Source organism: Anabrus simplex, chromosome 3 (assembly GCF_040414725.1).
Source record: "Anabrus simplex isolate iqAnaSimp1 chromosome 3, ASM4041472v1, whole genome shotgun sequence".
NCBI classification, from domain to species: Eukaryota; Metazoa; Arthropoda; class Insecta; order Orthoptera; family Tettigoniidae; genus Anabrus; species Anabrus simplex.
In genome coordinates, this window is record NC_090267.1 from 204,606,744 (window position 1) to 204,668,971 (window position 62,228).

At 41.2% G+C, this 62,228-nt stretch overlaps 1 protein-coding gene across 1 annotated transcript; it reads left to right on the forward strand.

The window, feature by feature from the left end:
• The first annotated feature begins 36,678 nt into the window (after positions 1-36,678).
• Positions 36,679-49,796, forward strand: LOC136866150 (hexamerin). The gene is made up of 11 exons (XM_067142858.2): positions 36,679-36,787; positions 41,414-41,547; positions 42,996-43,151; positions 43,240-43,417; positions 43,769-44,079; positions 44,338-44,496; positions 44,574-44,738; positions 44,845-44,973; positions 46,466-46,781; positions 46,884-47,017; positions 49,435-49,796. The coding sequence occupies exons 1-11, from the start codon at positions 36,712-36,714 to the stop codon at positions 49,726-49,728; spliced, it is 2,052 nt and encodes a 683-aa protein (XP_066998959.2). The 5' UTR covers positions 36,679-36,711; the 3' UTR covers positions 49,729-49,796.
• The last annotated feature ends 12,432 nt before the right edge of the window (positions 49,797-62,228 follow it).

Sequence of the window (62,228 nt, forward strand, 5' to 3'; positions counted from 1 at the left end):
CCATATTTTAAAATTATTCTTCCTTTTCTCTTGATCAGGCCTTCAATAATGGACCAAAACGGTTAAGAATTTAATCGAATAGATATGTGAGGTAAATGTATTATGAATTTCCATATAAGAGAATAACGCTTCCAGAAGAATAGTCCACACTTTTATACAACTTCAGACAAAAATCACCCACTTAAGACGTATAACGGAAATATTTACTTTCCTAACTTATAACTGATGAAAATTTGACATCAGCACAATAATTTTAAGTGGCAATTGTTTTATGTATCTATGTGTATCACAAACATGTAGCAAACAACAGCTTATAATGTTCCTCTTCAAAGTTTATTTTCATAACTGAAGACAATTATATCAATTCAATCGTTAATGAACGAAAGATACCACTAATTGCACCTGTAACTCTATTTGGCCTGAGGTTGTAAACGATATGTAAGATTTCCAAAAGCCTAAAAGTAAAGAGCAGACATGGTAGTGAGGTTTTTAAAAACGAAATTCACAAAACTCTTCAAAGATCTTCCGAAATCAACATTGAATACGTTCAAGCGCATATTTATGTAATTAAATTTCAAAAAACTAGGGCTACTGCGTGTTCATATGTTAATTACATTGTATTTTGATACAAAAATCCCAAGACATACATGTAAGTGTCGAAATAACCTATTTAACAACGATAAAACTTAAGACCTTTTAGAGGTCGCAACAACTCCCGTCGTATTAATTAATCAGAAGTCATCTTTCACTAAGAAGTGTGTGTCTTGTAAAGCTACCTACAGGAGTTCACAGAAATAACCTAGTAAAACGTTAATATATATCCAAGCGAGCATCTTCGTGAGAGCCTGGGGTGGAGATATGATATGATACGAGGTGAGACACGGTGATCATCTTCGTGAGAGATTGGACAGGATATATGCTATGATATAAGGTGAGACACGGTGATCATCTTCGTGAGAGCCTGGGGTGGAGATATGATATGATATGATACGAGGTGAGACACGGTGAACATCTTCGTGAGAGATTGGACAGGATATATGCTATGATATAAGGTGAGACACGGTGATCATCTTCGTGAGAGCCTGGGGTGGATATATAACATGATGCAAGTGAAACAGTGTGATCATCTTCATGAGAGCCTGGGGTATGATACGATACAAGATGAAAGACTGCGATCATCTTTGTAACAGCCTGGAGTGGAGATATGATATGATAAAAGGTGAGGCACAGTGATCATCATCGTGAGAGCCTGGGGTGGAAATATGAAATGATACAAGGTGAGACACGGTAATCATCATAGCAAACGAATAATGTCATTACAGGAAAAAGGGAATTCTTGAGTCAGTATATAACTTAGCGATAATTTATTATACCTTAGGCAATTTACCGCATGTGCTTCTTTACATTTTTTGAAGAAATATGCTTCTTTTAGTACCTGGCTAGAATTACCAATGAATAGCTACCTGGTGGCCATGTTCGTTAATGTGTCAAGTCTACATGGTCTGACACCGTGGTGAGCCGGTCCGAGTTCCATTGGTGGTAAAGAATTTCACCGCCAGAATATTGGCCAGAAGGGCAGAAGGTGTGGTGGAAAATAATTTTTAATCACTAGATTGCATGGAAAAAGTCTGGATTCATTTTCAGACCTCTTCGCAGTGTTCATCACATGGAGCGAGGGCGTATGACGCCGCTGATGTCGATTCGTCCGTCGGATGGGGAAGTATATCCTTGAGCAGACCCCCACAATGGTGTTAATAAACAAGAGTAGGCTATGTGCCTACACTGAGTTTCACACTTTCTGTAAGTCATTATTGTCATCATCCTACACCCAAACACATAGGTAACTCTAAAGTTCCAAATATAAAGCCCTGCCCCAAGGGAGCCGGACAATGTCCTAAAAGACTCTCCGCACTAAAAGGCGCACGTTAAATAAATACATAAATAAAAGTACAAAAAGGGAAAAGAAAATCGCGCATTTCATTATTAACTATTAATGTGTAATATATTGAGTATTGGGAGCCTCCGTGGTTCAGACGGCAGCGCGTCGGCCTCTCACCACTGGATACCGTGGTTCAAATCCCGGTCACTCCATGAGAGATTTGTGCTGGACAAAGCGGAGGCGGGACGGGTTTTTCTCCGGGTACTCCGGTTTTCCCTGTCATCTTTCATTCCAGCAACACTCTCCGTTCTCATTTCATAGCAACTATCAGTTATTAATAAATCACTTTGGGAGTGGCGACCCCATCGTACTAATAGCCTATATCTGCTTCATTCATTCCATCCCTGACCAGGTCAATGACTGGAAAACAGGTTGTAGATTTTCATTTTCATATTGAGTATAGATAGGTTTCTTTCATTTGTCTCTCAGATTATGCCTGGTTAATGTTTCCCTGAATTGAGTGCCGGAGAATATTCACAGGAGAAGCAGTGGTGGCAGTACCATGATTCGAAATTGTAATCTTTGTACGATTGAACTTTTCAATCCTGTCGTGAAGGCGGAGTTTACTAGTGTATTTACCAACAACTGTGCTGGACATCAACTAAGCCAGTTACAATCTAATATGGAGTTTGTACCTTGTTACTTGTTTAACGTCGCACTAACACATCGAAGGTTATGGCAATGGAAGGATGGGAAAGGGGTTATTTGGGAAAGTAGCGGACGTGGCCTTAATGAAGGCACAGGCTCAGCATTTGCCTGGAATGAAAATACGAAACCACGGAAGAGCATTTTCTTGGCTGCCGTCGATGGGATTTGAACCCACTATCTCCAAAATTCAAGCTCACAGCTATGCTACCCTAACCGCACGGCCAATACGCTCCGTGCAGTTATTACCCTATAGTATAAAAAGAGCAATTGGTATACGAATGCCATCCAGCAAATGTTAACACTAAAATCGCTGTCGCATGATTGTTCTACAGACTGTCACCGTTAAACGTAGATCGACGTTTGATATTGTTAAAACATGCTTCCAAATATAGATGTTCTGACTTCACAAATTAAATTAACAAACCATCCCAATGACTCAAAGTTCATTTAATATAGTTAGCCTTACGTCATCCTCACACGTAAATGGAAACATTTCCTCAACTATATAAATATGAATGCAATAATTAAGAACGTTTCTCTATCACTTTTATAATTACATACGTAACAACGTAAACAAAATTATTTTAAAATTTTAAAAGTCTGTATACAATTAGCCAACGGCCGTATCCGTGTTGAAACACCGGATCCCGTGAGATCTCCGAAGTTAAGCAACATTGGGCGTGGTCAGGAGTTGGATGGGTTGCCACGCGCTGTTGGTGGGGGTTAAGGGAATGGAGGAGCGGAAAGGAACTGGCTACCCTACCGCACGTAAACTCCGGCTCATGAACACCTCTCCGGAGGTTCGGACCTGCCTGCGGGCAGAATAACCCTTACCTTACCAGTATAAAATTGATGTTGTAGATACTCTCTCACAGGATGAATGTGGAAGGTGATAACATACAGATCCAACAAGTGCTTGGCTGATTGTCTGCTTGTCATACTTTCTGTATTTCACGACCTAGTTGTCTTGGCGATAATGGATAATATATGATAATACGCATAATTACACAATCCACACAACTCTGAGATAGACGAAATTGATCCATTGAGGAGCAGCACGCGAGAGAAGCCTCAATACATATTGTTACCGTATTTTTGTGGTAGGTAGAGGTGAAAGAAGGTGCGGGGGTGAACGGGTCTCAAACTACGAAATTAAAGTTAATGTAAAATTTAACAAGGTTATATTCTCTTTTCAAAATCAAGAAATAACAAGCATGGAAGGTACAGAGTAGCAAGGCAACAAAAGAGCAACAACAGTATTTACAGGCTTTGGGCTTCGAGCCCCGAACTCACAATTCTTGAGCAGTTAGCCCAAGCTTACATGTACATAAGGTTAAACAAAGGGGCAGAAAACCCCAATCACGCCCAGGAGCACTTGCTCCAAATTACACAGTAAGAGCTCCTAGAGGCACGCAGAAACAAATTTCAAAAGAGCGATCCGCTCTCAAAATTTTAAGCCTATCAAAAGGCCACACCTAACTCGACCTTCAAGCTGTCCTCTAAGGACGTAAACACAGGGGTAAAATACCCAACCTACTGAGGCCTATTAAGCGAGAAAAGGATAATTACATGGCCTCTAAAATACCAATGAGAGAGGAGGCGAACTGCACTCCTAATACATTTTGTTTTAAAACCTAATCTGGCTCTAGGCCACAAATGCAAGGGCTAATCCCATACTAAAGAGGTGACTTTAGAAAAAAAACAATTTACATTACGTTAAAGAAGAATAGGTTGTGAAAAGGTAAGTTCACCTCAAAACAATATGAGTGGGAGCTCGAGAGGGTTAAGCACTCTCTATCCCAATATGTAGCTTAAAAGAGAATAGATACTAAGAGTCTTTACATTTTAGGGAAAAGTTACATGGTGGAAAAGCTTCGGACCCGCCCCGAGAGTTAAACTGCTGAGCTAGCAAGAAAATAAGTTATTAAACGGCCATTACCTGGTTGTTGAACTGCTGTCCGAAGAAAGAGGCGCTTCCCGCCCCCTGCTATATACTTTACACACTGAAAGATGGTAGAGAAGTGGCGCAGAGACCCTAAAATCAGCAGTTTATATACTCTCGCGGAAAGTTCGAGGCGTTTCAGGAAAGAAAACACCCGCCCACAATCATTTATTGGTTAGGGTTAAGCAGCATATCCAATTTGAAGAAGAAACACCTTATTGGTCGTAAATTAATTAAAGAAATTCGGGATTGGCTAAATTCAAAACAAGGGGAAAGAAAGGGGAATACAGCCAACTTAAACAATACCAGAAAGAAATTTAACAAGAAACAAACTTTTGAAATAAAAATTTCTCCAAAAAACAGTTCTTTCACCTTGCACTAGGGTGCACTATTGTAGTTCTTCAGTAGTGTCCTCTAGAAGAGAAAGTTCACACTTCTTACTACAAGCAAAACAAAAATACGTCGAAAACGACCCAGTTCAGAAACTTCAAAATTTCCAAGTAGTGACATCTTCTGGGTAACTTGAAAATTAATACATTAGATAAAGTTCGGACTTCCTCCAGCAGAGGATTTCCAACTGGCGCAAAGTTTGAATTAGTGGCGTGGCGGTGTACCGCCCGGTACACATATAATCCCGGCTCAAGATACTTCGTTGTGCATATTAAAATAATAATAATAATGGCGTATGACCTCCGGAGAGACCTGGTGCTGGTCGTTCGATTTCACGCCAATACGCGACCTGTGCTTCTGTGGGGATGGGGAACTACCAGGATGAATTCCAATCCCGAATACGGCACACCCAGTCCCCAAGCCATTGGAATTAACCAATGAAGGTAAAATCCTCGACCCGACCGGGAATCGAACCCGCGACCCCATGAACCAAAATGATAATCATTTAGTCATGTAACCGAATGTACCCATAGTGGTCACTAAACATGGCGTCGCTCTCTCTCTCCCTCTCTCTCCAGTCGTTAAGTGATGATGACCGGGCGAGTTGGCCGTGCGGTTAGGGGCGCGCAGCTTTGAGGTTGCATCCGGAGATAGTGAGTTCGAACCACACTGTCGGCAGTGCTTAAGATGGTTTTACGTGTTTTCCCATTTTCTCACCGGACAAATGCTGGGTATGTTTCTTAATTAATGCCACGGCCGTTTCCTTCCCACTCCTAACCCTTTCCTATCCATGTCGGTGCGACGTACAGTAAAGTCAATTGTAAAAGAAAATAAAAATAACTGCTGACGTAGGTTCTATAAATGTAAAAGGAACTTACAAACAAAATAACAATGACGAAGAAATATTTCAATTTTCGTATCATGGTGTGGTTCGAGGCGTGAGTTACTGTAGTCCCGTCTTAATTCGTTAACCTTGAGCAACGGCTTAGTGGCCGAGTAAGTGGTCCTTAAGTCGGGATACCAGTCGCTATAGAATGGGAGCGGGCATCTCGGACATATTCTGCGTCTGCCCTTCATTGTGCTCAGGTGGCCTGTGCTATGCAATCCACTGGTGGTCCCTAACCCGTTAGTGGAGAGATTCTCACTGGGACTATGTGTCAGTAGGGTAGCATCGTTCTTCGCAGATTTCACCGAGCACGCTCAGAACATTAAGCAAGCCTCGGACCTATGGAAGTAACGGTCTCCAACTTCAATTTGGCAGTCAAAGGACTCCTCGGTAACAACTTGGCTAACGAAATGGAATTCGATGGAGAGATATCAATGTCAATGACCCTTATGGAGGAAAGGTCGTAGAACTGGCTGTGTCAGCAAAAGGGATGCGTCTGGATATGTCAAGAATTAATGATATTCGGGTAAGGGAGAGATAACAAGAAGAGAGGAGTATACTTAACAGGCGATAAAAATGGAAAAGAAAAAGTGTGAGGTGGAACTGTTCATCAGGAATACCATTGCACAAAACGTAGTTATTGTTAGGTACGTAAATGAGCGAACGCATGGGTAGATTTAGCTCTTGTTGGAATTAGGACCAGAATTGTCTCAGTGAATTTGCCGCGTGAGGGTGCAGATAACGATGAAGTTGAAATATTTTACGAAGCACTAAGGGACATCATACTGAACATAGAAACAGACCAAAACAAATAATAGTTGAATCCAAGAAGAAGTCGTGGGAAGTTCTTGGTAATAACCTGGGAGTACTAAAGAATCTTAAAAAGGGTCAAAAGGAAGGATAGGATAGTGTGGGCGATTTCGATAGAAGAGTTGGATAAACAGCTGAAGGATACGAAAAGGTGATGGTTAAATGTGGGGATGATATAGAAGCTAATAGAAATGGGAAGCGTTTACTGTACTTTTGTGCTAGCATAGGATTAGCAGCTCTGAATACATTCCTCAAAGTACGGCTATTCACTGCTACACATGGGAGGGTACGGGCACCAGATCCATAATAGACAATATCATAACGGACTTTTAATTCAGGAAGTCTCTTAGGAATGTGCGGATATTCTGGGGATATTTTTGATGACACAGACCACTATTTGATCTGTAGTGAACTCGCTATCTCTAGGCCTAGGATAGAGAAAGTGAAATCCTTCCGCAGACGAATAAGGGCAGAATGAGGAAATCACACAGAAGTGCATGGATATGATTAGGAAAAGTTCCAAACAGTATACTGTAAACAGGTTCAGGATATAGAAAGAGAATGGGCGGCATCTGCCATGTGTAGGTAACTGCGTTGTTATTGTGGTGGAGGATAGTGTTGTGTGTGGTGTGTGAGGGGCTGTCAAATTTATATTTAAGTATTGTTGTAGAAACAGCAACTGAGTGTCTGGGAACAACTGTGTGTAAAGTTGGGTGAAAGGAATGATGAAGTGAGGGCAGCTTGTTAACGTAAAAGGAAGGTGTATCAGAAATGGCTTCAAACAGGAACTGATGCAGGCAGGTAAATGTAAGTAAATGAAAGAAACAGAACGGAACGGAACAAATGATAGTTGGATCCAAGAAGAGGTCGTGGGAGAATCTTTTCATTTTTGTTACAAGTTGGTTTACGTCGCACCGAGACAAATAGGTCTTATAGCTACGATGGGTAGGATTGGGAAGGAAGCGGCCGTGGTCTTAATTAAGGTACAGCCCCAGCATTTGCCTGGTGTGAAAATGGGAAACCACAGAAAACCATCTTCAGTGCTGCCGACAGTGGGGTTCGAACCACTATCTCCCGATTACTGGATACTGGCCGCACTGAAGCGACTGCAACTATCGAGATCGGTGGGAAAACCTTTGTAAAAACCTAGAAGTAATAAAGAATATTATAAAGGGACCGAAAAAGGAAATGCACAGTGTTTTGGGTAAATCAGGTGAACTCATAATCACGGAAGTACTGGGCAGGTGGAAGGAATATTTTTAAAAGCTTCTCAACGTAAAAGGAAATCTTTCTGGTGACGTCATGAACAACCGAGCTCATTGTGGAGAAGCACAGTGGTATTGGTAAAATTTACGCTTGAGGAAGTGGAAAGGATTGTAAATAAACAAAGCAGCAGGAATTGTTGAAAAATTAGACTTGAAATGGAGAATTATTGTGGGAAGGCAGGGATAAAATGGCTTTATGGAGTAATTAATACGATTAACATTGAGTGATAGTTGTACCCTCTGATTGGACGAAAGCAGTAATTGCACTTATTTATAAGCAAGGGGACAGGAAGGATTGCAGCAACTATCGAGGTGTCACATTAATCAGTATACCAGGCAAGGTCTTCATTGGCATTTTGAGAGGGAGGGTCCGGTTAGTGGTTGAGAGTAAGTTGGATGAAAACCAGTGTGGTATCAGAACACATAGGGGCTGTCAAATTTATATTTAAGTATGCGCCACTTACTTGGAAATGCTAAGAGAGGAATAGAAAGTTGTGTTTAAGTTTCGTCGAATTAAAGAAGTCATATGGCAGAGTACCGATGAAAAATATGTTAACCGTACTAGGGGATTACTGAATTAAGGCTAGATTATTAATAGCAATCAAGGGCATTTATGTTGACAATTGGGTTGCACTGAGAAGTGGTGGCAGAATGATTTCTCTGTTCAAGGTACTTACAGGGATAATAATAATGATTTCGTGTGGCTGTTTCTAGCCGAGTGCAGCCCTTGCAAGGCAGACTCTCCGATGAGGGTGGGCGGCATCTGCCGTGTGTAGGTAACTGCGTGTTATTGAGGTGGAGGATAGTGTTGTGTGTGGTGTGTGAGTTGCAGGGATATTAGGGACAGCACAAACACCCAGCCCCCGAGCCATTGGAATTAACCAATGAAGGTTAAAATCCCCGACCTGGACGGGAATCGAACCCGGTACCCTCTGAACCGAAGGCCAGTACTCTGACCATTCAGCCAACAAGTGGGACCTTACAGGGATAGACAAAGCTATAATATTTCACCTTCGTTGTTCATAGTTTACGTGATCATCTACTGAAAGGTGTAAAATGGCAGGGAGGGATTCAGTTAAGTAGAAATATAGTAAGCAGTTTGACCTATGCCGATGACTTGATCTTAATGGCAGATTGTGCTGGTCTAATATCTTGGAACATGAAAATAGATTCAAAGGGTATGGTACGAAAATTAGCCTTTTCCAGATAAAGTGATGTCAGTAGGTAGGGAATATAAGAGAACTGAATATCAGGTACGAAATACAAAACTGGATCAGGTAGATCATTTCGCTTATTTTGGATGTGTATCCTCCTAGGATGATAGTGTATTACGTAGAATTGAGTCAAGGTGCCTCAAAGCTAACGCGGTGAGCTCTCAGTTGCGATCACTTATGAGGGTTAGTGTAAGATACCATAATATTTGCCCTACAAAACCCAGGGACAAAGTTATGTGTGGTCCGAAAATGTGAAAAATTCTTAATGTGATTCATGTCGACTTATGAATTTGAATTCCACTCCATGATATGTTTATCAATAGGCCATCTTATGCATGACATAACGGTACTAGAACAATAGATTTAGGTCAATTATGACAGAAGTTACATGGTTTCTTAAATTTTGAAAATTACCAAGTTTCGAAACTTTTTTTTTGATAAAATCATACTTAACTGGCTACCTAACGAGTCTGGCATTTCAACTAATGTCGAACTTGCGTAGCGCGAAGTTATCATGCAAATCCAGACTGGCAGACCCTCCCTCACCTCAGCCCTCCAATACTTTTTACTGACAGTTTTCCATTTTCTCTCTCAGTGAAATATATTTTTCACTTTCGTACCATGTGAGTAAATTTATTCACGTAGAACTATGAACACGAACTGGCAAAGTGGAAAAAGAAAGCAACGTTCATGGCACAAAACTCTCCGAAGTTTGTTTCCCTGGAGTAATGCCAAGAACCAATGTAACTTGCGGAAAAGGCACTGAATAAATAAAGATGCAAGAATGAGGAAGGAGGATCTTCATGACTAAAGGATTATTTGATTAGTGGCAAATGCGTAAGACGGGCATTTTAACCCTCAACTGGTATCATCTATATTTGTGACGTAACTGGTATCATACGTCTGTCAGATTCCAGATATTTACTTTTATATTAAAAAATTTGTTCTTAATTTTTTGTTATTTATTCAACTTAATTCCTTTAAATATATGTTTTAAAACTTGTCAGTGCAAAAGGTAGAAGAAAAAAATTACAAATCCAGAAAAAATACTTTTGAAAAATTAGACTGATGCTCCAAAAATGTAGGCGCTTATGTTTTTCTTAAAACTCTAGACAATATGATTATTACGATCATTTCGCTGATATGTCAGTGTTATACAAATACCATACAAACAAATACAACATAAAATTATTGGAAAACTCAAAATACAAATTTCAATTTTCAGGTTCACTGTTTGTTAGAAAGCACAATTTTCCTTATCAGAGGATATGTTACCATATTTTTACATGTATATAACTACAACGTAAAACATTTTGTGTCCAGATATAGCTATGATTTTCAAAATATATAGAAATGTTTCACACACACATACGTTCGTTCATTTATCCGCAAAGCACTCTCGGCAGATTTTTTTGCGCACTCCAAGCAGATCGGTTTTACTCATTTCTGACACGGCTACGTCGTTCTTCTTTTCAATTTAGGATCGCAAAAGTAGCACGTTTTAAGAACCTCGAAGAATTCAGGCAGTTCATGCAGAATGTCAGTTTAAAGTTTGTTTCATTAGGTCGTAAAACTCGCCGATATGGTCCTGATTGTGGCTCCATTATTATTTATAGGAATTAAATGCACTGTAAGTAACAACAGTGTTATACTAACTCACAATAATCACAATAAACACTCAATACTGAATAACGTCATTCGCGAACAATTGTCACGGAACTGGTATCATACGTGTGTCAGACGCCGCGGTAAGTTTACTACGCACTTACTCAAGGGCAAGCAAAGCAAGTGGTACATCACCTTCCCTTCAGGGAAACAACATTACAACTGAGAAGTACACAAGGGAAGATATCAGTAGGCTGAGGAAAGGAGAGGAGATGGCCTTGGAAAATATTTCAGCCGTGTCACAGACGTATAATACCAGTTGAGGGTTAAATGTATTATATAGAGAGAATCTGCTCGACAGCATGTAATCCATGGAGGGTGAAGCCTAGCCTTCCTGCTATGGGGAATATTGGATTCAGAATAATGCTAACTACAGTAAATACTATTTTAAGGGACCAACGCCATTAAATGAAATGAAATTCATAAACTCCATAATCGAGATATTTAGCTCTAGAATCAAGAAAAGTCACCCATTTGCAATATTAGTCTTTACTCTTGAACTTCTTGAGTGGTGCCTTCTTAATTTTCTTCCTGGCTATTTCTGTGATCTAGGCAAACAGCACTCGGGAGAAGTTCAGGTATGTTTTGCTCTTAAACTATATTCTCGTTGCCCTAAACATTGCATATCACTATTGCGCCTAGAAAAATCCCCATGTGATAATATTTCATCTTAGAACTCTAGCCAGATTGTTTCTATCACCTAAGGTTCAGTACTGCATGAACTATATCAACGAATTTTCTTTCTAAGTGATATATGTGGTGCGGGTCAGTATTTCTTCCCTAAACATTGTCACAGCCATATTTCGAGGCGCAAGGGCGATGTGGTCCTTCTGTACTTTCCTAACATCCTTTTCAAGTTGGACATTTCAAATTTTTCACCCCGACAAAAGTAACTAGTAATCAAGAAAGTCACTAGTAGTCATGAAAGCCACAAATTTCGATTTTCAATTTCAGTGAATAATACGCATCATAATAATCATCACCATCATCATAATTCACACGTTCACTCACTCTTCTGCTGAGGCTCGTTTCATCTTCATTTTACTCATATTCTATTTTGCTCTTGATGTCCTCTAGGTACCTCTTCCCAGATCGAGCTTTCACTTCCCTCCCTAACACTTTGCCTTCGGAAATGTAGGTGATGAATATGCTGTGTCCAAGAAATGTTTGTCTTTCTCTTTTCCATTTATTTAAATAGCCGTATGTTCTCCTTTACTTTTCATAATAGACCTTAAGATGGATTATCTCCTGTTTTTACAATGCCCAGCTTTCACTTCCACAAATCAGTGTATTCGTACAAATTAATTTTCCAAAACTTTTTCCTAATAATATATACGTTCATGTGCACACTGGTCAGTAAATTTTACTTTGCCATAAATACGCGCTTTGCCTGAGCTATTCATTCCTCCACTTCCCTCATATGCCTGTTGTCTTCTGTAACCATGCTTCATTAAGTGATCAATTATTTGTGTGTCTTTAATCTGTAAATTGTTTTTATTTCTTTAATGTTCTGCCTGGCAACGATTAAAACAACAACAACAGCAATACTACTACTACTACTACTACTACTACTACTACTACTACTACTACTACTACTACTACTACTAATAATAATAATAATAATAATAATAATAATAATAATAATAATAATAATAATAATCCACCAAACTGGGCCCAATGTTTGGGAAGCCAGGCATTGCCTGTCAAAAATCAGGACAAAGGGTGAGTGAAAGAGGGGTAACACCTATTTAAAAAACCTTGGTCCAGCTGACCCGTCTGGTAGTCCCATGTAAGGGTACCTTGTCGGTGTTACGGTGAAGACCTCCACGCTAGTGAAAGCGGAATAAGTAGGTCTCGGCACGGCGGAACTGGCGGAAGAGGCATACCACCCTGTAAAATCGACATTGGTTCTGACTTGTAACAAGCGGCAACGTGGTCAGCGTCTGATTCTACAGTTGAGGCGGCTACACCAGCATCTCCTCGAACTCAAAAATCGAATCGTACACCGACGGTCTCAATTGAGATCACCCCCAAAACCAAACCTCAACTTGAGCGCACGATGGAAGAGACGATCTTTGATTCACTATCCCAGGCACCAGTCGACAGACTGGCCTTACCTGATTATCGGATTCTGGGGGACAGGGACACAATACGGAGAAGAATCGGAGCTTCTCAAGAAATTATCATACTCTCAAAATTAGACGTAAAATCTTTATTGGCACAATGAATGTGAACACCCTCACTAAAACAGGCAAATTAAAACAACTCACCAACGTCCTGGAAACATTTGACTTAAAAATCACCGCACTCCAAGAGACACGATTTACGGATGAAGGGCACTTTGATGCAGAAAACTTCAGAATCTACAACTGCAAACCTGTCATAAAAGTTAGAGACAAACTACCTCAACTTGGAACCGGATTTGCCATACACAATTCCGTATTCGACTCAGTCATTGACTTTAATTCTCCCAACGAAAGAGACTCTCTCTCCTTTCCTTTAAAAAAACTAATAAAGCATACACACTGATCAACGCGCACGTCCCTGCAAATCAACGCAACAAGACTAACCCTGATACTGTGAAAAATATCTGGGAAACTCTAGAAGAAACAATAAACAAAATACCAAAGCATCATGTGAAAATCTTATTAGGCAATTTTGACACACACATAGGTAAAGAAAGAAAATTCAGAGATACCACAGACTGGTGAAAAATTTATTGACTTTTGCAGAAACTTCGAACTGAAAATCATGAGTACCCAATTTCAGAAACCTTCACAAAATTTAGCAACATGAGATCACCCAGTCTTCAACAGGGCGAATACCAAATTGACCATGTTGCTATCTGAAAGAGAAAACTGAAGAAATTCATAATGTTAGAGTTCGCAAAGGAACGTTTGAATCGGAGCATTATCTTCTCCAAATATATAGATGAAATTCCAACCCATTAGAAGACAAAAATGTCCACCTAAAATTATTAAACCAGACCCGGAGTACCTGAAACTCAACAAAGAAGAAATCTTCATGCAAATTAATCAGGAAAAATCAACATACCAGCAGAAAATAACAGAGAAAATTCAGGAAGTCATGAAAATAGGACAACCCCTCGCACCAGGAAACATCGCTGGTGGAACGCAATTTTCGATCGGGCAATTTGACAACCGCATAACAGCGTGGAAGGAGTTTAGCAGTCACAATACCGAGGAAAGCTGGGAGAACATTTTTCAAATTGAAAAACATGCCTCAAAAATAATTCTGAAAATAAAACAAGGACAGGATTACAACAGACTCCTCGATATTCAGCAGGATTTCACCAAAAATAATACAATACGTTTAGAGAGAATCTACAGTGATATCATGTGCCCAGCCTGTGCTTCAGAAAACCCGACGGATCATTGGAAACCAACACAAAAACTGCAAAATGTTAGCCCAATACTTCAACACACTTCTTATCTGCGAACCACCCCAAGAAAACCACCTTTTCACCCCTCCGGCGTTCAAACACCCGGACTCACAAGCCCCGACCTCGAAGAAATTGAAGATATCATTAAGCAACTTAAAAACAACAAAGCACCAGGAGAATATGGAATCATTGATGAACATCGGAAACTAAACGATGCTACACTAACATAGAAACTTCATAACATAATTTTGGACATATCGACGACAGAGCGTACACCAGAAGACGGGAAATGTTCTTTAATTCACCTCTTACATAAAATGGGTGATAAGACGGATATAAAAAATTACAGAGGAATCTCCTTACTCCTGGTTACTTACAAGATCCTCTCCAAAGAATTTTTAAACAGGATAGAACCACAAGCTAATCCACTAATTGGTGACTACCCAGCCGGATTCAGAAAAAAGCATTCATTTGCGGGACAAGATCTGGAGCTTGAAGACGACATTGCAAATGAAGAAATGCAGAAATACACTAATTACATTTATCGACTTCAGAAAGGCATATGACTCAGTAGACCGTGAAACTCTCTTCAAAATAATGGAAGTATTTGGGATAGTCAGAAAAACTCGAACAGTGTCCAAAGTGAAATTCAAGGGCGAAGTATCGGAGCCCTTTGAAATAAAATCTGCAGTCTGACAGGAGGACGGACTATCCAATATCCTTTTCAATATTGTCGTAGAAAATGGGAACCTCGTGTAAAGGGCATCCAACTGGGTATCCAAAAAGAGAACCGAATTATGGTCAAGGCATTCCCATTATTACAGACAACAGAACTGAAGCGATGCACCCAATGGAAAAACTACTATCAGCGAAACTTTTAGTATTTATTCGGCTCCCTGGTGATGAATCGGTAAACCTCGGTTACCTTCGAGATTCGTATTGGCAACCTCTGACACAAAAAATATGAATCGATTATGCATCGCCATTAGACAGCTGGCGGTATAATTGCAACGTTTTAAATACTGTTGTTATTTACACAGCAAAGTCAAAATATAAGTTAATCTTGAATATGAGTGAGGAAAATCAATGTATATTACAGAGACAATCTAGAACTCCTACACGATCATACTATCAATTCAGTACAGATTTCATTTCCATTCAGTTGGCAGTATTACCGGAACCGTTGTAGCTCCTTCCTTACTCCTCAACCCGGTGAAACGAAGTGTCACTAAGAGTTTCGCGGATAATACATGAAATTGCGCGTAAATCCGGACTACATATCTTATGAGAATATCCAGCATTTGGAATGACGGCCAGAAAATAAATCCCCTTTAATCACACAATACGGTAAAATCACACAAATAAGTCATTTTAAATACCTTGGTTAAACTATACAGTCCTCGGGACTAAACCGGATCGCCAATGAACAAAGAATCATCAAACTACAGAAGGCCTACAAGCTAACGTGCGCTCGCTACAACAAGGAAAGCATTTCGATAGATGCAAAATGATGGCACTATAAAACAGTAACTCAGTAATTCAGTATGCAGTCGAAACAATGGTGATCGACGGTAATTATAAAATTAAAGACATAGAAAAATAGGAATGAAAAATTCTTCGGAAGATTCATGGGGCAGCCAATAGGCTACAAAACACATCTGAATGAAGAGACTGCAGAACGACCACTATGAAAAGATAAACACCATTACGGATGACATCAGTAAACGCCGAGCAAAGTTTTACACACACACAGACAATTCCAGAACGGCAGTATCCATAACGGATAGACCAAGGTGCCAGCCAATCAATGTCCAATAATTATTTCGTTATTCCCCAGTCGCATTGTGCTGATCAGTATCAACATGCATTACGAAGATACGGAGAAAAAATCAAGTTTCCACAGTGATCAAGATGTACCTAAACGTGTTAAGTCTTCCTAAGCATAGAGTTACAATGCCGTTCATCACTTTAAGTTAGTTTTAGCCATGTTAGAGGAAGTTAGTTATCTTCCTGCGCTTTTTAAGACTCCTAAATGTATTAGTATTTTATTCCGCTCTTTTCTCTACTTCATAGCCGATTACCCAGTCGCTATCGTAAACAAACCATTTTTTTCTGCTGTAGTCAATAATCTCTGCTGTGATAACAGCAAACGTTGACAGAAAAAATTACAAATACGTCAAACTAAACATCCATGTAATCACATGAATAAACAAGTAGACGGTTCACATATAGGTTCCATAATTAATTATCTATAAAATTGAAATACGTGAAACAGTACAGGAATAAAACTATCGGTATTAATTGATGTAAATATGTGCATGTTTCTTACGCGATTAACAATACCTATCATTGGAATATAACAAGCAAAATAGGAAAGGTGAAAACCTGCGTAATACAATATTTTTAAATCGTAAAATTTAACCCTCCGCTGGTCGTGCCTCATTTCTTAACGCCGCTGGTCGCGGGTGAGCGGAGCGCTCACCAGTAATGTAATATGATTTTTGAGGCCTCTATTGTTATTATTTTTGGTGTTATTGTTTTACAAAAAATCGCCCCTCTAATATTGTTAGCATACATTATTGAAATAAACATTTTCTTGTTTATTCTTTAATTATTTTTTGTTGAAAGGTTAATTTAAGTACAAAGTTCATTGAAACAGAATACACATAATTATTGCAAACACCATGGTAAAGTACTTAATGCTATATATGCCATTTTAAACACATTTTTATTACTATTCTACATGTGAAATATATGTTTACATATTTTACAGGAAATGAATAGGAATCTAACACTGCACAATGAATAACTACAAATTACAATAAAATTTTTTGTTGTGAAATGCATAATTAACTTTCCAATCATTATCAAGTTAACATTATTATATCACTGAAAAATGCTTTTTTTCGACCATGCATGCTGTGTTGTGGACTACCATACCTACCTCAACATTCCCGGGGCACCTCTGACAAATACTGACAGTGTGTTAATCACGTATTGGCAGCTGACATTTACTGCATCTTGTCATTGTTTTTCGATTATTCTTCTTCGGGCAGTAGGCACATTTCGCCCTAGCTTGATCTAGTTGTGGTAGAGATGTCAGCTCTTCTTGTGGTAGCCCAAGGTTTTGTTGCGTTATCATTCGAAGATCTGAATGAATGCCACTAGTAGAAGCTCACCTAGCCGCGTGGTTCTTGGTCAGATATAAAGCCAATGTTTTCAAGAACTTTCTTCGCGTCATCTCTTCATTCGTGTTGCTTCGGAAAATGATCTGCGCGTTGATTCCTCATACATCCAGTAATGTGAAAAATATACGAAGAGGCCTTCGATAGCACACCCTTGCTACGGTGTACATAGTTTTCAGCTTGTTTACTACGTCCACCCCTCCCTTGGTAAGGTTGTAAAACGTAATGACTGTGGGCTTCCTCAAGTCTCCAGAAGATTCATCGATCTCGTCAGAATCGTGCATACTTGATATTACTATCACGTTCCTGTATTTTCGTGGCACGTAGAATACTAACAAAGCATCCTCACCGAATGCGACCAGACTAGAGTTCACTCCCCTTTGCCTAGTGCTCACAATTAATGGTGGGATAGCAGTCTTGTTCTTTCTGATGGTAGCGACAACAGTAAGATTGTCATTTTTCACCAGTTCATTCACTAGCTCCACTGAAGAGAACCAGTTGTCCATCGTTATATTACGCCCAGTGTTTTTTATTGGTTCTGTCAATCTTTTCACAATGGCACTTGGTCTGTTATCGGTAACAAACGGCCCATCCGATTGAACTCCAGGGTAGATCTCCATATTTGAGGTGTAAAACATCCGTGAATCTACAATGGCGAAAATCTTTAGACTATACTTTGCTGGCTTCTTTGCCATATACTGCCTGAAACTGCACCGCCCACGAAAAGACTCAAGCATCTCGTCAATTGTGACCTACTCTCCTACGGAACAGCAAACTTTACAGTGCTGTAAAAAGCCCTCAAATATTTCTCGTATCGCTGCCAATTTATGGACGGATTTCCATTCACTTCTCGTCTGTGCATCGTGAAATTGGAGACATCTCAAAAGTAAGTAAAATCTCCGGTATGACATCACTAGACAAATATTTCTGGAGCTGTCGCATCCGTCGCCCACAAATCTTCAACATTTTGATGAGAGGGCTTCATCACACCAGATAAGTAAACTAATCCTATAAGAGTCCTGATTTCATCAATGTTGATATCCACAGCATCCCTCTCCCGATAATAATTAGCTGTCGTAATGCGTAAGCGAACATTCGTATGAAACACAATTTCTCCAACACAGTGTCTGGGAAGTAGAGAGCCCACGATTCACGTATTTTCTTAGCATTCTGTGCAACACGTCTGACACCTGTGAATGAATCAAGATGGTTTTTTCCCTGCGTTTGTTGTGGCGAGTGGGATGAATATTCCAAAGAGTAATGTTGTCACGACCAACATATTGAGGAGCAGGCTCGACTGGCTGACGAGGAGCGGCTTCGTCCCCAGAAACATCAGATGCGCTGTCGTGATCGCTGTTGGCGGGTTGCTCTGTATTCTGAGTACTCAGAATCTTTATTATTGCCTTCAGCTAAGAGAACTGCTTCATGATCCGACTCCTCTATTAACCAATCATGGAATCATGGAATCATGGAATCTTGATTCATGACTTGTTGGCTAATATGATAAGAATAATGTGGAAGTTGGAAAAAATGTAAAGCCAATGGTCGCGGAAGAGCGACTCGCTCACTTATAATGCACTGTGGTCATTAACAATGCCTGGCCGCTAATGAAAGTCGCGCCGCACCCTGAAACATTGTTGGACTTGCTCAGAACATTCCAAAAGTGATTAAGTATAGTACTACTTAGCCTCGCACGGCACATCTTTAAAAAGAAAAGTGAGCGCCGCGTTCACCCCGCGACCAACGGAGGGTTAAATTCGGTCCGCCTCTGTGGTGTAGTGTTTAGTGTGATTAGCTGCCACCCCCGGAGGCCCGGGTTCGATTCCCGCTTCTGTCACGAAATTTGAAAAGTGCTGCGAGGCCTAGAACAGGTCCACTCACCCTCGGCAGGTCAACGGAGTAGAGATGGGTTCGATTCCCATCTTAGCCATCCTGGAAGTGGTTTTCCGTAGTTTCCCACTTCTCCTACAGGCAAATGCCAGGATGGTACCTAACTTGAGGCCACGGCCGCATCCTTCCGTCTTCCTTATCTATGCCTTTCTATCTTCTCATCCCCCCGCAAGGCCCCTTTTCAGCTCGGGGGTGAGGCCACCTGGGCGAGACACTGGTCATCCTCCCGAGTTGTATCCCCCAATCCAGAGCCTGAAGCTCCAGGACACTGCCCATGTGGCAGTAGAAGTGTGATCCCTCACTGAGTCCGAGGGGTAAACCGACCCTGGAGGGTAAACAGATAAAGAAGAAGAAGAGTTAAATTCACTCGAAATGAACCGGAATATCTACGATGCTGTTTGTAAAACTTGCCAAAGTTTAATCACACCAATCAGACTAAACTCTCACAATGCAATAGATTACTTTACGTCCCTGTGGTAATTGAATATCATTTGCCAAGACTATTATTTTATTTTCATAAATTTCGTAAACATCATATACAGGGTGTTAGGTGTATACGTGCAGATATTTATTGTAGCAATAGAGAACGATGTGACGAACCACTATATATCAAACTTTTAGTAATCCTCGGAAGTTATTTTCGAGAGCAAAGGGGTACGATGTTTTTAGAATAGGTAGTATGCCTTGTTCTTGTGAATGAATAGCTTTCCTTTGATAACAGGCAAGTCACGCGCCATCCCTGCCAAACTGGTTTCTGTTCTGTTTATATTAAGAGCAGCTACTGTGACAGCTGAGCGCTCCCTATTCAATGCCACGAGATGTTACGTAATATACTTGCCAAACTGGTTTTATGTTTACGAGCAACTGACTTACGGTAACAGCTGAAGGCTACCAGTCTACAACATGTTACGTTACATTATCGCCAGACTGGCTTGTTGTTGTTAGTATTTAGTTTCCGTCTTAGGGGTTTCAGACAACACTAGTTATCGGTTTCGGACCCTGGAGATGGATTGAATTCTCAGCGTTAATACTGGTTCATTTGCTGTTACGTCCTTTAGGGGATAGGGATATCTGTGGTCGTCAGCCCTGTGGTCTAGTGAGTATGGAAATGACCTGAAAACCTGTGTCGGTGCGCGACCTGTACGAGCGTGTGATATAATTATTGGTTGGGATACGCACGCCGGGACGTGAAATGCGGTACGATCCCCGTTGTGCATTGCGTAAAGGTAGAAGAAGGAAGACAGTTCCTTGCGCCAACGAACAAATGCATGGCATAGGATATCCATATGAGTAGAATCAGAATTGAATTATCGAAGCACATCGAACGTTTTGTTTCAAACGAAAAATGGACATATTATACAACTAAGTAAATTAAACGTACCTACATTTCGTGCTTCTTGCCTGGTTGAGTGGCTAAAGCGGTTGAGGTGCCAGCCTTTTGACTCCAACTTCGCATGTTCGAACCTGGCCCCGTGCAGTGGTATTTGAAGGTGCTCAAATACGTCAGCCTCGTGTCGGTATATTTACTGGTACACCGAGCTCGATAGCTGCAGTCGCTTAAGTGCTACCAGTATCCAGTATTCGGGAGATAGTGGGTTCGTACCCCACTGTCGGTAGCCCTGAAGATGGTTTTCCGTGGTTTCCCATTTTCACACGAGGCAAATGCTGGGGCTGTACCTTAATTAAGGCCATGGTTGCTTCCTTCCCACTCCTAACCCTTACCTGGCCCGTCATCGCTATAATACCTATCTGTGTCGGTGCGACGTAAAGCAACTTGTCATTCGAGCCAAGACACCACTGTGGTTCAGAATATCCTCTGGTGCTTAAACATACGTTCACGGAGGTCATCCGAAGTGGTTACCTCAGTTCGGTATACTTTGTTTCTCATGTCCCCCCAGGCATAACAATCCACTGGAATGAGGGCTGGCCAATTGATAGTTCCACATCGTCCTGTCTACCGTTGAGGAAATGTCTGCAACATCGTGTAAAATCCACGTGGTTCGGCGTAGTCGAAGCGACACGTCCTCTGAAAGCTCCAGTAACGTACTGTATCTACTGTACAGGAGCAAGATAACATTAATAAAAAGATGTAACCGACCTCCAACTACACCCATCCTGATATTAATTAGAACCGGTGCTGGAAACTGCCTTGTCCTATTGAATGGGGATATTTCACAGCTCATGAGTAGGATATAGTGGGTTCCAACCCCTCTGTCGGCAGCCCTAAAGGTGGTTTACCGTGGTTTTCCATGTTCACACCAGGCAAATGCTGGGGCTGTAACGTCATGAATGCCACGATCACTTCCTTTCCGATACTAGCCCTTTCCCGTCCCATCGTCACCATAAGGAAAGCTACACCGATCAAATTTATGCAAGTAAGGTGATTGGTACCGGTCTGAGTGTCTGAGACCGTTGAGGTCCTTACCTTCCGACCTCCAACTTGGCAGGTTCAATCTTGGCTCAGTCTGATGATATTTGATGGGGCACACATACGTCAGTCTCGTGTCGTAGAAATACTGGCACGTAAATGAACTCCTGCGATATGAAATTTCGTCACCTCAGCGTCTCAGAAAACGGTATAAATAGTATGTGGGACGTAAAGCAAAATAACGCTAATAAAAAGACGATTGGTCAAAGAGACAGACTTCCCACTGCATCCATCCAGATATTAATTGAGAGCCGGTGCTAGAGGTTGCCTTGGTATACTAAATATTAAACACTCCTTCTATAAAAATTGCCTCATGTGTCACTAATACACTTGACAGAAATTCTGGATTGAGTGCTTGATCAATTAACCAGCGGCAGAAATCCACTCTTAAATCATCACCGAGCTTGATAGTAGCAGTCGCTAAAGTTCGAACAGTATCCAATATTCGGGATGTACTGGCTTCGAATCCCTCTGTCGGCAGCTTTAAAGATGATTTTCCGTGGTTTTTCATGTTCACACCAGGCAAATGCTAGGGCTGTACCTTAATTAAGACCACGGTTGCTTCCTTCCCTATCCTAGTCCTAGTCGCACCGACACAGATAGGTCTTATAGGACGATGGGATAGCAAAGGCCTAGGAGTTGGAAGGAGGCGGCCGTGGCCTTAATTAAGGTACAGCCCTAGCATTTGCCTGGTGTGAAAATGGGAAACCACGGAAAACCATCTTCTGGGCTGCCGACAGTGGGATTCGAACCCATTATCTCCGGGATGCAAGCCCTCGGCCATGCGTCTCTAACCACATGCCAACTCGCCCGGTAATAATAATAATAATAATAATAATATTTTTGCTGTCCGACTCGTTGGCTGAATGGTCAGCGTACTGGCCTTCGGTTCAGAGGGTCCCGGGTTCGATTCCCGGCCGGGTCGGGGATTTTAATCGCTTCTGATTAATTCTTCTGGCTCGGGGACTGGGTGTATATGTCCGTCCCAACACTCTCCTCATCATATTCAGACAACACACTACACTACCAACCACCACAGAAACACGCAATAGTGCTTACATCCCTACATAGAGGGTTGGCGTCAGGAAGGGCATCCGGCCGTAAAAACAGGGCCAAATCCACATGTGCGACACAGTTCGCACCCGCGACCCCACAGGTGTGGGAAAAGCGGCAGGAAAAGAAGAAGAAGAAGAATATTTTTGCTGCCGGGCAGAGTGGCTCAGACGGTTGAGGCGCTGGCCTTCTGACCCCAACTTGGCAGGCTCGATCTTGGCTCAGTCCGATGGTATTCGAAGATGCTCAAATAAGTCAGCCTCGTGTCGGTAGATTTACTGGCGCGTAAAAAGAACTCCTGCGGGACTAAATTACAGCACCTCAGCGCCTCCAGAAACAGTAAGAGTAGTTAGTGGGACGTAAAGCAAATAACATTACCGGTATTATTATTAACAAGTCATTAGGAGCTGAAAGGCAGGGAAACCGTGAAAATTAGTTAGTGGAACGTAAAGATATTATTATTATTATTATTATTATTATTATTATTATTATTATTATTATTATTAGTAGTAGTAGTAGTAGTAGTAGTAGTAGTAGTAGTAATATTATTTTTACGGAAGTTCTAATTAAACGGGTCCATTACAGTCATCATTTTACCTATCGGTACTTACTGTTCAGTAATAAGCCTTCCGTCCGCCTCTGTGGTGCAGTGGTTAGTGTGATTAGCTGCCACCCCCGAAGCTCGGGTTCGATTTCCAGCTCTGACAAGAAATTTGAAAAGTGGTACGAGGGCTGGAACGAGGTCCACTTAGCCTCGGGAGGTCAAATGAGTAGAGGTGGTCCGATTCCCACCTCAGCCATCCTGAAAGTTGTTTCCCGTAGTTCCCCCCTTCTCCAGGCAAATGCCGGGATGGTACCTAACTTAAGGCCACGGCCGCTTCCTTCCCTCTTCCTTGTCTATCCTTTCCAATCTTCCCATACCCCCGCAAGGCCCCTGTTCAGCATAGCAGGTGAGGCCGCCTGGGTGAGGTACTGGTCATTCTCCCCAGTTGTATCCCCGATCCAATGTCTCCGCTCCAGGACACTACCCTTGAGGCGGTAGAGGTGGGATCCCTTGCTGAGTCCCATGAAAAACCAACCCTGTAGGGTAAACAGATTAGGAAAAAGAAGAATAAGCCTTCTATTAGAAATGCCCGGCGGCAATTCCACAGTAGGTCTTTTTCCTTCGAGCAATGTTCACGATGAATGCAAGTACGGTTTTTGAAATTTGTCTCATTAATAACAATTTCACTGAATACTTATAGCCTTTTCTTTCAGTGTCCACCGTCCTTTCAATGACCTAAAAAGTTTATGAATAAGCATAGACAACCCGCATTGTCTATTGTCAGAAATTCATCGTAGACTGTCGCAATAACAGCACAGAAATGTTGCGCCCATATTTCATTTACTTATTAACCATTTCCTTTCATTTTGTCAGCTTGGATCACTGAGTAATGCCATTGACGTCTTAAAAATCGCACACAAATACACAACACTTGATTCGCACGTATGTGCTTGTACGGATCTTCGACGTCACTGTAAGGATTCTGTGTACTTTTCACACAGAGTACCCTACACCGGTTTTCGAGTACAGCAAGTGACCTGGTACGTGAGTCATCCTCTTCTACTTGCCAAGCCTTTAGGGGAAGTGCACAACAACATGTGTTGGCCTGCGATAAGAAACAGGTTCAACAAGCCCTATACTCGGCTACTGTACTTCCGCTACGCGTGGACAGAATGACATCACCGGCGTATCCTGCTACGGCCGTTCAAAATACATTAGGTCCTGGAATATTTGGCTCAGTTATGGGCAAACTAATAGGACAAGGTAAAAAGTACATAGCATATATTATGAGATGTATTTTTCTTAGCCGACCAGCTTAATATCTGCACGTATACACCTAACAGCCTGTATATAGTATGAATAAGTACAATCTAACGCTAACTGATTGGGAACCTTTCGAATTCTGACAATCGGCTGTGATGAATAAGGAGTTAATCGTAGTTGACCAGCCTCCCATGCGTTCTGGCTCGTTAAACCTTCGGTGACACGGAAAGAACGCAGTGATGTCAAATAGTCATCCAGTCAAATTTTTAAGTACTCGGAGTTATCGATTCTCCCTGTCCCTATCTGGTAAAATTGACATAACAAAGGACGTATTCAATAGCGATCTAATTTCAAGCCTTTCATTTTGTCCTATAATTCCATTCAAGGCTATTCCACATCATTTATAAACTGGAAAATATTGTTTTGTGGTGACTATATTTGGTTTGATGATGATGATGATGATGCTTGTTGTTTTAAGGGGCCTAACATCGAAGGTCATCGGCCCCTATATTTGGTTTAGGAAACTATTTGATCATACATAGTAACTGCACTATTATTCCTGGCCTTTTCCTGAATTCCTTGAGCTTGGAGTGGTGTGTGGAAATGGCACAGTTTTACGACCGTATGTCGTTCCTAGCGCCAACCTCATGCGGAGGGACTTATTCACTATATTTTTATGTGTGAATGAAGGTCTGTTCTCCGACGAACACAAACACTCAGACCCTAAGGTAAAGGAATTAGCCCATACCCAGTTAAGTTCCCCAACCATCCAGAAATAAAACCCAGAGAAGTCTAAACCGAAGGCCACTACGCTGACGCTACCTGAAGAGCCGGGATTTATAATAAGCTATATAGTAAACAAGACAAGTAAACTGGACTATTGCATGGTTACACTGCAGCAGCTCAAATGTGAAGTTCTCATTTGTGTATATAGTCTTAATATTTCCTATCTTGTAATGTATATTCAGCCACCATGTGATAAATTTGTGAACTATTTATCAATGAGTTCCAATATTTTGTTTTAAATTGTCTCAATCATCAAGATGTCACTACCACATTCATGATTTCCTTTTCTTACTTTCATTCTTTCTTTAATTTGTTTACCCTCCAGGGTTAGATTTTCCTTCGGACTCAGTGAGGGATCCCACCTCTACCGCCTCAAGGGCAGTTCCTGGAGCGCGAGACATTGGGTCGGGGTATACAACTGGGGAGAATGATCAGTACCTCACCCAGGCGGCCTCACCTGCTATGCTGAACAGGGGCCTTGTGGGAGGATGGGAAGATTGGAAGGGATAGACAAGGAAAAGGGAAGGAAGCGGCCGTGGCCTTGTGTTAGGTACCATCCCGGCATTTGTCTGGAGGAGAAGTGGGAAACCACGGAAAACCACTTCCAGGATGGCTGAGGTGGGAATCGAACCCAGCTCTACTCCGCTGACCTCCCGAGGCTGAGTGGACCCCGTTCCAGCCCTCGTACCACTTTTCAATTGTCGTGGCAGAGCCGGGAAACGAATGCGGGCTTCCGGGGGTAGCAGCTAATCACACTAACCACTACACCATAGAGGCGGACCATGATTTAATTCCAAACGTTTTTGTGTGCTGATGATGGCTCCAAGAGCCGAAACATGTCCACATTTGTTAGATAAATAACCTTTCTAGATCATATTGTATGTAAATAAACAGAAACTTGGTACTATACAGGGTGTTAGGTGTATACGTGCAGATATTTATTGTAGCAATAGAGAACGATGTGACGAACCACTGTATATCAAACTTTTAGTAATCCTCGGATGTTATTTTCGAGAGCAAAGGGGTACGATGTTTTTAGAATAGGTAGTATGCCTTGCTCTTGTGAATGAATAGCTTTCCTTTGATAACAGGCAAGTCACGCGCCATCCCTGCCAAACTGGTTTCTGTTCTGTTTATATTAAGAGCAGCTACTGTGACAGCTGAGCGCTCCCTAATCAATGCCACGAGATGTTACGTAATATACTTGCCAAACTGGTTTTATGTTTACGAGCAACTGACCTACGGTAACAGCTGAAGACTACCAGTCTACAACATGTTACGTTACATTATCGCCAGACTGGTTTGTTGTTAGTATTTAGTTTCCGTCTTAGGGGTTTCAGACAACACTAGTTATCGGTTTCGGACCCTGGAGATGGATTGAATTCTCAGCGTTAATACTGGTTCATTTGCTGTTACGTCCTTTAGGGGATAGGGATATCTGTGGTCGTCAGCCCTGTGGTCTAGTGAGTATGGAAATGACCTGAAAACCTGTGTCGGTGCGCGACCTGTACGAGCGTGTGATATAATTATTGGTTGGGATACGCACGCCGGGACGTGAAATGCGGTACGATCCCCGTTGTGCATTGCGTAAAGGTAGAAGAAGGAAGACAGTTCCTTGCGCCAACGAACAAATGCATGGCATAGGATATCCATATGAGTAGAATCAGAATTGAATTATCGAAGCACATCGAACGTTTTGTTTCAAACGAAAAATGGACATATTATACAACTAAGTAAATTAAACGTACCTACATTTCGTGCTTCCTGCCTGGTTGAGTGGCTAAAACGGTTGAGGTGCCAGCCTTTTGACTCCAACTTCGCATGTTCGAACCTGGCCCCGTGCAGTGGTATTTGAAGGTGCTCAAATACGCCAGCCTCGTGTCGGTATATTTACTGGTACACCGAGCTCGATAGCTGCAGTCGCTTAAGTGCTACCAGTATCCAGTATTCGGGAGATAGTGGGTTCGTACCCCACTGTCGGTAGCCCTGAAGATGGTTTTCCGTGGTTTCCCATTTTCACACGAGGCAAATGCTGGGGCTGTACCTTAATTAAGGTCATGGTTGCTTCCTTCCCACTCCTAACCCTTACCTGCCCCGTCATCGCTATAATACCTATCTGTGTCGGTGTGACGTAAAGCAACTTGTCATTCGAGCCAAGACACCACTGTGGTTCAGAATATCCTCTGGTGCTTAAACATACGTTCACGGAGGTCATCCGAAGTGGTTACCTCAGTTCGGTATACTTTGTTTCTCATGTCCCCCTAGGCATAACAATCCACTGGAATAAGGTCTGGCCAATTGATAGTTCCACATCGTCCTGTCTACCGTTGAGGAAATGTCTGCACCATCGTGTAAAATCCACGTGGTTCGGCGTAGTCGAAGCGACACATCCTCTGAAAGCTCCAGTAACGTACTGTATCTACTGTACAGGAGCAAGATAACATTACTAAAAAGATGTAACCGACCTCCAACTACACCCATCCTGATATTAATTAGAACCGGTGCTGGAAACTATTGAATGGGGATATTCCACAGCTCATGAGTGGGATATAGTGGGTTCCAACCCCTCTGTCAGCAGCCCTAAAGGTGGTTTACCGTGGTTTTCCATGTTCACACCAGGCAAATGCTGGGGCTGTAACGTCATGAATGCCACGATCGCTTCCTTTCCGATACTAGCCCTTTCCCGTCCCATCGTCACCATAAGGAAAGCTACACCGATCAAATTTATGCAAGTAAGGTGATTGGTACCGGTCTGAGTGTCTGAGACCGTTGAGGTCCTTATCTTCCGACCTCCAACTTGGCAGGTTCAATCTTGGTTCAGTCTGATGATATTTGATGGGGCACACATACGCCAGTCTCGTGTCGTAGAAATACTGGCACGTAAATGAACTCCTGCGATATGACATTTCGTCACCTCAGCGTCTCAGAAAACGGTATAAATAGTATGTGGGACGTAAAGCAAAATAACGCTAATAAAAAGACGATTGGTCAAAGAGACAGACTTCCCACTGCATCCATCCAGATATTAATTGAGAGCCGGTGCTAGAGGTTGCCTTGGTATACTAAATATTAAACACTCCTTCTATAAAAATTGCCTCATGTGTCACTAATACACTTGACAGAAATTCTGGATTGAGTGCTTGATCAATTAACCAGCGGCAGAAATCCACTCTTAAATCATCACCGAGCTTGATAGTAGCAGTCGCTAAAGTTCGAACAGTATCCAATAATCGGGATGTACTGGGTTCGAATCCCTCTGTCGGCAGCTTTAAAGATGATTTTCCGTGGTTTTTCATGTTCACACCAGGCAAATGCTAGGGTTGTACCTTAATTAAGACCACGGTTGCTTCCTTCCCGATCCTAGTCCTTATATCTGTCGCCATAAAACCTATCTGTGTCGGTGCAACGCACCGATACAGATAGGTCTTATAGGACGATGGGATAGCAAAGGCCTAGGAGTTGGAAGGAGGCGGCCGTGGCCTTAATTAAGGTACAGCCCTAGCATTTGCCTGGTGTGAAAATGGGAAACCACGGAAAACCATCTTCTGGGCTGCCGACAGTGGGACTCGAACCCATTATCTCCGGTATGCAAGCTCTCAGCCATGCGTCTCTAACCGCACGGCCAACTCGCCCGGTAATAATAATAATAATAATAATAATAATAATAATAATAATAATAATAATAATAATAATAATAATAATAATAATAATTTTTGCTGCCGGGCAGAGTGGCTCAGACGGTTGAGGCGCTGGCCTTCTGACCCCAACTTGGCAGGCTCGATCTTGGCTCAGTCCGATGGTATTGGAAGATGCTCAAATAAGTCAGCCTCGTGTCGGTAGATCTACTGGCGCGTAAAAAGAACTCCTGCGAGACTAAATTACAGCACCTCAGCGCCTCCAAAAACAGTAAGAGTAGTTAGTGGGACGTAAAGCAAATAACATTACCGGTATTATTATCAACAAGTCATTAGGAGCTGAAAGGCAGGGAAGAAAATAGTAAAATATGCGTGGTGTAGGAGGAAACAAGATGAAATGTACTTCACCCGTGCCTACATCGCTCGCAGTAGTTTACTACAGGATAGTATGCGTAAGTCCAGAACCAGGTCTCTTTGCGATGAGTCAGGTGTATGTTCGTATTGTGGTTAGCACTAGAGGACAAAGTGTGACAAACAGGTTTTGTGTATAAACATCAAACATGCACATCAACAGACACACACACGCAATGTACCCAAACCAGTACAGTGTAGAATGAAGAACTGCCATGCTGTGTTCAAGGTCAATATCTAGCGTTTTAACAAGCACGTCTTCCGTGTGTTGTGTTCAGCTTGCGCCACGTACAAGGCAATCGCGAACTGAAACTCTAGATTTATAATTTTTGTTACCGGTACTTCAATTTTTCTGCTCGGATTTATGAGAATATCGAACTATCGAGACTCAAAATACTACATCGATTGAGAACTGAACTCCCAACTCAATACGCTGCAGAAATGGTGTAACATCTGACATACCAATGTGAAACACGTAGCAATTGTTCAAGTGACCTCCCTGGACTACTCTGCAGGCTATACTTCTCCGTACCCGGCGAGTTGGCCATGCGGTTAGGAGCGCACAGCTGTGAGCTCGCATCGGGAGATTGGGGCTTCGAACCCCAATGTCGGCAGCCCTGAAGATGGTTTTCCGTGGTTTCCCAAGTTCACACCAGGCATTGCGGGGGTTGAACCTTAATTAAGGCCACGACCACTTTCTTACCATTCCTAGGCCTTCCTTGTCCGATTGTCGCCATCAGACCTCTCTGTGTTGGTGCGACGTAAAGCAACTAACAAAAGAAAATCACTTCTCCGAATCCAGTCTTCCGTAATATCCATTGGAGATCTGGCGGGCCAATTGATGGGTCCATGTCGTCCTATTCGCCATAGACCAAAGGACTGATCCAAATGATCACGCAGTAAGCGGCTTATATCAGGTGGTGGACCATCGTGTAAAAACCACATGTTTCGGCGTAGTCGAAACGGAGCGTCCTCTGAAAGCTCTAATAACGTACCTATGAGGAACTCCAGGTAAGATACCCCTATGAACTGTGCAGGTAAGATGATGATAATAATGTCATTGGCTTTACGTCCCACTAACTACTTTTCACGGTTTTCGGAGACGCGGATTTGCAGGAATTTAGTACCATAGGAGTTCTTCACGTACCAGTAAATCTACTGACACAAGGCTGACGTATTTGAGCACCTTGTCAAGACTGGACTCAGAAGGCCAGTGCCTCAACCGTCTGAGCCACTCAGCCCGGCAAGATGATTGGTGCAGCACTGCGTAAAGTGCTGGCCTTCTGAACCCAACTTGGGAGGCTTGGTCTTGGCTCAGTCCGGTGGTATTTGAAGGTGCTCAAATACGTCAGTCTCGTGTCTGTAGATTTATTTGCATTAAAAAATACTGCAATAAAAAAATTCTGGCATTTCAGCGTCTCCGACAACCGTGCAAATTAGTTAGTGGAACGTAAAGATATTATTATTATTATTATTATTATTATTATTATTATTATTATTATTAGTAGTAGTAGTAGTAGTAGTAGTAGCAGTAGTAGTAGTAATATTATTTTTACGGAAGTTCTAATTAAACGGGTCCATTACAGTCATCATTTTACCTATCGGTACTTACTGTTCAGTAATAAGCTTTCCGTCCGCCTCTGTGGTGCAGTGGTTAGTGTGATTAGCTGCCACCCCCGAAGCTCGGGTTCGATTTCCAGCTCTGACAAGAAATTTGAAAAGTGGTACGAGGGCTGGAACGGGGTCCACTTAGCCTCGGGAGGTCAAATGAGTAGAGGTGGTCCGATTCGCAACTCAGCCATCCTGAAAGTTGTTTCCCGTAGTTCCCCCTTCTCCAGGCAAATGCCGGGATGGTACCTAACTTAAGGCCACGGCCGCTTCCTTCCCTCTTCCTTGTCTATCCTTTCCAATCTTCCCATACCCCCGCAAGGCCCCTGTTCAGCATAGCAGGTGAGGCCGCCTGGGTGAGGTACTGGTCATTCTCCCCAGTTGTATCCCCGATCCAATGTCTCACGCTCCAGGACACTACCCTTGAGGCGGTAGAGGTGGGATTCCTTGCTGAGTCCCATGAAAAACCAACCCTGGAGGGTAAACAGATTAGGAAAAAGAAGAATAAGCCTTCTATTAGAAATGCCCGGCGGCAATTCCACAGTAGGTCTTTTTCCTTCGAGCAATGTTCACGATGGATGCAACTACGGTTTTTGAAATTTGTCTCATTAATAACAATTTCACTGAATACTTATAGCCTTTTCGTTCAGTGTCCACCGTCCTTTCAATGACCTAAAAAGTTTATGAATAATCATAGACAACCCGCATTGTCTATTGTCAGAAATTCATCGTAGACTGTCGCAATAACAGCACAGAAATGTTGCGCCCATATTTCATTTACTTATTAACCATTTCCTTTCATTTTGTCAGCTTGGATCACTGAGTAATGCCATTGACGTCTTAAAAATCGTACACAAATACACAACACTTGATTCGCACGTATGTGCTTGTACGGATCTTCGACGTCACTGTAAGGATTCTGTGTACTTTTCACACAGAGTACCCTACACCCGTTTTCGAGTACAGCAAGTGACCTGGCACGTGAGTCATCCTCTTCTACTTGCCAAGCCTTTAGGGGAAGTGCACAACAACATGTGTTGGCCTGCGATAAGAAACAGGTTCAACAAGCCCTATACTCGGCTACTGTACTTCCGCTACGCGTGGACAGAATGACATCACCGGCGTATCCTGCTACGGCCGTTCAAAACACATTAGGTCCTGAAATATTTGGCTCAGTTATGGGCAAACTAATAGGACAAGGTAAACAGTACATAGCATATATTATGAGATGTATTTTTCTTAGCCGACTAGCTTAATATCTGCACGTATACACCTAACACCCTGTATATACCGAGTGGTACAGCTGCTCCTATTCACTCACTTTAATGCAACCCGCAGATTATAGTCTAACCCAAAAACATTGACTTTGGCTACTCACAGCGATGTCTGGTCTTACCACGCTTTCTATAATTCGTATATTCGTGTCAACGAAATCAGCATTAACGATAAAATACCGAATGATTGCAAAGAATCGTGAAAATCCTGTATCACAAAAAACTTCATATACAGAGAATATGATGGCTGAATGACTAGAAGTAGTGTTATAATGCATGAACTTAGAGTAGGAAAGCGGTGCTCGTTAGTCGGAGGTTCGAGTCATATGTATAGGACGATTTTTTTATTTCGTTGTTAAATGTTCGTGTGAGTCGCGTTGTTGAAGACAAATCTAAATCATGATCAGTTCTCATGTTGCAGATACTATGTCATGTTCATTTGTAAGTAGCTCTTAAATGAACTATTTGCAGTAAAATAAGCTGTTGCCGACAGAGGTGCAATGGACTTGTGCATGGCCATTCGCTCAATGAAGGAAATGTTCAAAATGACCACCTCCTTCGTTAATGCATATCTGAGTACGGTAGAGGCGAGTCATTCTTGCTTGCTGCAGCGTTTGTGAAGGAAACTGCCTGCACTTTGCTGTAATGATTACTATGTGCTGTTTCATGTGCCCTACGTATGAAGTTCAGTTACTCTTCGAGTCGAACGTGCATAGTTGTTTGGTTGAATGGGTGTGTCATAATGCTGAACAGTAAGTTCACTGCACTTCAAACCAGTCTGTGGACTGATGACTCAAACAACAACATTATTATTATTATTATTATTATTATTATTATTATTATTATTATTATTATTATTATTATTATTATTATTATTATTATTATTATTATTATAAGTTTCTTTACGTCGCACCGACACAGTTAGGTTTTATGGCGACGATGGGACATGAAAGGGTTAGGAGCAGGAAGGAAGCGGCCGTGGTCTTAATTAAGGTACAGCTCCAGAATTTGCTTGGTGTGAAAGCGGGAAACCTCGGAAAACCATCTTCAGGGCAACCGGCAGTGGGATTCAAACCCACTATCTTCCGAATACTGGATTATTATTATTATTATTATTATTATTATTATTATTATTATTATTATTATTATTATTATTATTATTATTATTTCCGCCTCTGTTGCGTAGTGGTTAGTGTGATTAGCTGCCAACCCCGGCGGCACAGGTTCGATTCTCGGCTCTGCCACGAAATTTGAAAAGTTGTACGAGGGCTGGAACATGGTCCACTCTGCCTCGGGTGGTCAACTGAGTAGAGGTGTGTTCGATTCCCACCTCAGCCATCCTGGAAGTGGTTTTCCGTAGTCTCCCACTTCTCCTCCAGGCAAATGCCGGGATGGTACCTAACTTAAGGCCACGGCCGCTTCCTTCCCCCTTCTTTGTCTATCCCTGCCAATCTTCCCATCCCCCGCAAGGTCCCTGTACAGCGTAGCAGGTGAGGCCGCCTGAGCGAGGTACTGGTCATCCTCACCAGTTGTATCCCCCGACCAAGAGTCTGAAGCTCCAGGACACTGCCCTTGAGGCGATAGAGGTGGGATCCCTTGCTGACTCCGAGGGAAAAACAGACCCTGGATGGTAAAAGGATAAGGAAGATTATTATTATTATTATTATTATTATTATTATTATTAGTAGTATCATGCCGACTAAGGAGCGCGATTTAACTTATTTAGCTGATGCTGTTGCTTTGTTTTTTATTTTTTCTAGATAGTCTAATCTGAAATGTTCTCATCGCACGCTAGTCGGGTTTACAGGTTCCTACTTTTGTGACTCTACACATATGTTTTTGTTGAGAATATCTAACTTCTCTATATTCTATATCTCACACATATTTTGAACTTACAATCATTATGAATTATGACTTTAAGCAACTGAAAACTTTACTGCTCGTCCTACACATAACTACGAGCAAATGAGGTTTTGCACCGACTCGTTTGATACCAACATCAGAACTTTCTCAATCATTGCAATGTAACTACATATGCAAATATGATTTATTACAAACCGGATATTATTTTGGAACCTCATAACAGACAATAGGTCAACGTAGCAGTCACTGGTCAACGTTGTGTTCAAGTGGATCAGCGAATCCAGCCCATGCCACTTCGAAACACTCCACATCATTATGGAGCTACCGTCAGCCTTTATGGTAACTTGATGACAGCTGAAGTCCATGGGCTCATGGAGCCTGCACCAAATTCGAACCCTACCATCATCTTGAAACAACTCGAACAGTGACTCATTAGACACGTTACACGTCACAAGTTCTCCACGGTCTTATTAGCAACGTCACGCTCCCAGATGAGACACTGTACCCGGTGTCGTAACATAGTGCTAACAAGGGCTCTCATGTAAGTCTTTTTCTCCCATATACCATTGCTATTAAAGAACGGTGCAGTCATCTCCTGTATTGAATGTGGATGTTACCTGAGCCAGTTACCACGGACAATTCTAACCATACGCCGATCGCGATCGTTAGGCATCCGTGGACGGCCATTGCACTGTTCACTGCACATAGTAATGTCTTCGAAGAGGCATTCCTCATACACATGTGGTACTGTCGACCGAGGAATATTAATGTGCGCACCAGTTCGACAATGCCATGTTCCATTCATCCGGCCTCCACAATCATGCCCCGTTCGATAGATGATAATTCGCCTCGCCTCGCCACGACCAACACATGCAGTGTATTTTTACAAGTTGCTTTACGTTGCACCGACACAGATAGGTCTTATGACGACGATGGGCCAGGATTGGAAAGGAAGCCTTAATTAAGGTGCAGCCCCAGCATTTGACTGCTGTGAAAATGGGAAACCACGGAAATGCATCTTCAGGGCTGCCGTCAGTAGGGTTAGAACTCGCTAACTCTCGAATACTGGATACTGGCCTCACTTCAGCGAAAGCAATTATCAAGCTCGGTCATACAGTGTTTACTCTCAATCTCAAGATGTCAGATCACACCTGATACAGGTCTATGAACTTCCGAGACATCACGGTACAAAGGCGGCACTAACGCTTATGTTTAAATATTGCTATATCATGACTCTAGTTATTATATCATTTTGGTGCAAGGGAGACTGGTACACATGCAGCCCATTACCGGCCTTTGCCTTGCAAAGACAGCTGCTGCCCAACTGGATGGATTGCAAGTATCGGGGTGCAAAGTTGTCAGCGTGATGCCATCCTTGGTCTTATTGCCGGACTTTCATGCTCGGGTCCTCCGCCTCTCATACAAGTGGTTCCCTGGATTGGTCTCAAGGGGCTTGAGTGAACCCCGCTTCAGACCTTAATCCAGAATAAAAAGTAAACTCGTGTCTTCATCGCGAGGTGGTGCATCTCTTCTCAGGCACACCCCTATGGAAGTGAGCTGCATGTACCATTTCAATCACATAACAACGCTCCTGCCATTCTTAAATTTCTGGAATACCGGGAATCGAAACCGGGCCCCGGAGGACGGTAGCAAATAGTGCTAACCGTTACGCTACGGAGGCGGACATCCAGAATCAAATCCTTGGATTGGACAGACATTGAACCTGGACCCTCCGGATAAGATGCAGGCACGCCACCCTGGAAGTAAAAGGCTATAAGGGAGATCACTAGAGTATAATGGGCACGATCATTATTTTCATTCTTTCTTAATCTGTTTACCCTCCGGGTTTGGTTTTTCCCTCTGACTCAGGGAGGGATCCCACCTCTACCTACTCAAGGGCAGTGTCCTGGAGCGTCGGGGGAAACAACTGGGGAGAATGACCAATACCTTGCCCAGGTGGCCTCACCTGCTATGCTGAACAGGGGCCTTGAGGGGGGATGGGAAGATTCGAAAGGATAAGCAAGGAAGAGGGAAGGAAGCGGCCGTGGCCTTAAGTTAGGTACCATCCCGGCATTTGCTTGGAGGAGAAGTGGGGAAACCACGGAAAACCACTTCCAGGATGGCTGAGGTGGAAATCGAACCCACCTCTACTCAGTTGACCTCCCAAGGCTGAGTGGACCCCGTTCCAGCCCTCGTACCACTTTTCAAATTTCGTGGCAGAGCCTGGAATCGAACCCGGGCCTCCGGGAGTGGCAGCTAATCACACTATCCACCACACCACAGAGGCGGACACGATAATTATTAAAGTGACAATTACTGTATTTATAGAAATGCTCCTTGATTACATGTTAAAACAAAAGTCCCCCATTACTGCATGTGCGAGTTGGTTATCAACAAGTTTAATCCCTGGGTTAGCGAAGGTGACAGTTGTATTGGCGATACTGGATGATTTCTTCTTGGCATCGAAATACTGGAATAAGTGACCATGACCCCCAGTATCTGCTCGACAGACAGCTGCTAGTTACGCAAGTATCAGATACGGTAGCGGCGTATATAAACCCTGGTCTTCCTCCACTCAGCCTGTACTCACAGCTACCCGCTGACTAAACATGAGGACCTCAGTACTGGCATTGGCAATTCTCGCTGTGGCGGCTGCCTCCGTCATTCCGACGGAGCGCAAGATCGGTAAGTACTGAGTACATTTCAGTTATTTATTCAATTACCAACCAACTCATACTTTGGAAGAACTCATGGTACATTTAAAAAAACATAAATTCGTATTAAATATTTTCAAAGATTTTTAATTAACTAGGCTGAACCCTTTGAAATTCAACGGAATACTAAATCCCTGGTTCGGTGAAGTATATTTTTCTGGCATTTACAACGTTTTCAGTGACAGCATTAGCTACATGTGGTTTAAAAGACAAAGACAAAGACACCTCCGTACAGGCCATGGAGGCCCTTGGAGGCCCTTGGAGGAGTGGAAGGTAAAGGCTTCCACCATTGTTAACCGCGGCACGTGATGGGGTAGAGTGGGTAGCTCTACGCCCAGCCGCCTTTGCCCCCAGGAATTAACCTGGTACTCATTTTTGGTGTAGGCTGAGTGAACCTCAGGGCCATATGCACCTCCGGAAGTGGAAATCTCGTTTCTTAAATTTTTTTACGACTTCTTGACGGGGATTCGAACCCGCGTCCTTCCGGGCGAACCGAGCACGCCTTTACCGCCTCGCCCAGGCAGCCCCTTACATGTGGTTTGCTGTGGCTAAATACAGACTCCAGAATTTAACTTATAGACTGAAGTGTGCAGTACCCATTTGCAGAGAAATGTAGATCTAATGTCTCTTAAATGTAGTGCTATGAGAGCACCTCTTTAAATACTACATTCATTGTCCTAAGGCTCGCCGCCACTATTTGTACTTTCAGACTGTCAAATGATCGAACTCGAGACACTGCTACGTACAGCTGGCCATGGCTGAATACAGGCTGGGGTAAATACACACCACCACGATCTAAAGGCTGTCCTTGATCTTTGTTAATATTCATACTGAATGCAAGGCGAATATGAAACTGGCTTTCTTTAAAATGAAGTGGAAGAGTAGTGTCGATGGTGTAAAATCAATTCTAGGAATCAAAACTCTCTGTCCAACACTTAACCCGGTAATTATTTCGGGATCCAAACAACTGACATGTATTTTTCTTACAATTAATTCTGTTCAATTTTAGAAGACCCTACATAACAATATTACTCCAGGACATTAGTAGGCAAGCCACTTAATTCTAAGTCGTTCGGAAACTCTATGGGAAACTGGAGAGTTTCATCTTCATCTTCAGTACTTGAGTTATTTACACTGATATTTGTTCTGGCCGTTCCGGGTAGATCAATAACTTTAGAATTGATTTGATCACAGTGCTCGTTTATATGTGTAAGCATGGCAATTTCGGAGAAAATTATAGTTTCTTCAAGTGACTCAAATTTATTCCGGTAAATTTCAGAGAGGATGTCTTGCTTCGCGATGGTAGAGGTCGGTCAATCAATAACAAATTTCTCTTGAGATTTATGATTCATTGAAGGATAATCTCCATTACTAATTTTCCGTAAAAAATAGCGAAGTCTAATACTTTTGGTCTTGAACGCATTTTAAATTCTGACGAAAGAGGATAAAATTTAATACATTTCTGAATAACAGCTTGTTTGGAAATATGTGGAACAGCGGGCATCAGCTGTCTAAAATCTCCACCTAGAACAATAACTTCCCTCCAAAAGAGATGGAATTGCCAAAACGTCTTTCAAAAGTCTGCTAACGCACATCAAGGAATGCATGTAATGGAGAGTGGCCTCCGGAGAGACTTGATGCAAGACTTTCGATTTGACGCCTTATAGGTGACCTGCGTGTCTTTGAAGATGGGGCCCTACTTATCATGAATCTAATGTTGAGGACGACACACACACACCGGGCCCTCGAGCCATTGGAATGTAGCTTTGGTAGTGCCATATGCTGAATTCAGAATGAATTACGGTATTGACATCTCTTCTTAGTTTTGGAAATTGATTGAAACTGCTTTTTGAAGGTGTGAGGAAGCTTCAAGCGAATAATAAAAAATTCATATTAATGTGTTAACTATCAACGAAAAAATACTTGATGCGGAATGTAGAGAGATATACCTTCAACTTAAAGCGAACAACTTGAAAATGGGCCAAGTAGAAGTCGTTGTCGGATTGTATACAGAAAGCATACCTGTCGTATATAGGTGAATAGTATCATGCGCATGTTAAGTTCGTAAAATAAAATACTAATAATAGTTGAAATAAAGAAAACCTTAGTGTTGGCACATATATCTAAGTGTAAGTACCTTTCAACTAAATCGATTTGATGAAAATCACGGATAGCAAAAAAAAGCCTTGCGTTTTAAATGTATGGATAATTAATGCAAGAGATCAGATGAAACAGAAATTAAGATATTGTCTTTAAACAATTGAAGGGGTGTTAGAGGGTAAGTCAATCTTATTTTGAAAGAGCTGACACTTTAGATGGGGTCATATATTAGAATTGGTAAAGAAGTGCTTGGTACACTCGTAAGTACATGGGTTTGAGTCCCCGTTAAAAAGTCGAAACATTTAAAATATCTGGTGAGCACAAGACTTTGCGATTTACTCAGCATGCACTAATATTGAGAACCAGGTTAATTACTGCGAGCAAAGATGGAAGGGCATAGAAATAACCAGTCTATTCCTTTACCCTTCGACTCCTCCAAGATAATTTATGACCTCTAAGTAAATGGCTTTGATTGACTTCGCTTGATTTAAATTTAAAACAGTGTATACATTGCATTTATGAGATTTTTCTGTTAACATGTAATACATCGAATATGTGATGTGGGGCTTTCTTGTTCGAATCAGCCAACACTTCCACATTTTTCATGTCAGGTAGGCTCTTGATTCTAAGTGAGAAATACTTAATCAACCAAGTTTACCATTACATACTGATTACTACAAGTCTACAGGTCGAGTGCCCCAGTGATAATTTAATTAGTTTCTATTATATTTGGTAAGCAATCTCAGGTTTCAGAACCACTGATTTTTTATACCTTGATATCGTTTCTTTTCTTTTCCCTTCCATACTACCGCTGACTTATTTTCAGAAATGTTTTGAATTTCCAATGATACGTATACCAGCGCACTTCTATAGGTCGAAAGGCAATCGAATCTGATTTTCAGGCAGCAAAACTCGAAGTTTAGAGGATTCAAATCTCATAGACTTTTCATCTCCATCTCATTATTAGTAAAAGTACTAAGATCTTCAGGTTACCCAAATTATTCCTATGTCCACTGGAGGCACCTTGGATAAATTTGAACTTTCTTCTGTGGCGTGAAGTCTGGATGCCATATCAGACCCACGAGATTTTTCAGATGAATATTCTACTCGGTAGTCACTTGGATTCGATCCTCGCATATTTGCGATGAACAAGTTTAGGTAAGCCACTGTGGTAATACTGTGTATCAGAACAGACAATGAACATTTTGAACACCTTTTAACCCTAAAATTCATTTCAAGATAAATTATTGGCCATTCTTATCTCATCATTTTTGACTGGTTTACGGATCAACTTATAAACTGGTAGGTCGTGGACTCAGTCCTAGACCCTGTCATAAATTTCAAACTCTAAGACCCATGGGATTCTAATTTAGTTTCATAAATATATTTTTTTCATTATTTAGAAATCAAACAGTAGTTGCCTTCGGAAACCCAGTTATAATTCGATAAAATTAACATGCAATTAAAGTATTTAGTGGGACGTAAGGCCAGTGGCATTATTATAAATAATATGCAATTTAAATGGAATTTTACTTTTTTTTTGCTAGGGGCTTTACGTCGCGCCGACACAGATAGGTCTTATGGCGACGATGGGATAGGAAAGGCCTAGGAGTTGGAAGGAAGCGGCTGTGGCCTTAATTAAGGTACAGCTCCAGCATTTGCCTGGTGTGAAAATGGGAAACCACGGAAAACCATTTTCAGGGCTGCCGATAGTAGGATTCGAACCTACTATCTCACGGATGCAAGCTCGCAGCCGCGCGCCTCTACGCGCACGGCCAACTCGCCCGGTATTTTACTTTGTAGACAAACATATGGATTCAATGTGATGTTAAATTACATAAGACAGAAAATAGTCTAATAAACTCCGTAACAGCTAAAATGTTGGTCAGATTAGTCTGTCTTCATAGAACATGTTGTACTTTCCAGAGAGAAGTAAAATGTGTCAGTTAACAGCCTGTTCAGTGTGTTTTTCAGATCTCACGGGCAGTGACAGAATTCTCATTGAGAATACCCTTTCGGTAAAAAATTTTCTCTTGATTTACATATAGGCCTAGGCGTCTATGAATTTATATTCGTTATTTTGATTAAGCTAAGGATATTATTCGTTTACAGACCAAACCCAAATTGCAACATCTTTATATATTTCTACAAGTACGTCTTTCTAATTAAGGTTATATATATTGTACCACAGTGTATCAAGCCATCTTTTAAAGAAGTCATTAGTATCCTAAATATAGAAGACATAATTTTGTAATGAATGTGAGAAAAATGAGCGGCATTTGTTAATTACAGATAATGAAGTATATCTGGAGATATAACCTTCACAAATATAGTTTAAATAATTTCTCTGTAATTCCTATCTCTTTTTGTTACAATTGATTTCTAGGTACTTAATGACAATTTATTTCATCTGTGTAATAGGACAAAGCTAATGCAGTACTTCAGACATCATTAAATTGTGAGATATAATACTATATTCTTTTGTTTACATGAGCAGCTGACAAGCAATTTCTTCTGAAACAGAAGAGCATTCTTCAACTCTTCGTTCGTGTGCATCAGCCCAACATGTACACTGACTTGAAGACCATTGGGGACACTTACGACATCGAAGGCAACCTTGATAAGTACAAGGTAAGTGAAAATCATTCTTCAAAAAATAACAGTGAGTGCTTTTCAAGATAATTATTTTTAAAAGTAATTCAATCGTTTCTTTTCTTCTTGAATCCCGCCTTTTCCTCATCAGATGGGGTCAGCGTTTCTGGTAAGTCTCTCCCACATTCCTCAGTCCTATACGTCATCCTCCGTCAATATTCTTCGCCACATGTCTTTCGTGAAATAATCTCCATCCTCCGTCTGTTTGGTCTTCCATTCCTCCTCCCCTAATAACATTCACGTCAAAACTTTCTTCACAACATAAACTTGATCCCGTCTCAAAATGATTCCATACCGCTGCAGCTGTCCTTCCTGCACTTTATTTGATATATTTAATCACCTTTACATATCCTTTCTTTTCTTTATTTCTCATCTGGTCCACACATATAACTCCATATCCACCACGTCTAGTTTCTAAAGTAATCACAGTACTAATCACTCAGAAAACTAGAAACCTTATCAGTCGCATATAAAATAAAAGAGGCAGTATGAGACAGACTTGCCGTAAAACGGAAGTAGTTGACTCTGTTTTTGCAAACATGAAATGTATTAATAGGAAATAGTACCGGAAGAAGTGCTTATGTTCAGGATAGAATATTATTATTTACTAAATTTTAATATAGAATATTATAAAGGCACTCTTTTGAACTTGTCAGCAAATCAGATAAAGAAATACTCAATCTTAAAGCAAGGAAATATTTCTTCAATTTATTTTCAGTTACAGGTGGAGCCTCCGTGGCTTAGGCAGCAGCGCGCCTGCCTCTCACCGCTGGATACCGTGGTTCAAATCCCTGTTACTCCATGTGAGATTTGTGCTGGACAAAGCGGAGGCGGGACAGACTTTCTCCGGGTACTCCGGTTTTCCATGTCAACTTTCATTCCAGCAACACTCTTCAATATCATTTCATTTTATCTTTCAATCATTTATCATCGCCCCAGAGGAGTGCGACAGGCTTCGGCAGCCGGCACATTTCCTATCCTCGCCGCTAGATGGGGGCTTCATTCATTCCATTCCTGACCCGGTCGAATGACTGGAAACGGGCTGTGGATTTTAATTTTCAGTTTCAAAACTGAGTGAAACATTAAATCGAGAAATGAAGGGAACCATGAGTGGTACGCACATTTCATAGCGTTATGTTAGGAAGACTTCTAGGCTTATTTAACAGAAAGGACACAAAATAGCCTGATTGAATGAACAATAACAAGATTAACTAGCTGTACAAAATGCGACGAAGTTAAAGTTTATTTTCAAGTTTACAGCGATCCTGCTCCGCAATTACCGCAAATGGTAGATACTTATTCAATAAAGCAACTCTATATCCACATCACATACATCGTTTGGTTGATGTTGAAAATATGTTTTTCAGTTTTAACCCTTGCTGAACGAATTGATTCGTCACATGCGATTGTAACTTTTCTTTACGCAGGATACCATGGTTGTGAAGGAATTCCTTGCCATGTACAAGAAGGGCATGCTGCCACGCGGAGAGATCTTCTCCGTGTTGTACGAGCCACACATGGAACAGGCCATCAAACTGTTCAATGTGTTCTACTACGCCAAGGACTGGGACACTCTTTTCAAGGTGCGCATGAATAATACCACAATACTTGACCAGTAATATACAGTAATATTACACAGAGAACATTTACTAATACCAAGCATCTTTGCAGACCGCCTGCTGGGCTCGTGACCGTGTCAATGAGGGCCAGTTCGTGTACGCCATGACTGTTGCTCTCCTCCATCGTCAGGACACCCAGGATGTCGTGATGCCACCCATCTATGAAATCACTCCTCACCTCTTCGTAGACTCGGAGACTATCCAAAAGGCTTACGAGGCTCGAATGGAAGGTTAGTAATCACACAAAATATGAGAGATATTAGGTAGTGCGGTCATTATCTAGAAAATCATACTGTAGCAAGTGAATTTGTGGTCCTTTATTCTTAAGGCTCAAGGACAAAATTTATAAATTATTTAGTGGATATTACGAGGATGCAATAGTAAGAAATGCTTAAATAAAGTTAAAAAGTCCCCGGAAGTGGTGAAACTGAATTCACATCTTGTAGCTTAAATTTCAGAATGGTAATTTTCAAACTTGTAGGTCATTTTTCGCTTTGAATAGCGAACGACAGTAATTAATGTACTGAACAATAACACGCTACTCCATATGTGTTTCATTCATGTATTCATTTCATTTCTAGCTGTGGGTCTCATGAAGAACGACGTCAAGACTGTAGTGATCCCCTCCCAAGTAAACACCATGTGGCATACCCTGAACCCCGAACAGCAGCTCAGCTACTTCACTGAGGACGTTGGCCTCAACACCTACCACACCTACTTCCACCTCATGTACCCCTTTTGGATGACCGCCAAGAACTACGGACTGGATCTGAAGCGCTATGGTGAACTCTTCTACTACACCCAACAACAGTTGTTGGCCCGCTACAACCTGGAACGTCTATCCGTTGGTCTGCCCGAAGTTGACGTTCTTCTTTTCAACAAGCCCATCAAGGTAATGAGGTGTCGTGTGGTCAGCACGACTATTCTTCTCGGTCGTTATTCTTGGCTTTCTAGACCGGTGTTCATCCATCCATCTGAAATATCACGTTCGTCATTCATTCAAGTAAAACATTTTACGTAAAGTTTTCCCATTAAATATTATTGTGAGTCAAATCACTCATTACAGAACTCAGTCTACTCACCTATAAATCAACTATATAGTTGAGTTGTAAGATAACAGCATAGTTCATATGTTATTCTATCATTCCAGACCGGATACACCCCTGTCCTTCGCTACCAGAATGGTATGGAGGTTCCTTCTCGCCCAGACAACATTATGATCCAGGATGAGGATTTCGTCAAGGTTCAGAACATCGAGGACATCGAGATGAGGCTGCGACAGGCTATCGACCTTGGATATGTGTACGCGGTAAGTATTGCCTTCAAAGACGTCTATATATTCTTAATAGAAATATGTTATTAACAACGTAATGTCTTTACTTTCAGATGGATGGCAGCAAAGTGTCCATCTATGAATTCAAGGGTATCGATATCCTTGGTAACTTAATTGAGTCAATGGGACAGTCTGTCAACTACAACTACTATGGAAATCTCTACCACATGCTGAGGACCCTGGTTGCTCGTGTAGTTGACCCCATGCACAAGCACAGTGTAGGTGTTAAGTTACATACAATCTAAAATTATAATAGGTAATATGCATTTTTAGACCAATCATTTGCCCATGCCTTCAATATTAAATTAAGATTTTATTTTAAAGGTTGCCCCCGGTACCCTGGAGAACTTCATGACAGCTATCAGGGACCCTATCTACTTCAACATGTGCAAGCGTATTGACATCACCTTCCAGAAATACAAGGAGATGTTGGGTCGTTACACCCAGGATGAGGTAGGCAAATCTGATAATATTTTTAATGTCTTAATTAATATTCTAGTATGCAATCAAAAATCAAAACTCCTGAAAATGATACCTCTATGAAAGGAATAATCAGCAGAGTACTTTAGCTTGTACGGAAAATTTGGAGAGCTAAACAACAACAATTCAGGAATGTGTTCAAAAGGCCTTATTTCCACCCTAAAACGTACGACTCCATAGCTAATTGGTTAGCGTTCTGGCCTTTAGTCTTAGGGGTCCCGCGTTCGATTCCCGGCAGGGTCGGGAATTTTAACCATCATTGGTCAATTTCGCTGCCACGGGGGCTGGGTGTATGTGTCGTCTTCATCATCATTTCATCCTCATCACGATGCGCAGGTCACCTACGAGAGTCAAATCAAAAGACCTGCACCTGGCGAGCCGAACATGTCCTCGGACACTACCGGCACTACAAGCCATACACCATTTCATTTCACCATAAAAAGTTGCTGAAAAAGGCAAGGAAAAGTATAATAAAAGGCAGACGAAACGTACCCATGATCAGGTATGGTACTACTTTTAAGGAATTAAATCTTTCTAGTATGGACTGCTCATGCTATTCGATAGTATTTAACTACTGCAATGCATGTAGACGAAATACTAAAAACGTTTTTGAACATACACTCCTCAACTCTGGATTTTCTCAATTCATAGATGGAAAGTGATTCCTTAAGAACGCTAATCTGATACCGCTTGAGACGCGTTTCCAATTACAGAATGTGCCTAACTAGTATAAACAAGCCAGTCAAAACTCATAACCAAACCTTACTCCATGGCTCTACAGCCCTAAAGGTGCCTTGGCCTACCAAGCTACCGCTGCACAGCCCGATGTCCTGCAGATTACGAGGTGTCGTGTGGTCAGCACGACGAATCCTATCGACTGTTATTCTTGGCTTTCTAGACCGGGGCCTCCTCAATTCTAATCACGTAGGCTGAGTGGACCTCGAACTAGCCCTCAGATCCAGGTAAAATTCCCTGAACTGGCCAGGAATCGAACCAGGGGCCTTCGGGTAAGAGGCAGGCACGCTGCCCATACGCCACGGGGCCGGCCTACATCTCAGAGTTGAGTAAATATAGAATTGACTAATGCCTGATGAATAAACTACTCGCTACACATAAAAATCATATTGGTGGCACCCTTTAACTTTTTTCAAACAGAATTCCCAATTGCTATGAACTACGGAAAACGACATTAATAGTAGGATTTCATGCACATCAATTTTCGAAAAATGGAATTACATTTTACGCTGCATTCACTTGAAACTTCAACATCTAATTAACTAATTCAATTAACTTTACTGACTGGTGTCCCCAATTGGACAGAGAAATACCGGGTCTCGGAGCAGTAAAAACCGCTTCAGATTTGGAAAGAATTATTTCGTAACGCTAAGATAAATATAATTGTAATCACCATTGTACTGTATTTAAGTTCACCTTAAGTAGTTCTACCACCGTGATTTACTTACAGCTCGCTTTCCCTGGAGTCAAAATTGAGTCTGTTGATATCGATAAGCTGATGACTTACTTCGATAACTTCGACATCGATCTAATGAACGCCATCAACGTGAACAACATTGAGGAAGCTCAGAAACTCAAGATTGTTGCCCGTCAACAGCGCCTGACCTACAAGCCCTTCACCTACAAGGTTGTTGTCAACTCTGACAAGGAAACCAACGTGATGGTCCGGGTGTTCCTTGGACCCAAGTACGACATCACTGGTCAGGAAATGGACATTGACACCATGAGGAAGTACATGGTTGAGCTCGACCGGTTCCCATACAAAAGTAAGCTTCCATAAATATGATGATTATTCGTATAAGTATTACTTGCTTTTATTTATCATTAATACGTGTTTAAAATGAAACTAACGCTGTTTGCTTTTGCAGTTGTCTCTGGCAAGAATGAAATCGTGCGCAACTCCCACGATTCCACTGTGATTGTCAAGGACCATACCACATACATGGACTTGATGACCAAGGTTGAAAATGGTCTCCAGGGAAAGAAAGTGCATGTTGATGAGGTAAGGAAGTTTGAAATGTTACTGAAATGAAGCTATCTCGCAGTTTCTGCTTCACATTATAGAATTCGAAATGAATATATCGATGGCTTTCTTTTAAAACATCCTACATATAAAATATGTGGCTGGGAGGCGTGACCAGTCTTAAGGAATAGAATGGGTAGGAATAGCATTGGGACATACGATGTTTTTCTTAAAAAGCCAACAAAATACGGTATACCGTATATGCTATGTTGAGAGTTTTAAGCCTGAATAGCTTTAAAACTAGCTATGATTTTATTGCTGTTGTGTCTATAAGTTTGTTTGCAGTATTACATTCTATGTATAGGTACAGTGGTATAGGGATCAAACTACAATATATTTTATCGGAGTGTCTTGCATAAATTCGATAGCAATACTTTTGTTGTACTATCAATTTTTTCATAGCAAACAGAAATAGGTTGTTTAACATTTCCGACATACGGTACCTCGTGAACTAGATAAAATGTTCATGAAATGGAGGAAGGTCTATCATAAAAGTGAATACCAATAATTGAAGACAATTGAAAAGTTCGATCAGATCCTTTTAAAACTTCTCTTTCTTCTCCATGTCATATTTCCTAACACATTCTTTGTTGAAAATAACTTAAAATGCGTGTAGAACGAGATATTTTCGTACAACCAGGGATGTTAGAATGCACAAATCAAGTCACCAGATTCAAATTTTAACAGAACTCAAATTAATGATGTTTATCCGTTCTTAAATAAATCGTGACAGGACACGAATATTTTATTCAATACATCCGATGCCGATATTGTATGTATCTGGCGAATAATTTGCTTGGAAGATTTGCTTGATACAACATTTTATGTAATGTAACTTAAAATTAAGGAAGATAATTTCTGGACAGTTTAACACGAAAAGAGTCTTGTAGGATTCGTATTAAAAATTACGTTCACTTAATTCAGTCTATGGAAGTTTGATTGCTGGCAATATAGTCTATTCCACAAAAGCTCTAGAAATTTACATTCAAGAACTATGCATTGTACACTTGTTTCCCTACCAGAATGTGTCTCTGAGGTATTTCTCCTACGCATGAACCACACTCTATATTTAATTTAAATACCGAACATCTTGCAATATTAGATTTCATAACGGCTACGACGAACTCTCTCAGTCAATCAATGAACTGCTGAGCTCTAATACCAGGATTCCAATAAATTAGGAATATAGTTCATCTGACCGCAGAGGCTTGAAGAGAACTGGTTAGAAATTGTGGTTATTAATATGCGTTTATAGGTTACATCCCCAATTCTAACTCTCTAGTGCGACTGTGTCAAATATCGTCGGAAGCTGGTAATAGATATTTTACTGTAACACTCTGAACGACAGACATGTAGGTAGGTAATATTTTCTCTAGGATACAGTATTAAATGCCATCACGTAAAGGAGAGCAAATGTGTACAACTTCACATTCCACTGAATTTTGACCGAGATCGACAGCTGCAGTCGCTTAGGTGCGGCCACTATTCAGTAATCGGGAGATAGTGGGTTCAAACCCCACTGTCGGAAGACCTGAAGATGGTTTTCCGTGGTTTCCCATGTTCACACAAGGCAAATGCTGGGGCTGTGACTTAATTAAGGCCACGGTCGCTTCCTTCCCTTTTCTAGGCCTTTCCTATCCCATCGTCGCCATAAGACATATCTGTGTCGGTGCGACGTAAGGCAGATAGAAAAAATTGAATATTGACATACAGCGCGCTATTTACACGAGTAGTATTGTATAGAAAGCATCACGTCAAAATGCTCTCCTGTTAACGATAGGCTACCATAATCTAAAACGCAATTGAAACCACTCCTGTTATACGAACAATTTGTTTGAAGGTTTTGATTAAAATAACAAGCTTCTTACTAAGGTAGTTGTTATTCAAATGCCAGTCAAATTCATGCGCAGAATTTACTAATAGAATTCATGTTTCTGTGGTTGTGGTTAGTACTGTACGTATAACTGGAGGTGCGTTTGCTTTTATCACGATATTAAAAGTCACTTAATAATTCAGACCTGCTTACTTGCTTCCTTGTGTTTAATGAAACGAATATTAGGGAGAATGAGGGAAAGAGACCCTTCCACCACAACTTCTGTTGACAAAAGGAAGCGTCTTTATGATATGTAAGACCTGCACTCCACGGGCTTTTCTCAGGAAACAAACTTTCATCTCCCGTAAAGCACACTTTCTAGGGGAGGGGAGTACTCTAAATCCTTTATTATTATTATTATTATTATTATTATTATTATTATTATTATTATTATTATTATTATTATTATTATTATTATTATTATTATTATTATTATTATTATTATTATTATTATTATTATTATTACCCATTGCACGTTTAAGGTTAGTATTCGAAGTTACCTGAGATTCTTTCTCCGTTTCAGATCATGAATAACTGTGGATTCCCCGAGCGTCTTCTCCTTCCCAGGGGCAACAAGAATGGTCTGCCCTTGACCTTCTTCGTCATGGTAACTCCATACGATGGTCCCATGACTCAGCTACCCATGGCTTACGTGAGCTGCGGTGTTGGCTACAATAACAAGTACCCAGACATGAAACCCATGGGATACCCCTTCGACCGTGTCATCAGGGACTACGACTTCGTCACTCCCAACATGTTCTGGAAGGATGTGCTCGTCTTCCACAAGAAGACTGGTGATATTACCATCCACCATTAAACACCTATTGGTCAACCTCATGTCCTGTCAGTCGAGTATAGTTATTTAATAAACTCTTCAATCTGTAATTTCACCGACTTTCATTGAAAAGAGATGTTACCATCACAGCCTTTCAATTTCTCCCTTCACAATCAAATTGCTTCCGGTACGTACTTTCTTTACTAAACGCTGACGACGCAGCAGGCGTCACAAATTGTAAACCAACAATATACTTGTACTGAAATATAAACAAATATGGCAGGAATGAAGACATAATTATGCAAGTATGACTTAGTCATTAGCTCTTAATTACGACTTATGACTTAGTCATAATCAGTATGATTAAAATGATAGAGTCTGAAACATAATCTACCCTCATAGCTACGGACACACCAATTCCGAAACTTCCCCAACTGGATTCGTCAGATAATTTTGTGAATTTTCTGCCGATGTTAGAAGTGTCAGCTTCTGTGATACCTGATTTTAAGTACCTAGAATGGCTGAAATGACCTCGTTAACGAAGAGTATTTTCATTTTGATACCAGTACATAAAACTAACATCGCCGTACTTCGACCTCCATTTATTAGTACAGATATCGCTGCAATCACTTCTGGGTAATGAACAACTCCAGACTAGTAAGTGCTCTTCTCATTTCTTTCAAGCTGAGAATGACGACGTCTTATGATCGACCCGTGTGCCATCAACACCGTTTCCTCTACAGTGGAGGTGACAGACACCCAGTAGCCCTGTGTTACACAACAGTTAGGCTTCCCACAAACCACACCATCAAGTGGGGTAGCGGTTACGGAAATCCATGAATGGAGACAACTTTCAGTGGCATATTCAAAGACAACCACCAAGTAGGCACACGATTCAAGTACTAAAATAGCATATAAGTTAATACAGTGGCAGTGGTGATGATTAATGTTATGAGGGGAAGCAGAACGAGATAATCATCCCTTTATAAAGTAAATTAGAGAACATATTGCTCGACATTTATTGATCCTAATCCCATATCACAGACCTACATTATTAGTATTTATAATTGATATTAATAACTTAAGGAACGAGGAAACTATATTTAAAAATCACGTATATTACAGGCTAGATAGTGATATGTAACAAATCTCTAAGGAAGTAGACATTTTCAGTTTTACTTTTGTTCATTTTGTACGGAATCTTGCCGATATAAACACAGCGACTTATGTTGTAATTGATTGTTACAACGCCTCTGCCCCACTTAGGGCTAGCCCATTATCGGTTTCTATAGCAGTTCTGTTGTTTTGATTGGCAACCTACCCTTGCCTTTGGTTCGCGTAGTCTAACGAAGTCAAGATATATAAACGATCAAGATATAACAATTTGATAACCTGAAAACCTCAAGCAATATTCAGAATTATTCATATACCTTAGTTTTATATGCCAAGTGGTTTTCTGGAAAATAAGTTGAGAGCGAATATTACTATCCCTTCCAAGTAGTGGGAAATACTTTTATGTTTGATTTTCATTGGGAAGAAATCGATTAAATCTTAGGGTACGGTATGAAGTTCAACACACGGTTTTGTTTTATTCCTTTATTTTACAATATAGTAAATACAGTTTCATTAAATGTGGTAATATCTCAGTTGTCCACCTCTGTGGTGTAGTGGTTAGTGTGATTAGCTGCCACTATCGGAGGCCAGAGTTCGATTCCCGGCACTGCCACGAACTTTGGAAAGTGGAACCGGGTCCATTCAGTCGCGGGAGGTCAACTAAGTAGAGGAGCTTCGATTCCCACCTCAGCCATCCTTGAAGTGGTTTTCCGTGGTTTCCCACTTGTCCTTCAGGCAAATGCTGGGATGGTACCTAACTTAAGGCCACGGCTGCTTCCTTTCCTCCTCTTTGTCAACCTCTTCCCATCTTCCCGTCCCCCCACAAGGTCCCTGTTCAGCATAGCAGGTAGACTGGCTGGTTGTATCCCCAGATCCAAAGTCTCGTGCTACAGGAAACTACCCTTGAGGCAGTAGAGGTGGGATCCCTCGCCAAGGCCGAGGGAAAATCCAACCCTGGAGGGTAAACGGATTAAGAAAAAAATGAAGAATAATACAATCGTGAATGTTCGTTAGAAACGGTTTATTTTTGTTCTGAGATCCAGTTTTCAAACTCCGCTAATTGACCACTCGAAGAGTTTTGGAATTTTTCGGTGTTTTGTCGAAGAAACGGTTAGAGAACTAATGTTTTATTTACCATTTGATTTACGTCATATCGATACAGATAGGTCTTATGACGACGATTGGACAGGAAAGGGCTGGGAGTGGGAAGGAAGCGGCCGTTGCCTTGGTTAAGGTACAGCCCCAGCATTTTCCTGGCGTGATAATGGGAAGCCGGGGAATATCATCTTCAGGGTTCTGGACGATGGGATTCGAACCAGTATCTCCCGAATGCAAGCTCACAACTGCGCATCCCTAACCGCAGGGCCAACTCTCTCGGTGTGTTATAAATCATAATTATCTAATTTTGTTTAAATGAAAATGTATATTACTAATATGACAACAGCTTGCACCACTGCTACGGTCAACTTGATTGGTGGTGTGTCTTGCTGAGCCGCTGTATGTAGGAAAGACTTTCAGAATAGGCCTACTGTTCCACAGGCCTGGTGTTAACATTTTATTTTATTTTCAACTTTCACTTCTTACCTAGTACTGACCTTTGTTCATATATTAGTATTGCACCCATATCCCGAAGTGCGAAGGGTACAGTATTTGTGTACCAGAACTTACTCCAAACCACATCCTGTCTGTGCTACTCTGTGTATGTGACAACTTCTCAGGCCCACACGATCGCCGTACCTCTTCCGCGTCGAACGTGTGTGCAGCTTCATGAATTGACACTCAACGAGTAAGAGCACTTAGACGTCCTGTAGAATTACGTGAACAGGTAAAGGAGCCATAGGAAAATGTACCAGTTCAGATCAAGTCAAGCGATGGACGCCAAATACTGAAAGCGCTTAGCACCACAACAATTTACAATGTACCGCATTTGGGCAGCTACACATCTTTGTATTCTCGCATGCAGACTATAGAACAGGTGACGAACATCATCTTAAGGTATAGTGTTCCAAGCTTTTTGCGTATGTTTTCCCAACTGCGCAAGAATAGCAGCTGGCCCTATGGACTGTGTCAGGCCTCGTCCTATTATGTCCCAAACATGTTAAATGGGAGAGATGATGATGAAGGTGATTGTTGTTTCAAGGGGCCTAACATGTAGGTAATCGGCCCTAAACGGAAGAGAGGGGTCCGGGGATTGTTATCGAAAAGCACGAAGAGTGCGTCCCGTAGTAGTAGCAGCGTTTGGACGTGTATTACCCGGATAAATACCACACGACAAATAAATAATAATAAACACTGATGAAACAGTACATCACAGTATTCCTGTTGTAGGAATGGCAGCAGGATGGGTCGAAAAATATCCTGGATGAGGGAATGGTTAATCGTCCCTAATAAAGCACCATATGTGAACGGGTATTGTAACTTATTGCACCCCACACTGTGATGCCATGAGTTGGGCCCGTATGTCGGGGTCGAATACACTCCAGAATACGACGTTCACTAAGTTGACGTCCCTTAATTAAAGGGACGTCACTTGCATGAAGACAGAACCTGCTCTCGTCGCTAAAGACAACCGAGGACCATTCCTTGTGATCCATGTCCGACATCACAGAAGATGTGCACGTCGGTACCGTCACGAATGTGGAAGCCGAGAAAAAAAAAAGGACTTCGTAGTCCCGCTGCAAGTAGACGGTTTCCACCGGTATGCATGCACACTCATCATACCACTTTCCCTTGGATTTCTGCTTTAATAATAATAATAATAATGATAATAATAATAATAATAATAATAATAATAATAATAATAATAATAATAATAATAATAATAATAATAATAATAGCGCGTAGCCTCCAGAGAGGCCTGGTACAGATCTTTCGAGTTGACACCTATAAGCGACTAACGCTTCTCTGAGAATGATGAATTTCAGTTTTGAAAACGGCGTACAAACCCAAACCCCGAACTAACGGATTTAACCAATCGTGAATAGAACGCGGAAACCCTTGTACCAAAGGAAGCCCGCTAAAGATTTAGTCATGATTGCTGGACGGATCCCTGCTAAAGATGAAAATGAATCGATGCATTTGATTCCGTTCACGTTAGTAAATCGATACAGTGAGCCGATTGACGGCTCATTAGAGTCATCGATCCTATTGCATCTGTGTAGTGTGTACTGATAAGACAGCAGCAACAACATTCAATGCTTGCTGCTGCCATCTGGTCTTCATTCTATGAACTGCTTTTCTATGCGTCATCTAACTTTCAGATTCAGTACTATACTTGCTTATTATGTTACAGAGCAAAACTTGCGTAGTTAATAATAATAATAATAATAATAATAATAATAATAATAATAATAATAATAATAATAATAATAATAATAATAATAATAATAATAATAATAATAATAATAACTGACATAACTCAAATTTTATACACTACCAAATGGTTTTCCACAGTTCTCTGAAAGTCACAACTCTTTAAAAATATAAAAATAATTGTGTACACAATAAGTAGCTCACATATTAAATAAAATCAAATGAGTTGCTTTACATCGCACCGACACAGGTAGGTCTTATGGTGACCAGTGTTGCCAAGTTAGTGGATTTTCCGCTAAATTTGGCGGAATTAGAAGACTGTCGGCGGAGAAAAATATCATTTAGCGGACAGCGGATTTTTTGGCGGAATTCTAGATTTATTATAGCGCAATTTAGTTTTTATTCTGCGATTTTTTAAATTTATAGGCCAGTCTGTCTCCAAGCTATTCCGTATTTTTTATCAGGAGCTAGAAATCACATGAGGAAAACGTGTTATTTGGATTTGATGTTATGAGATCATGGTATCATAAATTTGTAACGAGTGGGGAAAGGGTACTTATCTCTTAGTTGACGAATGATGACGGATAATGAAACTGTGAGAGAGTAGCATTTATATTTATGCTATGAAGGAAGACCATTTAATGAACTGGTCTGTTTTGTGTGTGGCCCTTGAGGTAGGGGATTCACCTAGTTTGCACCCGGCACTAAAACGCCTACAAGTTTTAGCTCGCCTGCTCGCAGGCAGGTGATTAATCCCAGTGAAACTCACAGATCAGGTGAGTACAGACATTTACTTTTATGATTATTATTATTATTATTATTATTATTATTATTATTATTATTATTATTATTATTATTATTATTATTATTATTATTATTATTATTATTATTATTATTATTATTATTCATTTTATTGCTCATTATTAGAGATCGGATTTCTTGGCGGAATTTCAGCGGATTTTTCGTAGTATTTAGCGGATCTTGAAAATATAAGTTGGCAACACTGATGGTGACGAAGAGATAGGTAAGGGCTGGAAGTGGGAAGGAAGCAAACGTGGCCTTAATTAAGGTACATTTCCAGCATGTGCCTGGTGTGAAAATGGGAAATCACGGAAAACCATCTTAAATGCGGCCGACGGTAGGATTTGAACTCGCCATTCCCCGAATGCAAGCTCATAGCTACGTGACCCTAAACGCACGGCCAACTAACTCTGTCATCTTTGAAAATGTATTTTTCTATCAGTAGAGGTTTTTTAAAATCGTCATATTTTATTTAAGCTATTGCATCAGTCTGCTCCCTTACTCTCTCTCCACGTACACTGGTGATCTCGTGATTCGATTATTGAAGTATTGTGCAATGATGCGACATACGAACTGAGAGAATACCGAGCCGTTCTTCCGAATATAAAACAGACAATTTCGAGTGGTCTTGAGCATGACTCATAGTCATAGGGCAGGGTAGATAATAATGTTATTGGTTTTACGTCCCACTAACAACGTTTATGGATTTTGGAGACGCCGAGGTGTCGGAATTTATTCCCGCAGGAGCTCGTTTTTCGTTCGAGTAAATCTACCGACACGATGCTGAGCGCCTTCAAATACCATCGCACTGAGCCAGGATCGAACCTGCCAACTTGGGTTCAGAAGGCCAGCGCCTCAACCGTCTGAGCCACTTAGCCCGGCGGGGAGGCTAGAGATCTGAGTTTAATTAATTGTCGAAATTCAACTAGTTATAAAAATACTGATTGATTAAACTAGCACGGTAAATAGAATGTACCTCACCTAATAGCCTACCTACTTACAAGCTATGTTTTGACTACCTTGGTAACACTGGTAACACTGCAAATAAATCCATCTATTTTTTTAAAACTCCCTGTAAGAAGAGGACAGTGAATGCAAATGGGTATTATTTTCAAATGAGCTGAGCCCGAGAGTCCATTATAGCGTACGATTCTTTCAGTGTACTATGGCTCTGTATGTATTGCTTCAGAGGAAGTTCGGCTACCCGCCAATGTCCAGTGTACCGATAAGGAACCGTGTGTGTCTTGTATCTCAATAAGCCGTGATTGCGCACGATTCTTACGGTGTGCCATGATTCACTGTGTCTCGCTGCAGCGGAAGTTAGGCTCCCCGCCAATGACCAGTGTCCCGCAAGTGAGCCGTGAGTGCGCCACTTCAGCACTGTACCCTGGGAGTCCTAAATCGTGTGCCGTGAGCTCGCCGTTCCTGTGAATCGATTCACTCGGACACTTGAATGGATAGGTACACTACTTCGAATCATACACTCAGTAGAAAGCAATCCGTCGACATGTCCATCCGGTCTTACAAAGTCCCTCGATGCGATCCCTCTCATACGGCTGCAACTTTACGACAGGGGCACGTAACAATAGATTAACTGCTACGCACGTGAGCACCAATAGACCTTCGAAGTACACAGGGTCCTGTCTGATGCGGGGCTGGTCACGGTGCAACCAACTGGGGAAGATATGTCCATGTGAATACCGTCAGGTTGTGGGCGCTCGTTTGTTTGACCCTGAGTTTGACGACGAGATCGTAGTAAGGGATTCATGCATTAACTTTCATTATGCACATAAGAAAACACCTTTCGACAGGTTATTTTTATTCCTACGACACGAGATGACACGGTAAGAACAAATGATATTAATGGCATGTAGCCTCTGAAGAGGCCTGGTACAGGTCTTTCTAGTTGACGCTGTACAGGCGACCTGAGCGTCTATGAGTATGGGGCCCTACCTATGATGAATTCTTATGTTGAAGAAAGCACACACCCCCAGGCCCCGAGTCATCGGAATGAACCAATGAAGATTAAAATCCCGGCCGGGAATCGATCCCGGGTCCTTGTGGACCAAAAGCCTGCACGCTAACCATTTAAGCATGGAGAAGGACAGTAAGAACAGTTATTAATTAGATACATCGAAGATAAAATTATAAAACGGTGCGGTAATAGGAAGCAGAAGATCCGTACGGAAATTCTCGTCATTTCACAAGCAGTGCTACTGATTTTAAATGAAATAGCACGCAGAAATTATACTGCCTCTAGCCATAAGAAGTGCAAATGTAACGAATTGACAAATTAAGAAGTGCGCTCCAGGGATCTTATCTTCACCCTCAATGGCGGCAAGGTACAGCCAACTTATGCAGCAAATTCAGTAGTGCGTTCCGAGGTAGCTTATCTTTACACTCAACGGCTGCAAGGTACAGCCAACTTATATATCAGTATTGGACCAGCCTTTAGTCATCTTACGTTCTATACTGCAGCCGCTCACCCTCTGAGTCCCAGACTAGCATTAATCTCAGGGGTGTCAGTTCATATTTTAAGTCATCAAAATCTCAGTATTTGGGTTATGATTTGGTCACGTCCGCAGACGTCTCAATATACCGATCGAGTTTACAGGCATTCAATGGTAAAAATTCCCTATTTTTATTATTATTATTATTATTATTATTATTATTATTATTATTATTATTGGTTTTAAATCATCAGTTCTATTTCTCTTTAACATATTTATCATTTTACCTGATTCAACACGGTCCCAAATTTAGATCTGTAACACTTATTATTATTATTATTATTATTATTATTATTATTATTATTATTATTATTATTATTATTATTATTATTATTATTATTGCTACGATTATCATGATTATCATCACTCGTCATTCTTAATCATCACACCGTACGATCATTTATGTGGAACCTGAACCTCTTTAGCCTTTAGGTTCATAGTCATTCAAATGACTATATGCGCAGTCCATTTATTTCGTACCTACTACTACGGGCTCGAATCCTGCCCTTTACTTAATTCAATTTTACTCTGTTTACATTGCCCGTATTTGTACACTCATTTTCTCTATGTTTATCGTTAATTTCATACATTTCTTCGTATTACAATATATTTCAACACAGCTTCATTATACAGTAAGTGTCCCCATACGGAATTAATCTTTCTTCAGCTCTCAACATAATTTTATTAAATTTTTAAAACAGAGTTCCAACTGACTCATTTTTCGTCGACACCATAGTACGATATATTGATATCCTGACTCCATGATCTTTCCACATGTGATTTACTTCTGAGGTCATTCTCCACAATTAATCGCAAGGGCGTGACTTTATATTCGCCTAAATTCGACAATCATGATTACGTAATTATTTGGCCTACGTGGTCGTGCCAATAATTGCATATTAAATATCTGACATTTATTTATAACATATTAGAACCATAATTTACACGACACGTTTACTAGCATTTAGGGTTTGTTATCACCGGTATTATTACTCATTATTATAATTTCACAAATTTTAATTATCACATATTTTAAGTCCATTTAGAAACTCTATTCTGTCATTAACTATTCCCGTTTATATTAACATAATATCCATTAAAAATTGTAATGCTTATTTCTGTTCATATTTGAATACGATATTTCATGATTTATTATTAGTTCGTGATATTTCCTACAAAATTTGTCAACGTGAATTTACAAAAAAATTAACACAGCGGAAAACACTGGCATTGCATGTGGCTGGATTTTCCATAGAAAATCTCATACAATTTGTCATCAAGTGACTGACATAAACAAAAAAAGACAAACCCTGAATCAGTTCGAACACTAAACACAAAATCGATATCGAGAAAAGCTCTACTACATTAATATTATAATACATGCATAACTTAAATCACTACCCCACACCTACGATAAAATATGTACAACAAAGTAAATGCATTAACTGACCCGAAATTTACATTACTACAATTTAATTCCGTCCGCTTATCCTAAATTTAGAATGGCCTTTTTTTTTTTTTTTTTTTTTTTTTTTTGCAAGTTGCTTACGTCGCACCGACACAGATAGGTCTTGCTGCGACGATGGGACAGGAAGGGGCTAGGAGTGGGGAAGGAAGCGGCCGTGGTCTTAATTAAGGCACAGCCCCAGCATTTGCCTGGTGTGAAAATGGGAAACCACGGAAAACCATCTTCAGGGCTGCCGACAGCGGGGTTCGAACCTACTATCTCCCGAATACTGGATACTGGCCGCACTTAAGCGACTGCAGCTCTCGAGCTCGGTAGAATGGCCTCGGGAAGCGATCCATTTGTTACATGAAGTAACCAAGTAAAAAATAATACTGTCTCGCCCTAATCACGGTAACATCCCCAAATAAATTTACATATTAGTACTCATCTTTGGTTGATATCCTTGGTCGGCATTGCGAACGAGAGGCCCACTCCGCCCCCTTCCGTCTTACTCTTCCATAATGGCTGCTTTCATTTCACATTCACATTTGATTACACGGCGTTCCGCCATTACAACACTGATTTAATATTTTAATATGTTAACACTGACACACTGATATTTTAATTTTGACAAATAATAACACTGAGGTACCTAACACCGAATTTTATTTATATACACTAATTAATCCTCGTCCTTTCCTGCACAAAGGACTGGACACCAAACGCCGGAGTGTCGATTAAATCATCCGGCGCGTTTCACGATCTTCGACACGGCAAGTCCGAATTATTATCAAGCCGCACTCTTGGTGTGTTCATATTGACGGCGGTTTATCTCAGCTTCCTACGGTACAGGCCCAGTTATTCACTACGACTTCCTTTAACTGTCCGTCACACATTTTAATATACCTGCTTTCACTTTGAAGAAAGATCACGTATCACTCTCTGCTACTGTTACATCTTTACTTGAATTCACAATATACAAATCGTAGGCTCAGACCGTAACATGACCTGGCTTGATCTAAACTTTACTCGACACGCGGGTGACTGGGACACAACGACCTGACTCAGAATAAAAGGCACTTCGCCCGAGTTCCGAATACAATTGAGAGTATGGTTCGTTCCTTTCACTCGTATTTATTGATGGAACGTCTTACTGATGGATTAACTGACGTCGTGCCCTAGAGATAAGGGGTGGTTTTCTGAAATTGGCACTGGCAATCCGAACTGGAAGTTATAATTAATATCAAATTAACCCCCTCATCTGGAAAATACATCTGGTTTAATATGATATCCTAACGATCGCAGATTTCGGAGATATTAGCAGATATCACTCCTCAATATTTCGCGGGTTCAGTAGCGTCTCTCACAACGTGGTCACCTTTCGGCCAATATCGTTCGAGATGCTCCAGTTCCAGGAATTTCAGTCTTCAATTTATTAAATTTGCAGCTTATTATCTCTTATTCTTCCACGCATAACATCTAAAAAGTTCCTTAATTTGATTCATATAATTGCAATATTTGATTAATTATTACTTTCGAAATTAATTGATATTTCGTTTCATCTCTTTCAAGATGGTATTCCTGGCTGGCCACATGCATTTTGTGATTGGACTAGAGCAAGCGGTATATTTGAATTTTCCTCCGTGACAACTTGACAGACATTTGCTCTGAAGCGCTGGCCTTTTCCATTCTCCGGTCCCAAAATTCGTGACGTCAGGGAAACTCCTGATTGACTAAAATACATCTTCGCAGCGCCTATGCCATTGTTTCTGGTTCGCCTTTCTCTTATTGTACGAATCATATTTGGCGGACATCCTTATCTTCTGGTCGGTAAATTAATAGGCACCCTACTGAGGAGCAGAACACTGGCCATTGTGACAGAATAATCCCTTAGGCTCCACTCTGTCGCGCAGTCAGCTCGTGTTTTCACACTCCTTCGGCCAGAAATATTGTTACCCGATTCTCTCCATTTTAACATGCGTCCTTCGAAAATCAAATCATGATTAAATTACGATCCCTATCATCCTGATACAATACTGCTGGATCGGGCTTTGTTACTGTCAGAGACGGTGTGACAGTTATGGTGCGATGTCATTACCTTCGGCGATCAGAGAGCCTGTGATGGGAACAAGACTGTGTACCCTGAAAGCTCTTAGTGACCATCCGGCATCTAGGTGGTGAGTGTATGCTCGAGGACGGAATACAGAGCTACTTGTGTGTTGCACTCTTGACTGAGCAATCCAATTTTGGCACCACTATGATCCTGAATGAGGAAGGGGCTTGAAATGGTGCCTTAAACATACAGTAGTACATATTCCATTTTTACACAACACCACTGATGCACTTGGAAGACACTCTATCCTGGGCAGCAAGTGAGCGTCTATAATGATGATGAGAATCGTTACAGATGTTATTTTTGCGTTCCCTTTGATTTAACGGTATATTACGCGTTCAACATATGATTACATTCGGTCATGCCAAGAGCTACTGCTTGTTTACACCCGGTGCATAGACATTCGGCTATGCCAATAAGCGCAGGAGCACGCTAAATCTGTGATTGCTCAGTCAGTCAGTTGGTCTCTCCATGGTGATACAATAGTTCCTCTCGCTCTAACATCTCTAGCCCCTGTACGATGAACACACATTCCGTTCTGAATACATCCTATTGCTTTTGTATTCGTTGCACTCAAACTATCTTCTCCAAATTCATCTTGTACTGTCGGTAATGTGACACTAATCCGATGACTATACTTCGCCTTCTGGCATGCTCTCTGCTCGTCCCGCTGTCATACACAAGCGCCGCTTCCCCAAGTGCAATATTTTCTTGAATGTGTAATACTAACTTTTCTATCAGAGTTAAGCTTCAGATTCAAGGACATGAGGGTCTGGTTAACTTTCACGTTTATTTCTATTGAGCGTTCACTTATATGCATCTACAATGGTCCAGAGAGATGATTGTCAGTCGGTGTAAAATCAGCCATTACATATGGTCTCAGGACGTTTTGGTACTGTTGTTACCTTTGGACTCAGAAATCGGAGCGTACTTTGTACCTTTAAACGTGATCATTTTTTGAATAATATTACGACGACTAATGTTGGAATCAGCTTTATTTGGTAGTGGTTTTAATGTCGAGTCAATACAATGAATGTTTTCAGTGACAAAAAGACGGGAAATGGATAGGACTAGGAAGGTAACGGCTATTTTACTTTTAATTATGGGTCAGCGGTGCTGCAGTTCATAACGAGTATCTGTGTGTATTCCTTCTCAGTCTACCTGCTGATTTTAAGTATTGACCATGGCCAGGAATAGAACCAAAGACTTCATGTCTGGAATCAGCAGTGCTAAAAACTTAACTGAG

Excerpts from the sequence above, each read along its gene's own strand:
- LOC136866150 (XM_067142858.2), top strand. The coding sequence starts at position 36,712 with ATGAGGACCTCAGTACTGGCATTGGCAATTCTCGCTGTGGCGGCTGCC. Across the intron at positions 44,739-44,844 it reads ACCCCATGCACAAGCACAGT|GTTGCCCCCGGTACCCTGGA; the intron begins GTAGGTGTTAAG and ends TTTATTTTAAAG. Across the intron at positions 46,782-46,883 it reads CGACCGGTTCCCATACAAAA|TTGTCTCTGGCAAGAATGAA; the intron begins GTAAGCTTCCAT and ends TTGCTTTTGCAG.